Source organism: Gossypium arboreum, chromosome 13 (genome assembly GCF_025698485.1).
Source record: "Gossypium arboreum isolate Shixiya-1 chromosome 13, ASM2569848v2, whole genome shotgun sequence".
Taxonomy (NCBI): domain Eukaryota; kingdom Viridiplantae; phylum Streptophyta; class Magnoliopsida; order Malvales; family Malvaceae; genus Gossypium; species Gossypium arboreum.
In genome coordinates, this window is record NC_069082.1 from 20,303,001 (window position 1) to 20,375,089 (window position 72,089).

At 31.7% G+C, this 72,089-nt stretch overlaps 2 protein-coding genes across 3 annotated transcripts; one reads left to right on the top strand and one right to left on the bottom strand.

The window, feature by feature from the left end:
- The first annotated feature begins 38,476 nt into the window (after positions 1–38,476).
- Positions 38,477–41,589, top strand: LOC108453728 (UDP-galactose/UDP-glucose transporter 3). The gene is made up of 7 exons (XM_017752007.2): positions 38,477–38,864; positions 39,409–39,506; positions 39,624–39,754; positions 39,959–39,989; positions 40,125–40,228; positions 40,410–40,531; positions 40,953–41,589. The coding sequence occupies exons 1-7, from the start codon at positions 38,761–38,763 to the stop codon at positions 41,356–41,358; spliced, it is 996 nt and encodes a 331-aa protein (XP_017607496.1). The 5' UTR covers positions 38,477–38,760; the 3' UTR covers positions 41,359–41,589.
- Positions 41,590–42,209: 620 nt separating this feature from the next.
- Positions 42,210–47,053, bottom strand: LOC108453716 (transcription factor MYB124). 2 transcript variants are annotated; one of them, XM_017751996.2, is made up of 12 exons: positions 46,313–47,053; positions 46,157–46,203; positions 46,003–46,059; positions 45,803–45,875; positions 45,401–45,456; positions 45,099–45,278; positions 44,828–45,012; positions 44,515–44,660; positions 44,208–44,350; positions 43,920–44,125; positions 43,668–43,813; positions 42,210–43,001 (listed from the first exon to the last, which is right to left on the bottom strand). In XM_017751996.2, the coding sequence occupies exons 1-12, from the start codon at positions 46,391–46,393 to the stop codon at positions 42,891–42,893; spliced, it is 1,431 nt and encodes a 476-aa protein (XP_017607485.1). In that variant the 5' UTR covers positions 46,394–47,053; the 3' UTR covers positions 42,210–42,890. The 2 variants fall into 2 exon arrangements, with proteins under 2 accessions (XP_017607485.1, XP_017607479.1); XM_017751990.2 differs by having other exon boundaries at positions 44,515–44,663.
- Positions 47,054–72,089: the final 25,036 nt, after the last annotated feature.

Sequence of the window (72,089 nt, forward strand, 5' to 3'; positions counted from 1 at the left end):
CGATCATCTCAAGTACGCGCTCCCGCGAACCTCACATCATACGGAGGAATTACCAGTCCAGCCTAAATCCCCGTAATGTAAACTCATAAGGTGATGTCGGGATTAGCAATCCAGGCTAAATCCTTTATAGCGACAAACACCCTTAATGAGCTCGGATCTGAATTACTAGTCCAGGCTAAATTCAGACACTAATCGGATTACCCGTCCGGGCTAAATCTACAATGCACATATATTATTCGGGAGGCTTGATCACTTAAGGAACACCTATCCGTGCTAGATCCTTTCTATATTTGAGATCAAAGGATTACTCGTTCGGGCTAAATCCTTTTCTGCAACACATGCAAGATCTCAAGTCATGTAAGCCATGGTTTATCCATCGAATTTCCCTTTTGACTTCAATCGGGACATTTATTATCATATCATTATTATTAACACATTTCGTGGATTTTCATGCCATGATTATAACCAATTATCATACATTCATAAAACATGCAATTAGGCATATTAATAGTTTACTTAAAGTTATTCGAACTTACTTAGTACTCGTTTCGGTTTCGCGTTTCGGTTATTCCGAAACTTTTTGCTTTCCTCGATCGACCTTCTAAATTCGTTCCTCGAGGTCTATAACAATAAAAATGAATCATTAATACCTCACATTATTCTTTTTAAGTCTAAATTTCACCCTCAGACAAAATGACTATTTTGCCCCTAACCTTTCACATTATTTACGATTTAGTCTCTAGGCTCGTATGATGAAATTCATGAATTTTCTACATTACCCAAGCCTAGCCGAATATTCTTTCCTCTTATGGAAGCCCAAAATTTTCCATTATTTCACATTTCTACCACATATTTTACACCTTTTGCGAAAAGGTCCTTTTAGGGGTTTTTCATGAAAATCACCTAGAAAAAGATGTTTAACACACATCCAACTTTCATATTCCTCCATAAAACATCAAAGAATAAACATGTCATACATGGGTTACTTTTCAAACATAAACCCTAACTCAAAATATGAGTAGAAATAGAGAGAGTAAGTTATCGGGATTTCAAAAATACAAAGAACATTAAAAACGGGGCTAGAGAGCACTTACTATTGAGCTTGGAAAGCTTGAAAACCTTAGCTATGGAGAACCTCAATTTTCAACAGAAACATGGAGAGAATGGGCTGATTTTTGGCTTATTTTCCCATTTTATTTCATTAATTAGCCAAATGACCAAAATGCCTTTAAGCCCTTTCTTTCAAATTTTATCCATACATGCCCATTTTTGTCCAAAAAAACTTAAAAATTGTGAAAATTGCTCTTTAAGGGCTTTTAATTAATATTATAAAGTAATTTCATGCAAATTTCTTCTAGAATCCAAGTTTTGCAATTTATTCAATTTGGTCTTTATTTTCCAATTGGACACCTTACTTATAGAATTTCTTCATGAAAATTTAGCACATGCATATTTTCACATTCTAGACCTCATAATAATTATAAAAAAAATATTTCAATGTCAGATTTGTGGTCCCGAAACCACTGTTCTGACTAAACCATATTTTGGGATGTTACAATTTGTTCATTGACTCGGTAGAAGTTTTGATTATTTTGGTTTGGGGTTATAAATGGAATGTACTAGGATTTTCTAAGTTCAATTGCTTATAATAATGTTTAAAACTTTGTTATGTAAGGTTTGTGAATGTGGACATATTTGGTGCTTTTGACTTAATTATGTCTATATATATGTGTGTGTGCAATGAGCAAGTTGATTCATTTCTTGAAAGATTAGTTTGAATTGTGGTAAGGTGTTATGACTTGAATGTTAGGTACTTGAAGGTGAGTGTGATTGATGAATATGTATGGTTTAATGCTTGAATTGTGGTGCCAGTAAGGGCATATTGGTTAGACACTTAGGTTGAATGTTTTTAGTATATTTTGGCATGATTCAATGTGTTTCGAATAGGGTAAAAATAGATGGAAATGGTATGGCTTGGAACCTAAGGAATGGTAGTTGAAATGGCTTGGTTTTGGAGTTATTTTAGGTGCACGTGGCTTAAGGCACAGTCTGTCACACAGTTGTGTACCGCACACGATCACCCCACACGACCATGTGGCCTATTTGATTTTTGGTACAGGATTGTCCACACGGTCTTAGAGAGTTACACAGCCTGACGACACGGCCGTGTAACCCTAAGTTACACGGACTTCAGTAGTTATACGGTTTGGCCACACGACCATGTCTTTGAGCCACACGGTCTAGGCTTTGGCCATACAGCTGTGTGACCCTTGTTTTTAGTTTTTACCATATTTTTCTGTTTTGTTTCAAATTAGTCCATACTTGTTTCTAAACTAATTTTAGGGTTCTGTAAGCTCAATTTAAGTCTTATTTTAGTATTTATACTATGAATAATTATTAATTTTTTATGCTTAAATAAATATTTGGATTGTGTTAATGTATTATCGATCTTGTTAACTATTTTAATATCCTGTAACCTTAATCCGACAACAAAGACGGGTTAGAGGTGTTACATTGGGCAAAAAACGTGAAGCCTATAAATACACATGCATATTATCAAGTAAGGTGCATTGAACCTTCAAATCCATTTTCTTTTTTTCTTTATTCCTTCTCTAACTTAAATAGTGGATTGTGCTTTAGTGATCGAATTTTGATATCCTTTTGATCCTTTTTTCCTCTTTTTAGATATCTAAGACTCGTAAGCCACTACCTCAAACTAACCCTCAAAAGTGACATCAACAAATAGATATAATTATTTGGGTATACAATATGTAAATGTACAATGGTGCTATATCGATAATTGTGTTAGTGGTTTGTGAAAACTAAATCAAATAAAATTTTATCGATAAAATTGTATAAAATAGAAGTTCATGTCTAACATTACACATTAAACCAAATTTCATGTATAATTTTGATATTTGTCCCTTTAAAAATCATATAACTTGCAAAAGTATTTTTAAATAAACCATGTCTTTTACTTAATTTAGTATAATAGCCAAGTTTTTAGTGGTATCAAAAATCGGTTTTGAAACCCCATTTTCTTAACGAAATCAGTAAATAAAAAATAGGAATATTTACAGAGTCAATGTAAAAATATATTGAAGTACGATCAAGTAATTTCATTGATAAAATAGTTAATTAACTTCAAGGACTAAATTGTAAAGTTCTAATTACTATAGAATTTTAATTGAGAAAAGACTTGAAGACCTAGATAGCAATTAACCAAAAGGACAAAATAGTTATTAGATAATTTTTAATTAAGAGATAGTGGATGATGATGACAATTCTACTAAGTGTGATTAAAACTAGCTTATGTTAATTAAGCCATGATTAATTAATTAAACTGAGTTAGCTAATGACTAATTACGGTATAAAAGCAAAATTTAATTAGATAATAAAGTCAAGCCATTTTCTTGTAATTTTTATAGATTTGTGATCATGGGAGCATGATTTAATTAGGTCATGTATTTTGTTCAATTATTGAATTTTTAGCAAGTTGCATTGTTGATAAATTGATGAATTAGGCTTGGAATTGATAGATATTGAGCTAGATTATGAAAATGACTAAATTGTAAAATTAGTTAAGCTTGTTTGTTATCTTTGTAACATTAGGGACCAGATTGATTAAATGTAAAATATATCATGAAATTTTGCTAGAAATAAAAAGTGTAGTCCCTAATGAGAGGATGTGAAATCAAAATTTAATCTGAAGCTAGGAATTGAAAATTATGCTTATCCCGAGTTCAAGGACTCGATTGAATAAAAAGTAAAATATGTGTGAAATTGAAAAAGGGATTTATTTTCGATCATACATCTCATGAAACTGTGTGATAATGTATGGTATTGATTTGGTACAGAAATATTGTATAGACCAACAATTGGACCAAAGTAGAGCTAGTAGAGGAAAAGAAAAAATTGAGGACTAAGCTCTGAGAAATTTACTCGTTTTGTATTTTGGAAAGGTAAGTTCATATGGAACTTACTACCTTTCCTTTGTTATATGTATGCTTGTATTTATTTCATTATATTTATGTTTGAACATAATTTGAAATGTTGATGAATTTGGCATACAAGGCCAGTAAATTGGATTGAATTAAAATAAAATGGGATTGGTGATTGATATATGATAGTACAAGGTATGAATGAGAAAATATGAATGGTTATAGGGTATGAAAATGAAAATGTGACCAATTACAGGGAATGATATGCATATGTGAATGATATAAGGTATGAATATGTTAAAATGTATGATAGATGCCCATATGAACTTAGTAAAAGGTTAGGATATGATTTGCATGCCAATAGGGTCATATGCGTGTTTGTATAGGATATTTAATGATACGGAGATTATGATAGGTTATAACAAGATCCAGTATCTGTTGCAGGTCATCGAGTATTATTTATCTTTACAAAGACTTTAGTGTAGTGGAGGAATATGATTGAAAATGTTTTAACATTTGATGCTTACGAGCGTAGCACTTTAATGCCTTTTTGTGGTGTAGTTTGCCCGTGTATCTGAATCTGTCTTACTAGGGTTCCATTGGGCAAGACATTGAAATCAAAATTAAAACCAGGAAATGAAATGAACTGAACTTTGGTAAGTTATTATGATATACGTTTTAAACTGAAATGATATGAACTTGTGAAATGATAATAGTATATTAATTTGTGATGAATTGGTAAGATTTGGTGATGTTTTAGATATGTTATAATGTCAAACCCATTTGGATACTTATGTTTTTATGCATCTAGTTGTGGCATTATGTGTCAAGTTTTAGCCAAATGTATACCAAAACTATGGTAGTTAGCATGCTCATCTATGAGTAACATAAGTGTTGTAATTTCCATTTGAACTTATTAAGCATCTAAATGCTTACTACTGTTATTTCTTTTACATATAGATCTCCAACTTGTGGAACTCATCAGGCCAGATAATTATGGATATTATACTATCATCAATTCAGTAGAATCATGTTTATTTTGAGTCCTAATATTGTGGCATGTATATAAGGTCTTGAATTTTTAATGGTCATTTTTATTTGTGAAGGCCAAGGTTGTATTTGTGGTTAAGGTTTGGTTGTATGTTAAGCTTGTTATTGTAACGCCCCCATGCCCGAGACCATCACCGGAGTCGAGCTTGAGGGGTTACCGAACATAATTTATCAATTTAAGAACTTCAAATCATTTGTTTCTACATTCACAGCTTTCTAGCTACTCGCGTCACAGTTACAAGAAAAATCATATCTTGAGTTATGAAACTAGAAATCAAGATCCGTAAATTTTCCCTAAATCTAGACTCATATATCTATTTACTAATTTTTTTATAGAATTTTTTGTTGGGCCAATTAGTACAGTTTATTAGTTAAAGTCTCCCCTGTTTCAGGGTTCGACTGCTCTGACATATGTGTATTACGAATCATATATCTCTCTATACAGAATTTCAATGACTACAAGGTTTCTTTTTCTTAAAACTAGACTCAATAAGGAATCTGTATATATAAATTAAAACTTCTAATTATTTTTTTAAAATTTATTATGAATTTTTAAAGTCAGAACAGGGGATCCAGAAATCACTCTGGCCCTGTTTCACAAAAGTTTAAATATCTCATAAAATATAATTTATATGCCTATTTTGTTCAATCCACATGAAAATAGACTCATTAAGATTCAATTTCATAACTTACTCATTATTTAGTTCCATTTATACTATTTGTAGTGATTTTTCAAATTCATGTCATTGCTGCAGCAATATTCTGTTTTAAGGCAAGTTTCATCTTTCCATGAATTTTTATGAACTAGATAACCTATTAAACTTCCATAATATCAAACATAATCTAAATTAGCCATCACCATGACTTATCAATATCAAACATTTTCTCAACCAAACATGGCCATATCATAAAATTATTTACACAAAATAGGTATATTGCTATACATGCCATACTTAAGTAGTTGTACAAGCCATTTACCAAGATAAAAGTCCTTTGGATAGTGTGATCGAACTTTCGACCTGTCCCGATTCCTGAGCCGGCTTGTTCAAAACTACAGTGAATGAAAAGGAAGGAGTAAGCATAAATGCTTAGTAAGTTCATATGTAAATAACAAGTAACATAACAATACAAATATACCAAACAATCTCGAATCATTTTCACCTTTTCTTCGGTTTCTTTTATTAAATCAACTCCATAAATCTGATTTTCCTTGAGTTCAGTCCAATACAATGGCGTCCGACATTTACGACCATATAATGCTTCATAAGGTGCCATCTTCAAACTCGTCTGATAACTATTATTATAAGCAAATTCTACCAATGGTAAGTACCTTTCCCAACTATCTTGAAATTCCAATACGCAACATCTGAGCATGTCTTCAAGAATCTGAATTACTCTCTTTGATTGTCCATCAGTTTGTGGATGAAAGGCAATGCTGAAATTTAACTTTGTACCTAATGCCTCTTGCAACTTTTTCCAAAACCGTGAGGTAAACCTCGGATCTCTATCTGAAATGATTGACAAAGGTATCCCATGAAGTCTAACAATCTCTCGGATATACAATTCAGCCAACTTATTAAGAGAATAATCAGACGTCTTTGGAATAAAATGAGCCGATTTAGTCGATCATCAACTATTGCCCGGATGGCATTTTTCTTCCCCAGAGTTAACGGCAACCACGATATAAAATCCATAGTAATCCTATCCCATTTCCATTCGGGAACCATAATAGGTGAAGTAATCCCGAAGGTACCGGTGTTCACTTTCACTTGTTGACAAACTAAGCACTTTGATACAAACTCGAAATATCTCTTTTCATTCCACTCCACCAAGACATTTTCTTTAAGTCATTATACATCTTCGTCTTGCCGGATGAACCGCCAAACAACTATTATGTGCTTCATGCAAAATCTTTGAATTAACTCATCATTTTTCGGTTCACAAATCCGATTTTAAACATCAAACAACCATCGAACCGATTCGAAATCGATCCCGTGTCGACTTCACTTTATTTTCTTTTGGCTAGCAAATCTTGATCATTTTTTGAGCTTGAAATCTCTTGTAAAAACATCGGTCTTGCTCTTAACTCTGCTAGAATCGAACCGTCATCTGAAATTTTCAACTGGCGTTCATAACTCTCAAAGCAAACAACAACTTTACGCTTAAAGCATCGGCAACCACATTCGCTTTTCCGGATGATAATCAATAACAAGCTCGTAATCTTTCAATAACTCTAACCATCTTGTTGTCTCAAATTCAAGTCTTTTGTGACATCAAGTATTTAAGACTTTTGTGATCGGTATATACTCGGCACTTTTCACCATACAAATAATGTTGCCAAATCTTCAAAGCAAACACCACTGCGACCAATTCCAAATCGTGAGTAGGATAATTCCTCTCATGAGGTTTTAAGCGCCTCGAAGCATAAGCCACCACTTTTCCTTCTTGCATGAGTACACACCCCAAACCATTTAGAGAAGCATCACTATACACCACAAATTCTTTACTTGATTCGGGTTGTATCAACACCGGTGCTTGATTAATAACTTTTCAATTCTTGAAACTCTGTTGACATTCTTCCGTCCATTCAAATTTAACATCCTTTCGAGTAGTCTAGTCATAGGAGCAGCAATTATAGAAAATTCATTTACGAACCGTAGATAATACCCACTAGCGCAAGAAACTCCTAACTTCGATTACATTTTTGGTGGTTTCCAATCAACAATGGCTGAAATTTTACTAGGATCAACCCGTATACCATCACGAAACAATATGACCCAAAATCCAACTTCCGGAGCCAAAATTCACTTTACTAAACTTAGCATACATTTGCTTATCTCTCAAAGTTTGCAAAACTATCCTCAAATGCTCAAGATGCTCTGTCTCATCTTTTGAATAAATTAAAATATCATCTATAAACACCACAACAAATCTGTCCAAGTATGGCGAAATATGCGATTCATTAAATCCATAAACACAAAGAGGAGCATTTGTCAACCCGAATGGCATAACTAAAATTCATAATGACCGTACCTTCTTCTAAAAGCGTTTTAGGCACATCGACTCTTTTACTCGCGGTGATAATACCGGATCTCAAGTCAATCTTTGAAAACCATGTCGCTCCTTTTAGCTGATCAAACAAATCATTAATTCTTGGCAATGGATACTTGTTTTTGATTGTCACCTTGTTTAACTACCGATAATCAACACATAATCTCATAGACCCATCCTTCTTTTTCACAAATAACACGGGAGCACCCCAAGGTAAAAAACTTGGTCTCACAAAGCCTTTATCAGTCAACTCTTGCAACTGCGACTTTAATTCTTTCAACTCTGTTGGTGCCATTCTATATGGAGCAATCGAGATCGGAGCTGTTCCCGGTATCAAATCTATACCAAATTCTACTTCCACGACGGAGGCAAACCGGTAATTCTTCCGAAATACGTCCGCAAATTCACACACAACCAGTCTTGATTCAACTTTCTTTTCAACTTCTTTTGTATTAATTACATCGCCAAATAAGCTTCATAACCCTTTCTCAAATATCCCCGAGCCGACATCAAGAAATCGTACTAAATATTGCCTCGATTTATGCGGTTCAACCCGCAAGATTTCACCACTTTCACATTTTAATTCTATAACCTTTTCTTTGCAATTTACTATAGCATCATGCAATGTCAACCAATCCATACCCAAAATAACATCAAATTCATCAAACGGCAACAACATCAAGTCGGTAGGAAAGTAATGACCCGAATCATTAAAGGGCATTTCTTGCATACTTTATCAACTATCATGCATTTGCCTAACAAGCTCGACACTCTAATCATAAATTACGTGTTCTCAACGGTATATTCATACTAGACACCGTTTCATGCATACATATGAATGAGTAGAACCGGATCAATCAAAGCAATAACATTAGTATCATAAAGAGAAAATGTACGGTAATCACATCGGGTAAGGAAGCATCTTCACGCGCTTTAATAGCATAGGTTCTAGCCGGAGCTCTTCCTTCAGATCTAACTGCTGCATCTCTGGCTACATTCTTACTGCTTGTTTCACTTCCAGCTTTTCTCGGATACCTTCCCCTCGAGTCTACACCACTAGATTTTACATTCTAATTTTTCTTTCTCAGCTCTCTCTGGGCAGTCTCTAATAAAATGATCTGGAGAACCACATCGAAAACATTCATTTGCTCTGACGGACCAAAATGATTTCTACCACACACTGGCACTCGGGTTTAACAAATCTCTATTTCCCACACTAGCCATAAGTAGTCTGAGATTTAGGACCCACATTTCGCTTCTTAAAATTTCCATATGATTGCCCGGATGAAACTTGGGAATGAGGATTCATATTTCTTGACTTTCCGGTTTCTTGTGAGGGTGCATTACTCATTGGTCTTTTCTTCCAATTTCGTGTTTGATTCTACCTTTTCTTTTCCTTGAAGAATTCTTCACCTTGCAAGCTCGATCGACAAGTACCACCATTTCTTTTAGTTCAAGGATCCCAACAAATACCTTAATGTCTTCTTTAAGCCTGTCTTCAAATCGTCGGCACATCTTGGCTTCTGTAGGAACATATTCCCTGGCATACTTACTTAATCGAACAAACTCTCTTTCATATTCTAAGACTGTCATATTACCTTGCTTCAGCTCAAGAAACTCTTTACATTTCTGATCAATAAATCTTTCACTAATATATTTCTTCCGAAACTCTTCTTGAAAGAATTCCCAGGTTACCCTCTCTTTCGGAACCACTGAAATCAAAGCCTTCCACCAATTATAGGCTGAATCTCTCAACAAAGATGTAGCACATTTCAAACATTTTTCAGGTGTACAAGATAATTCATCAAATACCCGGGTAGAATTTTCAAGCCAGAACTCTGCTTTCTCTGCATCATCATCAATATTTGCTCTAAATTCTTCAGCCCCTTGTTTACGAATTCTATCAACGGGGGTTCTGTGAAATTTTATCATATCCACTCCTTGAGGCATTGGAGGCATAGGTTGAGGAATTGGGGGAGGTGGGGGAGGTCGTACATTTGGGTTCGTACGAACGAACTCAGTGTACCATGCACTCATCATTTGGAGAAAGGCTTCCGATCCCTTTCTCCTCCTCCACGACCAACGATGGGAGGTGGGTTTTCAGTCGGCGCTGCCCCTTCAGCCGGAGCTGGTGCATTACTCTCTACTTCATCTGCCACAGCTGGATCGGGATCCATTTACTATATAAAAATTTATTTAAAAAGGTCAGAAGTCGTCACACTATCACAATTCATACATATGGCATGTATAGAAAAATCCGTACATACAACACGTAGTCCGAGAACTGACTAAACCTGCCCTGATACCACCAAATGTAATGCCCCCATGCCCGAGACCATCACCGGAGTCGAGCTTGAGGGGTTACCGAACATAATTTATCAATTTAAGAACTTCAAATCATTTGTTTCTACATTCACAGCTTTCTAGCTACTCGCATCACAGTTACAAGAAAAATCATATCTCGAGTTATGAAACTCGAAATCAAGATCCATAAATTTTCCCTAAATCTAGACTCATATATCTATTTACTAATTTTTTTCTAGAATTTTTGGTTGGGCCAATTAGTACAGTTTATTAGTTAAAGTCTCCCCTATTTCAGGGTTCGACTGCTTTGACATATGTGTATTACGAATCAGATATCTCTCTATACAGAATTTCAATGACTACAAGGTTTGTTTTTCTTAAAATTAGACTCAATAAAGAATCTGTACATATAAATAAAAACTTCTAATTATTTGTTTAAAATTTATTATGAATTTGTAAAGTCAAAACAGGGGATCCAGAAATCACTCTAGCCCTGTTTCACAAAAGTTTAAATATCTCATAAAATATAATTTATATGCCTGTTTTGTTCGATCCACATGAAAATAGACTCATTAAGCTTCAATTTCATAACTTACTCATTATTTAGTTCCATTTATACTATTTTTAGTGATTTTTCAAATTCATGTCATTGCTGCAGCAATATTCTATTTTAAGGCAAGTTTCATCTTTCCATGAATTTTTATGAACTAGATAACCTATTAAACTTCTATAATATCAAACATGATCTAAATTAGCCATCACCATGACTTATCAATATCAAACATTTTCTCAACCAAACATGGCCATATCATAAAATTATTTACACAAAATAGGTATATTGCTATACATGCCATACTTAAGTAGTTGTACAAGCCATTTACCAAGATAAAAGTCCTTTGGATAGTGTGATCGAACTTTCGACTGTCCCGATTCTGAGCCGGCTTGTTCAAAACTACAGATGAATGAAAAGGAAGGAGTAAGCATAAATGCTTAGTAAGTTCATATGTAAATAACAAGTAACATAACAATACAAATATACCAAACAACTTTAGCATGGTATCACCAAAACATATATCACATTTCTAAACATCATTCATCATCTTACCACCTTATCGCTGTTGTATCTATTTTCAACTCGAGGGTTAAGAACATACCTGTCCAAAGTGTCCATTTCACAACACTTACCAAAACGTCACTTGCATCTTAAGTGTTCTTCCATTTCACTAGAAATTTCACCCGTTGAACACATCGGAATACAACTCGGATACACGGATAATTTGCACATAAGTGCCTCATATGTAATCAAGAAATCATGTAACCCGCCCCTAAGTGAACTCGGACTCAACTCAACGAGTTCGGATGCCTAGTTACATCTCACGAACTCGGACTCAACTCAACGAGTTCGGACATTCGCATCCATAGGTGAACTCGGACTCAACTCATATAGTTCGGATGCTCAACCATCCTAGTGACATGTCACTTGTATTCTAATCTATTCCTAAGGTTCAAACAGGCTTTTTCCCTCAATCTCATATTTGTCGTCTTCCATGGAATATCGGAACCGATACTTGGTAGCAATTCATATTTATCAAGTAGTAAACATAATTTGCATATTACTCAACATTAACCACAAAGCATAATATTTCACGATTAAAAATCAGCGTATCATATAATTAACATCAATAACTTAAAAATAACAATTATGCTACATTATTTACACATAAACTTACCTTGGTACCAAAATATAAAGATTTTGCAATTTAGTCCACAATCTTTTCTTTTCCTCGATCACGACTTGAATCTCGTTTTTCTTGATCTATAATACCAAATTAATCTTATTTAATACATACATTTATCAAAACAGCATTTAATACGAACTTTAAAAATTACACTTTTGCCCTAAACTTTTGCATAATTACACTTTTGCCCCTAGGCTCGGAATTAAACTTTATTCCTTATTCTTATGTTTTATAATATGCTGATCACTTTTCCTTCTATGGAAACATCAAATTCTCTCTCTAACATATACTTGTGACTATTAGGTATTTTTTTGGATTAAGCCCTTTTACTCGTTTTCACTAAAACCAAGTAGCACAAGTTGTCTAACATAATTTAAAACCTCATATTCTATCATAAAACATCAAAATACACAAATTTCACCTATGGGTATTTTTCCAAATATAAACCCTAGGTTGAATTATTGCTAACATAAGCTTAATCGAGCTACGGATTCCAAAACGTAAAGAACATTAAAAGCGGGCTTGGAATCACTTACTATGGAGCTTGGAAGCTTGAAAAAACCGTAACTATGGAGAACCCTTGAAATTTCGGCCTAATGAAGAAGATGGACAAAATTGGCTTTTAATTTTGTTTTTAATTCATTTTAATAACTAAATGACCAAAATACCCTTACCACTAAACTTTCCAAAATTCCTTCCATGTCCTAATTTTGTCCATGAACTTAAAATTGGTCAAATTGCTATTTAAGACCTCCTCATTAATATTCCAAAACAATTTCATACTAAAAACTTCTAGAATGCAAGTTTTGCAACTTATTCGATTTAGTCCCTACTTTCAATTTAAGCACTTTAGGCATAGAATTTCATCACGAAATTTTCACACAATCATGCAATCATATCATAATTATCAAAATAATTATAAAATAATTATTTCTATCTCGGATTTGTGGTCACGAAACCACTATTCCGATTAAGCCCTAATTCAGGATATTACAGTTATGTGGGCTAGTTGGTGCATAGATATGATTGTGATTTTCAAGCATAAGCCTTATAGGTTAAAGCTTGAAAGGTGAAGTAACTTGCTATTATAAGGTTGAAAATAATTAGAATATGCGTAATTGTTGATCATGTGTTTGGTGCCATATTGAATGCTTGATTTCAAATGTTTGCATATTATATTTGGCATAGATTGGCATGAAATAATGTTATATTGTTTTAGAAAGAGCATATAAATGTATAATTGTAAAATGATAGGTTGAATTCAAAAAGGAATTGAATTTTTTGTATTATGTTTACAGAGTAATAACACCACCTCATGGATGTCACAACACTAGTTGAAAGATTGAAATGGACTAGTATTAGGTTGTTCTTAATGTTTCGATACCACCTTATAGATGTCACGGGTCATGACATTGAATTCCAAGGATGCGATGCCAAATTGTTCTAGTTTAGATGTAACACCCTTACCCAACCCGTTTGTCAAATCTGGACATGAAGTGTCATAATTGAATCATGTTCGTGTAAAATTTTAGAACTCACTATTTAAAATCAAATTGTGTTACCTATTTTTTAGAAAAAATAACTTAAAATAGAGGTAAAATTTTTAAATAAAAGTTCATTGTCCCAAATCTGGACTCTAAGAGATATAGATACAATATATTTTCCCCCATGGCGCAGTTTCTAAAGGTACCCCCTTCCTATGTTCATGACTCTACTCAAATGAATCTTCAATTTCTCTCGATATGGCTTGGTTTTTCTTCAAGTTCCTTGTTTCGCAGATCTTATAACCATAGGTCAAAGCCTTTGTAAGTTCAAATGAACTTAATGAGTCTTTTCATTTCCCATAACATGCCCATTTTTTAGGGTTCAATTAAATAATAATGATAATGATAGTAATATAACAAACTCCCTGTATATTGGAAACAATTATTTCAAATTGTCGTAGTGGACCTTATCCTATTTTCGATCATATTCACAAAAGGATAGATCATTGAGTGTGTTACTTTCGGCATTTTGATTGGCATCCAATCAACCTTGACAATTCCTTTTAATGTTTTTCCATCTTTGTAGGCTTTATCCTCTTAAAGGCTCTTGGTGGGTATTCCTAATCTATTTAATCCATGACAGACTCTTTCCTTACCTTAACCCCGCATGTCTTGCTCGCCTTTCTTCCGTTGGTAAGACTAACAAGGTTCCATGCCATTCTAGGGAAGTAAATCTTACTTAATTTGAATAGCGTCTAGATTACTTGTAACGTCCCCCTACCCGAGACCGTTGCCGGAGTCAAGCAGGAGACATTACAAAACTTATCATAGCACTTAAACAGTTTTCGTAGTAAACTATCCATCTGCATCACGGTCGCTAAAAAACTCATATCTCGAGTTACGAAACTCGAAATCCAATTCCGTAAATTTTTCCTGAAAATAGACTCATATATCTACTTACTAATTTTTTTTTAGAATTTTTGGTCAGGCCAATTAGTACAGTTTATTAGAAGAAGTCTCCCCTGTTTCAGGGTTCGGCTACTCTGACCCTTGTGCACTATGAATCAAATTTCTTCCTTTACAGAAATCCAATGACTATGCCATTTCTTTCAATTAAAAATAGACTCAATAAGGAATCCATACAAATAAAGTTTGAGTCCTAATTCTTAATACACAATTTATGGTGAATTTCTAAAGTCAGAACAGGGAATCCAGAAATTGTTCTAACCCTGTTTCACCAAAACGTAAATATCTCATAAAATACAACTCTTTTACCTATTTTGTTTCTTCCATATAAAACTAGATTCATTAAGCTTAAATTACATATTTTATTCATCATTTAATTCACTTTATACTATTTTTGGTATATTTTCAAAGTTGGACTACTGTTACTATCCAAACCTGTTTTAGTATAAAATGTTAATAACTAAGTTTATAACATCTTCATTTCTTCTCTCTACAACATTTACCAACAATTCCTCTTATTACTCTTCACTAACATATCAAAACATACCATACTTAAGGTTTTGGTAACATTTACAAAACATACCAAAATATCATTTAACAACTTAGATACTTTCAAAATAACCAAAAGACATCCTAGGTACAATGCCATTTTCCAAAAGATAGAAACTTCACCAATTTGAGTTTGGGGATCGGCTTGTATCTTTGAGTCCTTATACTTTCAGTACCTAGCTGCGACGAAACAAACCGTCGCTGAGAATACTCTCATGGTATTTCTATAAACAATAGCTTAATCAACTTTAAGACATGGTAATTCAAACACATTATTGCTATTATTCAATATCGATCAAGACTTTAATAACCTTTACTTTATTTACCCTTATTAACATAACTCGGACACTAACGGATACACGGATCCAACCCACACTCGGGATAAGCACATAGTGCTTCATCGAACAAATCCGAACTTTAACATTATAGTACACAAAGTACTTCATCGGAACAAATCCGAACTTTAACGATGAGTCGACACATAGTGTCTCATCGACTCAATGTCGGAATATCCCAATACTTCCAATTCCTATGACATGTCAACTATATCCGACTAGCCCGACACTGTTAATAGGGTATTCAAAGTCACATTCATTTCAATATGGTAAAAATACTTACCTCATTCACATTTTCATACAATATAAATATCAAATATAGCAATAACGATTAAGCTCGGTTTATAGAAATACAAACCACTATTTATCGAATTTAATCGATATCTTCGTTCACTTTCTCTTTTCCTTCTTTGATGACGATCCGATTGCTACGTTTGCTACTAACAATCATACAATTAAAATCATCAATATACTAATTCATAAAACACATTTTCACTTTCTATCAAACTTTTACAAATATTCCAATTTCGTCCTTTTCCATTACTAATCTTTTTTCTTTAACTTAAGCTTCATATTCTCTTTTAATCAACTCATTAACAATTTCTAACTCATAAAATTCATTATAAAACATAAATTTTGAGCTCTATTCAACTTAATCCCTATTTAAACCTAACTTAGAATTCTTTTAATAAATCACTCAATTTTCACTTCTAACTTCAATTCCTATCAATTTAACCCATAAAACCTCAATTTATTCAACTAAATCAATATCTAAAAATTTCCTATTTTTCTTCATTTTAACCTCATACATGTAGAACTAAATTAGGCATCCATAAACATAAAAATCATAAGAAAATGAGCTAAAACAACTTACCAATTAAACTTTAGGGCCTTAATCCTCAAATTTCCCTTTTCTATTTCTTTCTTTCTTTCCTTCTTTCTTTCTCACGTTTGCTCTCTGTAACTCTTTCTATGTTTCTTTACTCATTATTCTTTATTCATTATACTATATTATATTATTATTAACCTATAATAAATATAAAATTAACATGTGTAATAGCTATAACATAAAATATCTTATAGCTATTACACATATATACCAACTATTACACATGTTATATCATACATTCACACACATGGCACTTAGGGTCTAATTGCTAGATTAGTCCCTTTTACTAATCTTTAATCTATAATTAAACTTTTATACCGTATGCAATTTAGTCATTATTCTAAATTCAAGCTACTTAACTTAATCAAACATTAAATAACCATTCAACTATAATTCATAAATATTTCTAATAAATATTCATGAATAAATTTCACGGAAACAGTACTCAAGACTCAATTTCCGATACCGTAACTTTCGGTTCATTATAATTCTCTCCCCCTTAATAAATTTCGTCCTCGAAATTTACCTGAAAAGAGATGGGGGTATTGAGATCTCATCGTTTCTTCTGGTTCCCATGTAGCTTCTTCAACACTGTGACTTCGCCATAGCACTTTTACTAAAGGAATACGTTTATTACGTAATTCTTTTACCTCTCGTGCTAGAATCTCAACTGGTTCTTCTTTATACGATAAGTCAGGTCGAATCTCTACATTCTCGGTAGTAATAACATGTGAAGGATCTGATCGATATCTTCTTAGCATAGAAACATGGAAGACATCGTGCATTTTTTGTAGTTCAGGAGGTAAGGCCAATCGATACGCTACTGGTCCAATTCTCTCAATAACTTCGTAAGGCCCAATAAAACGAGGACTTAATTTTCCTTTTTGACAAAATCTTAGAATTTTCTTCCAAGGTGAAACCTTTAAAAATACTTTATCCCCGACTGAGTATTCAATATCCCATCATTTCAAATCTGCATACGATTTCTGTCTATCAAAAGCAGTTTTCAATCTTTCCCGAATTTTCTTAATTGTACTTTCCTTTTCTTGAACCAATTCAGGTCCAATCATCTTATTCTCATTCAGTTCTGTCCAACATACGGGTGATCGACATCTTCGTCCATACAAAGCCTCATACGGTGCCATCAGTATACTTGATCGAAACTATTATTATACACAAATTGGCTAATGACAAATAATATTCCCGATTAGACTCAAAATCAATCATACTGAGTTCAAGCATATCTTCTAAAATTTGTATTACCCGTTCAGATTGACCATCAATCTGTGGATGAAAAGCTGTACTAAAATGAAGTCGAGTATCGAAAGATTCATGTAATTGCTTCCAAAACCTTGACGTAAACCTTGGATCTCTGTGAAATTATTGATTTTGGAATACCATGTAATCTAATGATTTCCGAACATAAACCTCAGCAAGTTTCTTTAACGACCAATCGGTTCTCACTGACTAAGAAATGAGTGACTTCGTAAGTCAATCAACTATTACCCAAATAGCATTCTTTTTACTTGTAGACATCGGTAATCCCGTCACAAAGTCCATCGTTATTCGGTCCCATTTCCATTCGGGAATATTGATGGGTTGAAGTAATCCCGATGGAACTTGATGTTCGCCTTCACTCGTTGACAAGTCAAACACTTTGCCACATATTCGATTATATCCTTTTTCATTCCCGACCACCAATACAATTCACGCAAATCATGATACATTTTCATACCTCCAGGATGAAATGCAAATGGACTATTATGAGCTTCTCGAAGAATTAACTCTTTCAACTCAGAATTATCCGGAATGCAAAGTCGATTTCGAAACCTTAGACGACCATTTCCATCAATGCTAAAATTTTACATTGTACCATTCGAATCATCTCTCTTTTCTTTAACAACTTATCATCTTCTAACTGTTTGATCTGATTCGATCAAACATTACGGCTTTATTCTTAATTAGGTCAAAAGGCTTCCATCTTCAGTGATACTAAGTTGTGCAAACATTACTCGTAATTCAATCGCAGCTTTTCTACTCAGTGCGTCAGCTACTACATTAGCCTTTCCTGGATGATAGTCTATGACACAATCATAGTCTTTTAGAAGCTCTATCCAACGCCTTTGTCTCAGATTCAATTCTTTTTGTGAAAGCAAATACTTCAAACTTTTATGATCCGTATAAACATAGCACTTTTCACCATAAAGATAGTGCCTCCAAATCTTCAAGGAAAAAATTACAGCTGCTAATTCTAAATCATGAGTTGGATAGTTGCGTTCATGCGGTTTCAGTTGTCATGAAGCATAAGCAATGACTTTTCCGTTCTGCATCAGTACACATCCTAGTCCACTCAATGAAGCATCACTGTACACTACAAAATCTCTTTCTGATTATGGTAAAGTCAACACCGGTGCCTCTGTTAACATTCGTTTTAATGCTTCAAAACTTTTCTGACATTGCTCATTCCAAACAAATGGAATATTCTTCTGTAGTAGCTTGGTCATCGGTAAGGCTATCTTTGAAAATCCGTTGACGAATCTTCAATAGTAACCAGCCAATCCGAGAAAACTTCGTACCTCGATACATTCTTAGGAACTTTCCTTTGAATAACCGCTTCAATCTTCTTTGGATCCACTCTAATTCCATCCATCGATACGACATGACCAAGAAACACAACCCGATAACCGAATTCACACTTGCTCAATTTTCCATACAATTGCTTTTCTCGTAGTATTTGCAAAACAATCGGAGATGTTGCTCATGATCTTTTTCGACTTGGAATACACCAAAATATCATCGATAAAAACTACTACGAACCGATCCAAGTATGGCTGAAAATCCGATTCATAAGATCCATAAAAGCGCGAGGGGCATTTGTCGGTCCAAATGGCATCACTAAAATTCATAATGCCCATACCTCGCATGCGGAATGCCGTCTTCAATATGTCACACTCTTTTACTTTCAACCGATAGTATCCCGACCTTAGATCAATCTTTGAAAATACGGAAGCTCCTTTCGTTGATCAAACAAATCATCTATTCGGGAAGTGGATACTTGTTCTTGACGATCAATTTGTTGAGTTGTCGATAATCAATGCACAACCGCATCGACCCATCTTTCTTCTTAACAAATAACATTGGAGCTCCCCATGGTGATGTACTAGGTCATATAAAACCTCTGTCCAATAAGTCTTGCAACTGTACTTTTAATTCCTTTAGCTCAGTAGGTGCCATATGGTACGGAGGTATCGATACCGGATCTGTACCTAGGTAGACTTCAATCACAAATTCTACCTCTCGATCAGGGGGTAATCCAGGTAATTCCTCAGGGAATACATCAGAAAATTCACATACAGTCTGAATTTTACTACACGACTTTCAACGAATCCGAATTAATCACATATGCTAAGAAAGCATTACAACCTCGATAAAGAAGCTTGCTAGCTTTAATGGTCAAACAATACGAATTGATCCACTAGTCCAATACCATTTACTTCAATTCTATCTTCACTTTCATTCGAACAATAAACTTCTTCTTATAACGGTCTAAAATCACTCCATGTTCGATAACCGGTCCATTCCCAAAATAACATCAAAGTCGCCAAATGGCATAATCAGCAGATCAACAGGAATATTCTATCTTGAATCATTAACGAACATCTTCGACATATATGATTCACTAAAGTAGTTTGTCCCGATGGACTAGACACTTCTATTATAACTTTAGACAATTTAAACTCTAATTTTTTTGTCTCAACTACTTTCATATTAACATATGAATGTGATGACCGAGGTCTATTAAAGCATAAGCGGTGTTGAATTCAATAAGAATATACTGTCACCACATCGTGAGCATCTTTCTCTTCTCGAGTCCTCACAACATACGCCGATTTGGAGCTCTAGCTTCAGATTGTTGTGTAGCACTCTCACTAGTTCTTCTAGTACCACCTCTAGCAAACGAACTACTTGGCTGATCCCGACCTCGGAAGCAAATTCAGATCTTTGCACTACTGTCGGTGTTGTTCCAGATATCTTTGGGCAATCTTTAATAAAATGATCGGTAGCTCCACAACGGAAACAACCTTCAGTCAACTTTCTACACTCCTCTTTGTGTCGGTTTCACAATGCTCACATATTGGAATTTCAGATTTCGAATGGACTTGGATCTCGCCAGAGACACTGAGATCGTCTTTTCTGACCTTGATCACTCCTTTCCGATCGAGAACTAAATCTCCAATTACCTCATGATTCCTTTGACCGCTTAAGCTGTAGACTTGAACTAACCATTCCGGGACGTTTTTCAGTCGAACGAGCAACTTCAGACTTTTTATCCCTTCCGAGAATCTGTTCAATCATCTTAGCTCTTTCCATTAAATCTGCAAACTCAGTGATTCTAAGAGGCATCAACTATAGTCTAAATTCATCACGTAATCCTCTTAAAAATCTTTTACATCGGTCAGCTTCAGTCGGTACAAACTCAGTGGCATATCTGCTCAATCTCAGAAATTCTCGTTCATAATCCACTATGAGCATCTCACCTTGTTTTAGTGTTAAGAACTCTTGTCTTTTGTCTTCTATGTACATTTCTCCCAAATACTTATTTTGAAACTCTTTTTGAAAGAAGTCCCAACTTATCTGTTCCTCAAGTACATTCGAATCACTGATTCCCACCATACTAAAGCTTCCTCTTGCATAATGAGACAACACACACTAAGCTTTCTTGTGGTGTACATTCAAGTTGCTTGAACTCTCTTTGTAGTCTTTAACCAATTTTCAGCGAGAGTCGAATCAATTCCCTTTGCACCCAAAAATTCTGTAGCTCCATATTTTCTCAATTCTTTAATTGGAGCTCTTCGGGTAGTAGGGATAGAGGATGTAGCAAGCATAGTTCCTACCGCTTTTTGAAGGGCATCGGCGATTATTCTAAAGACTTCAGTATTATCACTTCCAACATTCGGTTGATTTCCTACTGAATTCAAACTTGGAGTTGCAGACTCTGATTCGTTCACATTATACGGTTCATCATCTTCACTATACATCTCTTGATCAGTATCCTCAATGCTTTTATCAGACATTCTTAATGCTATAAAACAAAAATATTCAACAAACATATCAGCATCCAATCCCAACTCAAATTTGACTCAGTAATGGCATGTACCTCTAGATTCACATTGACATTTGATTTAGTCCTAGAACTGACTAAACCTAAATAGCTCTGATACCAATCAATATTGTAACGTCCCCCTACCCGAGACTGTTGCCGGAGTCAAGCAGGAGACATTACAAAACTTATCATAGCACTTAAACAGTTTTCGTAGTAAACTATCCATCTGCGTCACGGTCGCTAAAAAAATCATATCTCGAGTTACGAAACTTGAAATCCAATTCCGTAAATTTTCCCTGAAACTAGACTCATATATCTACTTACTAATTTTTTTCTAGAATTTTTGGTCAGGCCAATTAGTACAGTTTATTAGAAGAAGTCTCCCCTGTTTCAGGGTTCAGCTACTCTGACCCTTGTGCACTACGAATCAAATTTCTTCCTTTACAGAAATCCAATGACTATGCCATTTGTTTCAATTAAAAATAGACTCAATAAGGAATCCATACAAATAAAGTTTTAGTCCTAATTCTTAATACACAATTTATGGTGAATTTCTAAAGTCAGAACAGGGAATCCAGAAATTGTTCTAACCCTGTTTCACCAAAACGTAAATAACTCATAAAATACAACTCTTTTACCTATTTTGTTTCTTCCATATAAAAATAGATTCATTAATCTTCAATTTCATATTTTATTCATCATCTAATTCACTTTATACTATTTTTGGTATATTTTCAAAGTTGGACTACTGTTACTGTCCAAATCTGTTTTAGTATAAAATGTTGATAACTAAGTTTATAACATCTTCATTTCTTCTCTCTACAACATTTACCAACAATTCCTCTTATTACTCTTCACTAACATATCAAAACATACCATACTTAAGGTTTTGGTAACATTTACAAAACATACCAAAATATCATTTAACAACTTAGATACTTTCAAAATAACCAAAAGACATCCTAGGTACAATGCCATTTTCCAAAAAGATAGAAACTTCACCAATTTGAGTTTGGGGATCGGCTTGTATGCTAAGTCCTTATACTTTTGTACCTAGCCTGCGCACGGAAACAAACCGTACGCTGAGAATACTCTCAGTGGTATTTCTATAAATAATAGCTTAATCAACTTTAAGACATGGTAATTCAAACACATTATTGCTATTATTAAATATCAATCAGTACTTTAATAACCTTTACTTTATTTACCCTTATTAACATAACTCGGACACTAACGGATACACGGATCCAACCCACACTCCGGGATAAGCACATAATGCTTCATCGGAACAAATCCGGAACTTTAACATTATAGTACACAAAGTACTTCATCGGAACAAATCCGGAACTTTAACAGTAGTCGACACATAGTGTCTCATCGACTCAATGTCGGAATATCCCAATACTTCCAATTCCTATGACATGTCAACTATATCCGACTAGCCCGACACTGTTAATAGGGTATTCAAAGTCACATTCATTTCAATATGGTAAAAATACTTACCTCATTCACATTTTCATACAATATAAATATCAAATATAGCAATAACGATTAAGCTCGGTTTATAGAAATACAAACCACTATTTATCGAATTTAATCGATATCTTCGTTCACTTTCTCTTTTCCTTCTTTGATGACGTATCCGATTGCTACGTTTGCTACTAACAATCATACAATTAAAAATCATCAATATACTAATTCATAAAACACATTTTCACTTTCTATCAAACTTTTACAAAATTCCAATTTCGTCCTTTTTCCATTACTAATCTTTTTTCTTTAACTTAAGCTTCATATTCTCTTTTAATCAACTCATTAACAATTTCTAACTCATAAAATTCATTATAAAACATAAATTTTGAGCTCTATTCAACTTAATCCCTATTTAAACCTAACTTAGAATTCTTTTAATAAATCACTCAATTTTCACTTCTAACTTCAATTCCTATCAATTTAACCCATAAAACCTCAATTTATTCAACTAAATCAATATCTAAAATTTCCTATTTTCTTCATTTTAACCTCATACATGTAGAACTTTAAATTAGGCATCCATAAACATAAAAATCATAAGAAAATGAGCTAAAACAACTTACCAATTAAACTTTAGGGCCTTAATCCTCAAATTTCCCTTTTCTATTTCTTTCTTTCTTTCCTTCTTTCTTTCTCACGTTTGCTCTCTGTAACTCTTTCTATGTTTCTTTACTCATTATTCTTTATTCATTATACTATATTATATTATTATTAACCTATAATAAATATAAAATTAACATGTGTAATAGCTATAACATAAAATATCTTATAGCTATTACACATATATACCAACTATTACACATGTTATATCATACATTCACACACATGGCACTTAGGGTCTAATTGCTAGATTAGTCCTTTTACTAATCTTTAATCTATAATTAAACTTTTATACCGTATGCAATTTAATCATTATTCTAAATTCAAGCTACTTAACTTAATCAAACATTAAATAACCATTCAACTATAATTCATAAATATTTCTAATAAATATTCATGAATAAATTTCACGGAAATAGTACTCAAGACTCAATTTCCGATACCGTAACTTTCGGTTCATTACATTACTTCTTTGCAATTCGCCTAAATCGCATTACCTTTAAATGTAGCATAGACTTATGTTATGGACCACTATGACCTACGATACTCAATCACTATCGCTAAATGACCATTTAGGATCCCGAGTCCTTTTTCTTATTATATTCCCTCCTAACTAGCCTTGTTGGCTGACATTACCTTATTGATTTCCCCTTATGAGGAATAGTCTCGACAGAAATACCTGTCACTTGTATCCTCCATAGCGTCTCCTCCTATCGATGGGTTCTAACTAACCCCTTTTCACCTTGTAAATTAAATGATGTACTTTTTGTTCAATCTCTCGCTTATAAGGTTTCATTGAGCACCTTCTAGCAGTTCTTAATAGTGAATCCTTGTCCATTATCATCGATTAAACCACCTTTTGTTCGCCTATATACTAGGCACCACCAGTGCATCAACTTCCATGTCTACTTCTTGCAAGGTTACCAACCATATGCCGAACCGACTTTCATAACTACTATTCTAGCTATATTTCCCTACTCTTTTTTACATTTCCCATTCTTTGGCAAATTCTTGACCCGCTGGCTAACTATTGTGCCTCATACTTCCATCCATTTTTCCTTGTTTACACAATTTCTCACGATTACCATCCTAGTTGACCACCAGTGTTTATTGTTCTTGCGAACTACCTTGTATCTATAGTTTCGGTGGTTGGTTATACATTACTATAGTCAAGCTATGGTTTTACTACTCACAATTCCTGCGCTTATTGTCTCGGTGAACTATCTCATGTTTAACGTCTCGTCAAACTATGAAATAAGGTCATAGCGTCTTTTAGCTATGTCATCTTAGTCCTATTTACCATGATGCCATAACGTCTTTTAGCCATGGTCTTACTCATTTATATCATGATGCCATGGCATCTTTTAGCTATGGTCTTACTTATCCTTATCATGATGCCATAACGTTTTTCAGTTATGATCTTACTCATTTTTAGGCATATAGCCTCCAATCGATCTTAAGGCCTAACTATGATCTTTACTATTCCCATTTCATTCCAACAATTCCTCCATTCATAGCCCTATACCTTGATGCTCAAACACCGTGATGTCTCCTCCGCAAGGCTCGAAACTTCGCTCATCACATGTGCACACAGCAACACCATATGGTGGTATCTAACAGAATCACCACTTTCTCATTTTCCCTTCCTAACTTTGCCTAAACCTAACAATGTTTCCCTTACCTACGTTACATGCATTTCATGGATGCAATACCATGGAATCATAGCTAATTTATGCACACTAGACTAAAACGGTAGATACTCATAAACTCATACAACCATACAACATACTTAGCATTTTAGGTATGAAGTGCAGAAACTCACCTAATGCTTATTTGTCTTGTTTGCTTAGTTTTTCCAATCTCTAGAGCTTCTACTCTCTTAGAAGCTAAGCATAATAACCAATTCATGGGTTAAACTCAATAATCCCAGTTTTAAACTTCGTTTTCTAAAAGCATGCAAAATCTTTAAAATGGTTCCTGGAAACATTTAACTTTGCTTTTCTAAGTCTTACATACATCGAAAGGCTCAAAACCTTACTAGTCTACTGGTTTCTCTATTTTGCTAACTTAAACCTCCTAATCATTGCTCAATACAGAGCCTTCCAATACCATTGCTTCCTCGAAGCAACCGTGAAAGATGAAGAAGAGAAGAAAATTAATTAGATTTGATGAATCCTCTCCTAGAAGTCACCTCTCGGCTATTTATAGCCCTTTTCTCAATGTCTTCAATCGTTTAAGGGTCATCCATTTAAAATCATTATGTCTCTTAACCGACTGGTTCTAATCCAACCGAACCATACTTAGTTCTCAAATTTGTTCAATTTCAATTACTATATTTTCCTGATTTTTAAGTAGAAATCGCCAGTTTAGGGTTTCTTTCAGTTTAACTCCTAATTTGTTCCAAATTTTTGGGTTTGAAGAGAAACCATGTGTGATATTGGAAACTTTACATTTGATTCCCTAAGTTGTGATATTTGCCTACTTTTTTGGAGGTCACGACATCTCAACTTTGGTGTCACGACGCCAGCCCGAAACATTTTAAAATTTTGCATTTTAGCCTTTCAATGTTCTTGAGCTATCAAAAGAGCTCTTGTGAGCTCATATAAACCTCGATTTGAATTATATGTTGTGATATAATGATCATGTTAGTGATTATAAATTGTTAAATTGATTAAAATTATGTTTCATTTAAATGTAGTTGCTTTGGCAACAACTGTAGCATCTTGTAGCTCAGACCTGACGCTTGAGTCGGGCAAATAGCGTTATATTTAGGTAAAGACCCAAATAAGGCTAGAAAATTTACATAACTTTAAGATTTAATTCTTCCATCAATTTTTATACTCTTTGAATTTTTGAAATGTAATTTCTCTACCTTTAATTTTAGAAATTTAGTTTCTCAACTTATTTAATTTAAAAACTAAAATCCAATTGCTAATATTCAAAAATTGTTTTAAAAATTGAAGTGGATTGATAACATATATTCAAATTTAACAAAAATAAATTAACAATAGTATCATTGATTTTTATTTTTAAATTAGATAAATAACAAGATTAAATTTCAAAAGTTATAAAAGATAGACATAATAAAACCTACCTTTAAACATCTATAAATGAATCATAAGAAGTATGTTTGATATCGTTTTTAAGAATAGCACAATGATTTAATCATTATTTTGGTAACCAGGTCGCATAATTTATTATCTTTAATCTATAATTTACAATATATTATCTTAAATATATCTATCTATAATTTATAATCTATAATATAATATAATAAAGTATTTTGTAGATGTTAGTATCATGAGTAAAATTTTCATCAATTAGATTAAAAATATAATTTAAAATTCAATTTTAAGAAATTAATAAGTCTTATTATAATGATATTTTTCATTTATTTGTTTTTATATAAAATGTTTAGATTAAACAACTAAAAACACTACTTAAAAAATTAAACATTTAAGAATGAAATTCAAAATTGATAAAAGAAAATTGTACATAAATACTTTATCATTTTATCTATAAATCTATTGTTGAATAAAATTTTATAAATATAATTTTAATATAAATTTGTTTTCATTGTAGATGTCACATAGTTTAATGGATTGTTATGTCAAATACTATCATAATTTACATTTTGTTTAGAAACACAAATGTTAAAATATGTCATAAGCTCTGGTATTGTTCATAAATTTAGAATTTAGTCTTTATATTTTTATTTCTAGTAATTTTGTCTCTCTACATTTTAGATTTTAAATTTTGAGTTTAACTGTTAATTTTATTAAATTCAAGTTTATTACAATTTTTTTCTATATTATTATCAAGTGAATTATTTTATTTTAAAAATCACACCAATAAAGTTAATAAAAATTTAGCAGTAACTTAAATTTTAAAATTTAAAAAGTAAATTAATTAAATTTTAAAAGTAAAAATATATAGACTAAATTTTAAATTTATAAAGAATATATATAGAGATAATTGCATATTTTAACCAAATGTAAGAGAGAAAATTAATTTGTTATCCTTTTTATAATTCCATTTTTAGTTTTCATGTCGGTTGAAAAAATAGAAGAGCTAAGTTTTTTATTTCCAAAAAAAGAAGGAACGTCAAAATTAGCTAAGCAAGTAACATCAATTGACGCAATCAACACGTTAGTTCCTGGGGATGATGTCGAATTGCTAGCTTCTATCTATAATAATCTGGAGCAACTCGGCATTCAGAGTGATTATTATAGCCTACTCCTCGAAACTGTCAATACATTGCAGCCAAACTCTCTTGTCATTGCCCACTAAAAGGTAAAAACAAAAGTGGTTGAGAGAAGGCATCTAAATTCTAAAGGCTCATTAGTCATTCCCCATTAGAGATGTATATAAGTCGGATTGGGTTGGATTTAGGTTAAATTTAATAAAAAAAATTTAGGTATGCCTTAAAAGATAGGTTTAAAATTTTACCTAAACTTAGCTCGGATAAAAATATTAAAACCCAAACTGATTTGCCTATATTAATTTTTTATATTATTTTTTCAAAATATAATACATAAAAATACTAAAAATTAAAATAAATGTTTCCCAACAAATTAAAAATAAATTAAAAAATATGTATACTTAAATAACATTAAGATAAATGTAACTTAACAAGCAAATGTGAAAAATAGTAACAAAACTAACAATAAAATAAGAGTTATACAATATCCAAATAATAACAACAAAATAATAATAACATAATTGTGAAATAATAGCAAAATAGTGAAAAAAACAAGAAAATAATAAAAACAATTAAAAAAACAACAACAGGTCTTTTTTTTATTTTCATATTCGGGCTGGGCTCGAGCCAAGAAAGCCTTACTCGAGGCACGACCCATTTTCTAAACAAGCATTATTTTTTTGTCAAACTCATTTTTCGGGCTTATATTTTTACCTAAACTCTTTCACTTTTCGGATGGACCTATAGACAGGTCTATTCCCCACCTTTCACATCAACATTGATAGTTAGAGATTTTTGTATTTTTATATTTGAATTTTACCGATCATAAATATTATGCATGGATTCTTAGTTTAGACTTTACGTTGATTTAAGTTTTGTGGATATTTTTAAATATATTTTATTTATATATTATATTCATCGGTTCTAATTGAAGTTATACGAATGTATTAATTATAACTTCAAAAAGTTCATATATAAATAATATTTAACCAATCAACCCAAAGTGAAAAAAAAAGAAGAAAAGGTTAATATGAGTCGAAAGGATAACATGACTTATAGATGATCTAATTGTAGATTGAGAATAGAAAAGATTAAGATAATAGATGACAGGATTAAAATTTAAGATTGTTTAGCCTTTTAGAAGTGAAGTTGGTCCAAAGAGGAGGAAGTTGGGCACGATGACAAGGTTTGGATTGTCAAGGGCTTTATAACAAGAAAATGAGTTACGGGAGAGTCGAAATTTGTGCTTTGGAATGTTACCTGCATTTAAGTTAATAAAGATGTAACCTCTCCAACCCAGCTTAGATTAGTTACCAGAGTGACTCAAAAACTTTCGGACTTTTGAAAATGGTAAATTTAAAATGTTTGTTTATCCTAGAAGAAAATTTAGTCTAATTTTTAGTAAAACTCAAAAGTTGTAAGATCTAGTTAATTTAAAACTTTTCTTGTAGAAAGGTAATTATCGTTGAAAACTTAGTTAATTTTTGATTTATTTGCTAATCAAATTTTAGTTATAATTGAGCAGCAGAAAGTGATATTTCTTAGTTTTTAATAAAAACCATGTTTCATGCATAGAAAATCTAATTTCGTATATCATCAACATAAAGTCAATTTAAATGTCATGCTAGCTAAAAGAAAATAAAACCTAAATCCCATGCCACAATTCAAAATAAATAATACAATCTTTGAATGGGAAAAATATTGAATAATAATGGTAATTAAAAGAATATTTAAAAAAACAAAACCAAGCCGAGACCTTCCGGATGCCGCGCCCACGTCCTAACGTGGTGGGTTATCTGAAAGGATGAAATATAAAAGTGAGTGAGCTATGAAGCCCAGTGTGAGTTTCATCACAAGATAATCAATGCAACCGATTAGCACATAAATCAAATCACATAGCTTAAATCACAATTAGAAAATTCAATATATCATATCATATATAAACAAATACACATATACCATATCATATCATATCGAAAATTTCAGAATTTTAAGCATATGATTTATGAATACAAACGGATTCGGTTTAACATATAAGATCTTAACCCACCGCTACACACCATAAGAGTTTCCCGGAACTCGTCTATCCCTACACACCGAGTTGTGGATGAACCACCAAAAGTCGCAGGTTAGTACACTGCTAAATGGTTGTAAATACACAACATAATTGCAGATAAAAGTTGCCAGATAATGGGTATGCGAACCACCAATGTTACAGGTTAATACGCTGTCAAATGGTTGTGAATACACAACATATTTGCAGATAAAAGCTGCCAGATAATATGTGAATGAACCACAGGATTTGCAAATTTATAGAATGTTAAAACTTTCTCCTTTTCAAAACGTCCCATCCCATGCAACAAATTAAAGCATGCTTAAAACCGATCATATCAAAAACAAATATCATGACTATAAATAATTAGATATGGCAGTAATACTTATACTTTCAACTAATCAGTACAATAGCAAAACATATGCTTTTCAAGATTCAATTTAGTGGGGTCATCAAGCATGTTATACAAAAATCACAAGTACAAATACAATAAATATAATTATTCATAGTTCATGCAATTATATATATATATATATATGTGTGTATATGATATTTAATTCAATCAATTAAATCATGGATTCAAGCATTATTCATATTATCACGGACTTTATTGCATAAATTAAATCCTATAAATAGTTCGGGAATCAATTAAGGACTAATATGAATAAATCATAAAATTTTGGGTGAAAATCGTAAATTTTGAGTTACAGAGGACACATGGACGAGTGACCGAATAGTGTGGGAAGCCCTGGGCCATGTAGAGTGGCTACACAACTGTGTGAGATATTGTGGCCTTGTGGTGTTCGAAAATTCAACCTACAGAAGAGGCAGGGCCTTGTGGTAGGCCGTGTGAAGAGGTTCAAGCCATGTGAGAAACGAAATTCCTAAGTTTTAAGGGGAACATGGTCGTGTAATGGGGTCGTATGATCCACATGGGTGGCCACACGCCCGTGTGGATAGCCATGTGGTCTAACCTGGGCTCGGGTTTGCCTTAACTTTCTTGTAAAAGAATCCACACTTGACTTCCAAGGTTTCGAACGACAATCTTCACGTCTAAGTCTAATCCCGGATACCTACAATGAGTCTTTCAACCGAAAAATACGCAAGGGTTAACAACAATCTTCAAGGAAAAATCAAAATTTTGGGAAAATTTGGCAAGATTTGTAAAAAGATCATTTAATCGATTTTGAAATTAACGAGAACAGAAACCTACAGGTATTTTGAGATCTAAATGTCGGAATTGAAATATTCTTATTGATTATTGACAACGTTTAAGGCGGGATTTGGTGGCGTTACACTAAATCGATTAGAAGATTAGTTGAACGGGGTTCAATTTCAAACTCGAGATAAAAATAAAATTTCTAGCAATGTAAAGAAAATAATTGAAAAAGGGGAAGATGAAAAAGAATAGGAGAAGAAATAGGGAAAAAGAAAGTGAAATCCTTGTTCAATTGGAAAAAGGAAGCTAGAGTTCTATTTTGATTTGGAAAAAAGATTAAACAGTTAGGGTTTTCAAATTTTGAAAGGTTGATTGCACAAATTACCTTTCTTGTTGTCCAAAAAAGAAATGGGAAGGGAGAGTGGCATGGCTTAAACTAGGGGTGCAAAGGATAAAGAGAGCGTGTAACCATTGGGCTGCTGACCATACTTAGCATATTTCTACCACATTTAATAAATATACTAACTTGATTTTGGTCCATAATTGCTGGGAAAAAAAATAAGAAGAGTGGGGCTTAAACCTAGAATTTCTTAAGAATTTTTTTAATTACATAATCATCAAGACTAAACCATTTCTTGGTGATTTAATAGATTTTAACCCTATATATTTTGGAATGTTACAAAAGAACTTAAGAAAAATGGAGGAATGAGGGTATTTAAATAGAAAAACTGTAAATGAAAAAGATGATAGTGAAGATAATATGTTTATTTCATAGATAGGATTAATTTATCGTTGAGGTTGGAAAGTGCAATAGAAAAATTATTGACAAGTTTGACAATATTTATCATTGTGGTAAAAAATGTTATTAAGGAGATAAAATGTCTATTTTATAATATTTTAGTAAAAAGCCCAAATATGAAGTATCTTTATTTTCACACATTATATCAAATTAGGATTTTAGTATTAACAAATATTCAACTTAGATAATAATACAAACATAATAAAAATAATTTGTAATAAATTATTGCTAAACATTTTAAATTATTTGTAAATTTTAAATATTGATATTTGATAGTTAATATAAATGAAGAGTGCGGAACTGACTTTTGAACGCCACAACTTTTAATTGTTTATCATTACTTTTGGATCCATCAAGTTTAAATGGCTGATTTAGGCGAAATTCTATAGTGTGCTAAAAAATCATCTTCAAAAAATTTAAAAGAAAACCCTTCAAAATCTTGGTTAAACTATGTTATTAATCTTTATATTTTGTGTTTATATTTTTAAAATTTTAAAATTTTACTTCTCCCCAAATAATAAGTGTGTTATTTATAAAATTTAATACGTTAAATATATTATCATATATTCAATGTCATGTCAATTTATTATTTCATGTTACTCTATAAAACTTTAATTAATGGATTAGTGGATTATCGATTACGTGAAGACTGAAATTTCAATATATATATATATATATATATATATATATATATATATATAAGAACTTATAATGATTCGATTGAATAATATGGACTAAATCTCCAATTAGTACATGACTAGTAATTAAATTTTAATAAATAGATTTAATAATTATAGTTTAGTTCAGAACAAAAATTTCAAAATTTTAAAAAGTAAAGAAACTAAAATCAATCAAGTTAAAATACAATAACTAAATCCATAATTTTTATAAAATACATAGTGTAATAGGATAATTTAACCAAAATTATCTAGAATAGATATTGATGCGATTTGACCAAAAATTCATTTACATGCGCTATCACTATTCACATTTGGACCCTACCATTTGTTTGGTGTAAGCTTCTATGTATATTTTATATCTGCCCATGTGGGTGATTGAATTTTTATTTGCTTAAAAGCAAAGGTGGTTTGGACAACTTCATTTAAATTTCAATGACACTTTGAATTTCTTCTTGGCCTGAATTTCCTACAGATCCAAAAGTCCTCCAGTGTTGACAAATCTCTCCTGGATCTTTTCTTTTACACTAAAACTACATATAAAAATAAGCCTCCATCTTTTTGTACAAGTAAAGATTAATCTCAGGAAAATGTCCTTGCTTACCTCATTAGTGGATCACCCAAATAACAGCTGCGATTTATTTTCTTAATCATTTTTTCAAGGATTCTATACATTCATAACTTTCACTGTCGTTTTATTAATCATATAAATTTGATGGGGCTTGCTTGACTGGAAAATTCTATATTCAGATTAATCCAATTACAACAAAATCATCGACAGGACGGAGCTTAATAGAGAAACCTTCAAATGGTAAAATTTTAATTTAAGTTATTTATAATTTATAAAATTTTAAATTAATAATAGTAAAATTATATTTTACTCTTTTAAATAAAAATTAATTTAACCCTAAAAAATTAATTTAACTGTTTAAAAATTATTAAAATAATAAAATATTTATAAAAATATATAATTTAATTTTAGACAAAAATATTTTTGGTTCTACCACTATATATCAAGCCAAGTAAAAGACTTGATGAAATTTTCCTAAATGACATTTAGTCTCAATTATGGCACATTAAAGAAAATGCTACTGATTTGTTCTCATCACGGGGTTTAATTAAGTGGGTAAATTTGAAAGATTTTAAGTTTAGATTTTAAAATTTTTAATTTTGGGTAGATTTTGAATTTAGTGTTGGGTTAAATTTTAGATTTAAATTGTTTTAAATTCAATCATTTTGAGTTTGAGGCTTGAATTTTTTTAGGTCGAATCGTTTCAAGTTCAGGTCTTAAGTTTTAGTTATTTTAGGTATATCACATGTCCTTTCAAATTTGATTCTTTTTGAGTTTGAATTATTTCAGGTTCTTGTTAATTTTAAGTTTTAATCAAATTGAGTTTGGATCATTGATATTTTATGACCAAATGGGGTTTAAGTCAAATTTGAGTTGATCAAGATGGAGTTTTTAAGTACAAGTAATTTTGTTTGAGTTTGATTATTTTAAATACTAATCAGTTCAAATTTAATTTTTTTATTAATTTTAAATTTGAGGCAACTCTAATTCTAGTTGTTGACATTTTATGATCTAGTTTGAGTTGTTAAAAACTTATGATCAAATGGAGTTGATTTCAATTCAAATTGATGGAGTAATTGGAGTAGGGATTTAAATCCAGAGGCTAAGAATCAAAAGAATATTAAAACCGTGTTGCAAGATTGATACTGCTGGGAAGGAGATGGTGGGGGCCGTGGGGCAGGGGCAGGGGCGGTCGTCCCTTTCTGATATGACAAATTGATGGAAGAGAGGAGGACCCCAACTCAAAGACCCCTCCCCTTTATCACGGCAGAATCTCCCATTGTTTCAACGTACAAGGAACGTGTAAAGAAACATTGTCTAACCCTAAATCCCATCCCATACTTTCTGTCTCATAAAAATAAAACTCCATGGCTTTGGATTCATTTATTAGGTCCAAATGTACACATGTTTTCCTTGGCTTAAGACACAGAAGCTTTTCTTTCCCCATTAAAATGCTCACCCTAAGGCTGAATACTAATAAATGACTACCGTCACGAAATTAAGGGACTAAGTACCCACACATGTTTGGGAGGACCATCATTTTCCTTACCAAAGTTTTCACCATCCATTACTTAATTTCTGGGATGCGGTTAGATTTAAAATTTTAACAACCCAACAAACTTAAGTTCATTGGTTAATCAATTTGATAGAATTGAAGTTGAGAGATGGAATCACCCGATTTAAACCATTGTCAAACAGATGTTTGGTAAAATCTTTAATCATCGCTTTATATAAGTCAAAAGTTAAAAATATTTATATTTATTATATATTATATATTTGAATTTAGGAAATATTACGAATTATATTAGAATTTTGGTTAGATTTGAGTTTTAAAACTATATAGTTGATATAAAAGTTGATTATCAGTAATTTAAGTTTTATCATACTTTTTTATGAGTCATGTATGTATATTATCCTTAGTGCATTTGGTTTATTATGTATGATTTATATTTTAAGTTTCACAAGTAGATTGAGGTATGACAAGTGTCATATTTATTTATATATTTAATTTTTTTTAAATTCCTATACTCTAAGATACTTGTTATACTTTAAATCATTTATAAATTCTAAAAATTTAACATAAAATATATGAGGCAATGTTCCTAAAAATATGAAAAATAAATTAACAATATGTTTGGTTCAATTGAATGGCTAAGCCATTCCAAGCATTTTTAGTACTCCACAATGAATCAAAGTTTAGTTGATTGAATGTTCATTTCGCAAAATAACCTAATCTAGTATTAAATAACAAAGTCATGTAAAACATTCGAGACACCCATATTTGAATACCTATTTTGCGATTACTTGTAAGTTTTTACTTAATTTACTCTAAAGCCCAAAAATTAAAGAAAAAAATCAATCAAAATATCCTAATTGAGGATTCAATGTAATAACACATAAAAATATATATAAAAAATACAAGATTGTCTCTTTTCCCCTAAAGTGAAGAGGGAGAGGATGATCGGCGATAAATGAAAGTTGTTTCGGGGCATTTTTTTATTTTTTGATTTTTGCACATGGATGAGATTGAGAGAGAGGAATGAATGGTTGAGACTCGATAAGAATTATCTATAATTCTACCCTAATTTTTAATTAAGAGGATAAATGTTTTAAATGTGTTCAATTCATGTCTTTTATATTAATAATAATATTCATGTCAATTGAGTTAATATTTAGTCAACATCATTGATAATATTTAAATGTTAATTTTTAATATTTTAAAGAATATTTTTTAATATTCTTAATAAATAATTTTTAAGATTAATTTATTAATAATATTTTATAAAAATTGTAATCTTTTAATTTTTTTCTATATATTATTAAATATAATTAATTTAAATTTGAATAAAATTATAATAATATAAAAAATATTTTTAATTAAAGGATAATAATGTCATTTTATACATTTTTCATCTATTCGACAACATTATACTATCCAATCAAACAATGCAATACTATTATTTATCTATTCTATTCAGTGAACCAAACTGTATAATGCTTATTTACATGTCTATTATATTCCTACTGAATAGTTATTCAATTCTTATTTTATTTTATTCCTGTGAACCAAATGTGTCATCATTTTTAGTTGAAATAGTAAAAATGAGGCTTGAAAATTAGTGTCTTATGTTCAAGTTCATATGCGGTATTTTTATATTTATCGAGTTTAAATAGATTTTATATAAAAATAAATAAAGAAAAAATACTCTTATAATAATATTTATTATTTTGTAAAAAAAAGAGTTTTAGTCACTTTCTAACTGATTTGGCATCTATTAATTTGTGACATCAATTCAATAACTTAAATATAATACAAAATGATTCAAGATCTAACCCTTAAAAGTAGGCACCAAGCCCTTTAAAATTAGAAACTTTTATTTTAGACCTCCTAAATTTATAAAATTATAAATTAATATATAGTAAAATTACAGTTTAACCTTCTAAAAATAATAAAATTTTGATTATCTTTCTAAAAACTATAAAGATATAAACCAATACAATAATAAAAGTGCATTTTAAATACTATAAGAATATATAAATTAATCTCGCTTATCTAGAAAAAAAATTTAGGTTCACCTCTAGTTAGACGCTATTTGACATTATTTATTAGGGGCAAAAGTGCTTTTTCAATCCCAAAAGCAATAACAAACATTTGGCTTTTAGGGTTGAAAGTATAGTAAAAAAGTGTTTTTCCACCCAAACCCCAAAACTAAGGTGTTGGTGTTGGTGTTGGTGTTGGTGTTAGTGTTGGTGTTGGTGTTGGTGTTTTTGATTTTTGTTCTTGTATGCTGAAACTCAAATTATTAAAATATCTTTAATTATAATAACTATTTAAAATTTAGTTTAACTTATTATTATGTATTATTATATTAAATTATTTAAAATATCATTCTATTAAATAATTTAAATATAAATTTATTTTTAAAATTTTAAAATATTTCATGTATCATTACATTTACAAATAATTTATTAATTATTTAAAAATATTTAAAATACATATTTCATGTAAAATTATATTAAATTATTTAAATATTATCTAAATTAATTTATTGTTAATTTCTAAGTCTAAAATAAAATTTTAATTTTATATTACAATTTTATAATAATACCAAACACTTACAATTAACAAAATACATTTTTCATAACATTTCCCAAACTTTATAAAAGCAATTAGCAATAGAAATGTTAAACTTATCCTATTGTAAGCTTGTAAATTTTAACTTGAAAATAATAAATTACTAAAAAATAAAAACTAATTTAGAAAACGCATTAGAATATTTTAAATTTCTGTCCCTGCACCTAACATATTACTTTTCATGCAATGGATCAAAATGATTGCATAAAAACTAAACCGGGCTTCCAAAAGAATTAGACCAATCCCTGTTGCGGCCCATTTCGGTCCAACCATTTCATTTATTGGCTTCCCTTCAAAGTCAAAGAGAGCTTTTAAATAGTTCTAATTTCGAAATTTCTCCCACTACTTTACAAAAATTGAGAAATTAGTCCACCTATTTCTATTTGTAATAATTTGGTTTCTGTACTTTAGAAAACTAAAAGGTTAGTATTGTTAATCTCAAACTTAAAAATCAACCTTTCAACTATTTATATACGAAAGAAAATAGTGAAATTCAATAGTTGAGTAATTTATATGCAAAAATGACCAAAAATTACTATTTCAATAATTATATTAACTCCATAGTTTTAATAAAGTATGAAGTATGGGAGTAACTTGGCCGAGTCAAAACCGAAATTCAGGACTTGATATTTGGCTCAAGCTCAATTAAACATTAAATTTTAAGTTTGGGCTCAATTTAAGACATTATTGATCTACTTGAGCTCAAGTTCAATTAAGCTCCTTTTATCAATTTTCATATTCAAGCACGATTAAACTCACCTATACTTAAACTCTTTCTATATGATAAGGACAATTACATAATTTCATAATATAAAAATATATTACAATGAAAAGCTTGGTTAGATTTGTAAGTCGTTTGGATTGAGTATCATGATTCTCAAATCTATTTGAATAATAGCTTGAGTTGCTTGGGCTCGACTTGGTTATTATCAAATTGAATTTGAGGTTTTTTTTTTTATTTACTTTTCATATGAGTATAATATTATGATTACTAGTTTTTATTTTTTGATACAATGCCTAGAATTATCTATAGTCCCTCTTCAACCCTAAATAAGAAGATAATGTGCTTCAGCACGCACGAACTCACATTCTCTTGCGTTGCCAATAATGCCGATGCCAACTGAGCTAAGACTAAATTAACTAAAGTTGAGTTATTTTTAGTTGAAATTGAATGGCTTTTGAGTACTAATATCTCATTTGCACAGCTTGTATGAAGACTAAATTGTGAAAAATTAAAATAAATGATTAATTTTGTTAAAATTCATAAATCAAAGGGATGAAATTTAAAATTAGACCTATAGAAAACTTTTTGGAAGTTACGGTGGGGTTGAACATGAAGCTTGACGGAGGGATTGGAGAACCAGCACAAGGCCGCGTTTCAATAACCAATCAAAAGAAAGTCATGAAGTCATCAATCCAATAAAATAAAGACACGTGGGTAACCCACGTAACTTGGCGCTCCCTTCTTATTTTATGTTTTACATTTTTGCTTTTTTTCACAAAAGATCTCTTTTTCCCTCCTTCGTGATCTTCGATCTCCGTTCTTTTTCCCTTTTGGGTTTACCATATAATCTTCGCAATTGAATCAAAGTGAGAAAACAGTTATCGAGCGGCGTCGTAATGGAGGCACACGGCGCCGGACTCCGGCGAGTTTTGGTGTTGGCATTTTGCGTTGCCGGGATTTGGTCTGCCTATATTTACCAAGGCTTTCTTCAGGAAACTCTGTATGTATTATTTTTGTTTTTATTTTATTTTGTTATGTTTGATTTCTTCTGAACCTTTTTCGATTAGTTATTGCTTTGCTTGATCTGTTGTTGGAAATCCTTTTTGAATGCATTTTATTTTTTAATTTGCAACGAATTATTCGTAATCTTAGTTAATTCAGAGGTAGGTTTAGATGCGAAGAATAAAAATTTTGGATCTAGGTTAACATGTTACGGTTCGTTATTGATATGACTGTTATTTCTTTGAATTTGAATAAATTGTCGTGATTCTTCCATTTCTTCTTTTTACTTGGAACTTCTTTTTGTAGATAGCAACTGTTCATTTAAATAGTATCGTGTGTGTGTGTATTAATTTTTACTGATTTTGCGCTGGCATTTTCAAAATTTCACGTTGATAAATTGTTTTGCATTGATAAATTTCAAATTGCTAAAATGGATAGATGGGTGACCCGTCTTGGGAGAAAGATGTAGCTTTTCAACGAGTAAATTGTAGTCGTTTATCGTTTTCTAATTACATTTTCTTTTTATACTTTGTTGAGTTTAGGTCCACCAAGCGATTTGGTTCCGACGGGAAGAGGTTTGAGCATCTTGCATTTCTTAACTTGGCGCAAAATGTGGTCTGCTTAGTTTGGTCTTACATAAGTAAGCTTCTCCATTTGCACTATCATAATGTTTTTATAAATTTGGCTATATATGTACCATTGACTGGTGAGAATTATGGAAAATAATAATATGTTTGTTTTTGTGTCTTTCATCCAGTGATAAAGCTTTGGTCCAGTAGAAGCAATGGTGGTGCTCCCTTGTGGACTTATTGGAGTGCTGGAATCACAAATACAATTGGTCCGGCCATGGGTATAGAAGCATTGAAGTACATCAGCTACCCGGCTCAGGCATGTCTTTGATTCTCCATACTTTTATATGTCTTCTCTTTTTGCCTCATCTGTTTAAGTTCCCTCTGGTTATTGCCCATTAAGGTATTACCTGAATTGACAGATTGTTTAAATTCCTAGTTAGGCTGCTTTTGTAGGTGAACATGTGTAGTTGGAGTCTTTGGTATTAAGTTTAACGCTTAATGTTGCTTGTCTCTCTTGCAGGTGTTGGCCAAGTCCTCAAAAATGATTCCTGGTAAGATATAACTTATTTTTTGCAATTCCTTTTTCTCACGTGTTTTCATTGATCGGTACATTTCTGGTATAATGTAAACTCCTTTTCTCATCTTGTTTCAGTAATTAGCTAATAATGTATTATATGTTTATGCAGTCATGCTGATGGGCACTCTAGTTTATGGTATTCGATACACTTTCCCCGAGTATATCTGTACTTTCCTTGTGGCTGGAGGAGTATCTGCTTTTGCACTTATGAAGGTGGGAAAATGTTAAAAGTTATGACTGTAAAAAACATTGCTACTTTTATTTTGTGATTTATAATTGCTATCTTGCTTATTTTCTAGGCATATTGGAGGAGTAAATATCATTAAGCTTCCCCTATGAAACTCCTGTTCTGAGTCATATATTGCTCTTGTGTCTGCTTTGATCTTTATTCCAGACTAGCTCTAAAACAATTAGTAAGTTGGCACACCCCAATGCACCCCTTGGATATGGGCTCTGTTTTTTGAACCTTGCATTTGATGGCTTTACAAACGCTACGCAGGATTCAATAACTGCAAGGTATGTTTGTGGAAACATTTTCATACTTTTTATCTTTGGTGCCGTGTTCTTCTCTTAAAGCATTTATTATTATGATCATCATCATCATCTTAACATGGACATTGCTTTTTGGACAATAATCCTAGTATTTTGAAAATAATTGTAATAGAGGGATTGAGTTTTGAAGCAACTGGCTGACTTCAATATATACTCTGCTTTGTAAATCTTCAAGAATGAATTTTTGGCAATCAAGATTCATGAGAACTAAACAGATCAGCTTGCTGACACAACAAACCTCGGTTCCTCCATTTCTTGCTGTGGCTCCTAAAAATCCTGCAATTATTGATATCTTGCCAGCCTTTTTTTTATTCTAATTAGAACTGATTTTCTCTTGTTAATTCAAGTTTATATCGCTCAAATCTTTTTGGTTTCCTTTGCCTAGGTATCCAAAGACAAGTGCTTGGGAAATCATGTTGGGAATGAATCTATGGGGCACCATATACAACATGATTTACATGTTTGGCTGGCCGCATGGTAGTGGTTTCGAGGCAGTCCAGTTTTGCAAGCAGCATCCAGAAGCTGCTTGGGATATTCTCCTCTATTGCCTCTGCGGTGCTGTTGGCCAAAATTTCATCTTTCTTACCATAAGTCGATTTGGCTCCTTGGCAAACACAACCATCACCACCACACGCAAATTTGTCAGTATCGTGGTGTCTTCTCTGCTGAGTGGCAATCCACTGTCCCCAAAGCAATGGGGTTGTGTACTAATGGTCTTCTCTGGGTTGTCATACCAAATCTACCTCAAATGGAGGAAGCTGCAGAGGCTGCCGAAAAAGAAAAAGACCTAAAGGATGCCCTCTTTTGACAGTTTTGAACTTTACGAACTCTCATCTTTTCCCTATTGTATTTTTTAACCGTCCCTACGGTATACTATCATTGCAGCCCTAAGGTTCAATGGTATCCCAATTTTAAGACAAATACTTAGAAATTGGTAGATGTAATTGAAAAGATCTTCATCTGTATTTGTCAACTTATCATATCAAGGTTTATGAAAGAAGGCTTTAGTTGCATCGAAAGAAGATGCATTTCTCGTCTACTTTTTCCCCTACCCACAAATAGAAAATGTATCTTAATATTGGAAGTCTAATCTTACATTTATTGGGTGTTAAGGCATTATATGAACTAATTGAGCAAACTTTCGATAGTCTCTCTTTTCATTGATGCCATTAGCAAGCCCATCTCTTTATGATAAAGTAGGGCAGGTGAGTTAATCGTTACATATCACAGTCAAAACAGCACCTAAAAAGTTTATGGCCAATAGGTTCACTTTATTTTGTATGAGGTTCCCTCCCCTTTCATTTAATTTTACCCTCTGCTTTTTATACTTTAGCTTTGATCATGATTACGCTTGTCCACCACTATATCTGCTATCCCCTTCACCCTGGTCTTCCTTAACTACAGAGTTCCAACACTTCTCTGTAAACACTAACTCATCCAAGAGCTGACGGTTTCGTGTAGGAAGGAGACATGGGAAAGAAAGGGGTTGTTTCAACACTTCCTCTGTAAGTTTGCTTTAAGTTCTTATTTTCTTATGTTCCTTCAATGTTTGAAGTTCCCGATTTCATTGCTAGCTGCTGCTTTGAGCTGCAACAAGCTGTCAGCCCCTTCTTATTGGGGAAATTGCAAGTAAAGAGCTTAATTCACACCAAAGTCAAAACACATTCACTCAAATCATATGAGTTTCATTACATTAGAAAATCAGGATAGAAAACCACAAAAATAACTTATTCTATACCGCCTGCACACCCGACAACATTATAGAAGGTTAATCCTCCTTTACTATTTCTCTTTTTTTTTCTTCCTCTCTATCTTTTATCATATTTAGGCAAGTTGCCTATGTATAAGTACACTCTAATGACCTTATGAAGTAGGTTCTGTACTAGAATACAAATCAAGGACAAAAAACTTGATTAAAAGGATGGAAGAGACACCCGAAACCGCTCGGATGAGATGACAAACAGAAGAATGGCACACACTAACAAGCACACACTGGCTTTAATGTGAGTATTAAGGTAGTACTCTCTAGTAGGAAAAAATAAATAAAGGAAATTAATGAAACTCAGACCATCTTATTGGATGTGTCTGAGAAGCTAGAATGCACCAAAAACATTCTAAGCCAAGGAACTGGGAGTGCAGATCATTAGATGCCTTGTTGTAAAATTCCAGGCCAAGATGGCTGCAACCCTAGGACAAAAAGGGAAAAAAAAGATGGAAACTCAATATGAGCTATATGTTGCTCAGGGAAACAAATGAAGAGGTATACATCTATACGGAATTTAGACCAATGTTGATTTCATTATAAGAGATGATCAGAGGTTATTTATAGACTATGGAGGAGGACTCGTTTGCAAGGTGGTGGTTGTGAATGATTATTTCCCGGATTAGGAGAAGGGGACTCCATTCCAAGTGTCTTAAGTAGGAAGTTCCTTTCCTGAAAAATGAAACAAAAACATGCCAGTCAAAAGTTTCATATATTATGCCTATATGTATATATGCTTGGATTTCTATGCTAAATTAGAGAAAGGGAAACAAGAATACAAGCAAAGATAGTGCAGTAACCCTATTTTGAGCTTCACATGCTCACATCTTTAGAGCCAAAGAATACAATAAATAAGGAATGAATAGGATGAATTTTATGAGTAGATGGAATTGTAAGAGCCTAAAACAAGAGACTGAATCAGTATTACCACTTGACCATGAATAAAACCCTATATATAAAAAAGTTTTGGTTAAAAAGTTCTTTTCCTTAGGAAAACTACCATCCAGACTATTTACGTAGGTGGATGGAGGAAAGTAAGTTTGCTTTTAGTAACTTATCTTTTACTGTTAAGGAACACTACGATTAAAGGCAGTGACCAGGTTTCTACCTGGCCTGAATTAACATCTAAGCAACTATTCACAGAAACTTTGTTAAATGCAGAAAAAGTGGATAGCTACCAATAATGAGAAATATTTACGAGTGAAGAAGAAGCAGGGAAGGCCAATAACAAAATTAAATGTGAGGAGATATGTCAGACATGGATGTTGTACACTAATAGTTCAAGAAAAAATGAAGAGTAACATAGATTGATGGAACCAACAGTTCAAGATAACTTACACTTTCTGAAAAATTTGGACTGGGAATCCCTGCTGCCAGAGATCTGAAAAGTGGGGTAACTTGGATTGGGGAACTGAACTCTATGCTTGATGAGGTAGAAGCAACTATATTATTTGTATTGTCGTCACATGATGTGATTATATCAACTGTGGTAACATTAAGACATTCCATCAGAAACATTCTTATTTATCCACTTTATGGTCATAAACAAGGTATTCCTAGGCCTTCATACCAGATATAGAATTTCATTACCTAGATTAGTGTTTGCACCCGAAACAGCCCTTTTCTCCTCACTCCCGCAATTCTGCTCTCCGATATGACTTGAAGGTATATCCTGGTGCAGTTCATCTATCTTACCTTGGGCTGCTTCTCCTGTTTCCCCAGCTGGATGAGGAACCAGTGTCGACCCTGTACTGTATTCCGAGCTGGCTGGCGATGCCTCGTACAGATCAGGTTGCCTGAAACATATAAATCATGAGTTAGTGTTAACCAAGAAAACTTACTAAAATCTGTATTTAAGACAACTGATTTTTCTATTACCTCCAAGACGGGTGACTTCCCTCATTACTACTCCTTAAATCCTCTAGCAAGTCTTTGAAATCTTCAAGTTGCAAATCAATATCAGACATTGTATATCTGAGGATGTCATTTTCTTTACTCTGATTCAAGAAGTCTTGGAGCATCTGAATATAACATAGGATGAAGGTTAGGGACATAGTACAATGCACAGCTCGGACTGTTAGCAAGTTTCCCCCAAAATATTTAAGATTTAGCACTTTACCAATTGTGAGATATCATGTTGATAGCACAAAAAAAACATATAGAAAATAACAAAATCACTTCTCACCTTCCAAGCATTTTCCAGACTTTGTTCTAAGTTGTCCGAGTTAACTTTCAATGAAAGTGAGCTGAGTAGCTCTGCTTGCTGCATCAAAGCATTTATCTTTGGATCATCCTTTCTGAGAAATGTTCCTCGAGTGCTATTATCCTGAGCTGCTAATGAATAATGGGGGAAGAGAACATAAGTGTATATTATGAAGAAGTTTAAAGGAGAGGAGCAAATAGGACAGTTTTTGGCTAATGCAAAAACTTCACTTTGCAGGTTTGACAACAGAAACATAGGTGCCAATGCCAAGAATTATCGGCTCGAGGTGATTTACCGTCGTTCGAAACCTCCTTAACATTGTTGACTTGAGATTGAACCACGACATTGTTAGCATTGCGGAGATTTTGACCCAAAACTGCAAAGGGATGTCTTAGCTGTTGATTCATCATTGTTCCAGATACTCTATGTGATCTATCTCCAAAGTTGCAGTTTTCAGTAAGATCAGAAACGTGGGATCTCCTGAATATGGATAGAATAAAAGGTTCTCAATTTTTCGAATAATTCTCGATCGTTACTATGTATTTACATTTCTAAATTTAATGTACCTCATTCTTTTGACAGAATCAGTACAGTCTGCTGTTCCATCTAAATTGAACCCATTTTGAAGTAAAATTCTTTTGTTATTTGGGTTTATACATGTTGCTGTATTCTCTTTTGCTAAGGCTTCATATTTGGCTCTCTTCTTGCATAGTGTTGAGAATCGATTTTTAACAGCATTATCCGTTCTGCATTAATAACATAATCAATGAAAATAAGTCTGGGGTTCGAATCTTAGCTTCTGCAATCCCTTCCCTTATCCCGAAACTGCACCTTCTTTGAAGTAAAAAATGAGGAAACATATGTATACCTGCCTGAAACCACCTTTGCTATTTCAGTCCATCTATTGCCAAAGACTTTTTGTGCCTGCAGTTCACCATAAGTCATCTGCTTAGAACCCATATTCAACAACCTAAGAAAAAACACACTTATCCAAATCGAAATTAGTGGTTGTTGTTTTCCTACTTTTTTGAATGACATAAACTGTGTTCCAATTAGTTTAAATGGTCTGGCCTACCTCTAAATGTTTTTTTCTGTTTGGAAAATTCAAACACCTACTGTACCAGTAACATGCAATGGCCTGCTACAGCTGATCAATCGAAGTAGCAAATTTCCTCCAAATAAATCACCATTTAATAGTTTTTGAAAAAAAAAAAAGAAGTCTGACCCCATTAACTTAAATGAAAGTAGACCATACAAAATAAATTATCACCTCACATAAAAGCATATCTTCCTCTGGTGACCATCCTCCTTTCTTGAAGTCTGAATTCAAGTATGTGTACCATCTGTGTTTTTTTTTTCATTAAAACAAACATGTTATATCAGTTCTAAAGGATCAAATCACAAATGATTGGATCAAAATGCAAAGATCATCATGATCAAAATTGATCATATCATGGTATTCAAACCAACCTCCTCCTGCACTGCCTTGTTGTTTTATCCTTGAATTTAGAGGCAATGATAGCCCAGCTGCATTCAAAGATTCAACCAAGATAAACAGAAAACATCAACAAAAACAAACCCCCTTGAATTTCCTTCATCAGTAAAAATATAGCAAAGAGCTCACTTTTCAGTTCCATGTAAACTGATTTGTCCACGAAGGATATCATCTTCCTGCAACAACAACCCCCATCAAAGAACCCATTATCAATAAGAACTCCAACACAAATCATATCAATAAATCAACATATAGATAAATAAATGAAAAAAAAAAAAAAGAAACCTCTTGGGTCCATGTCACTATATGACGCTCCTTCTTCTTGGAATCTTCATTGCCACCATTCTTCTTCCTTGTTTCCTGCATTTTTTTTAAAACTTTTGTTTTTGCTTTCACTTATCTCTTATTGACGCTCCCTTGCCCTTTTATTAAAAAACCCAAGTGGCATATGCTAAAAAGGCAGCCCCTTTCTCACCCCTTTATTAAAAGAAAAAAAGGAAAAAAAAAACACTCTTAAATCCCTGGAAAAGGAACCAACACTTCCACCATTTCCCTCTCTTTTTTCTTTTCTTTGATTTTTTTTTTTCACAATACAGCTTACTGTAGGGTTCAAATGGAATCCATATTACTCTCAAGAACTCTATGCTTTGCTTGTCCCCCTCTCCTACACCATTCCTCGGATTCTAACTTTTTCCATATATATTTGGAAAATACCACCCCACCATTTAAATGCTACTTAAAGCTTGGATTTTTTTTATTCAAAATTACATTTATATACGTAAAATTGAAAAAATAAATGGAGTAGATCTAAAATGGAGAAAGGATTGAAACTTTGATGAGAAAATAAGGGAAAAAAATGAAGACTGACTGATGAAAATGATCTGTCTGAAAATGAATTTATATTTTGGGTTTCTTTCAAAGAACGAAACTTTTTGTTTTTTTTTTCTAGTACTTTCTCTTTCTTTCAAGGCGTTTGGATTTTGATTTTCTTAATTAAAAAAATAGGGTTAAAAATATTAATTTAAATCAACGGATTCTTGCTTTAGTGCGCGGGTATGAAGGCAGAGTTTGAAAAATATTTAAAAAAATTTTAAAAATTTAAAAAGTAAATCCATAAATAAATAACGCTGAATTTCATGATATTGCTGTGCTTTTAATGAATGCTTCGCAGACTAAGTCCACTGTGCTCTCTCTAAACAATCCCCATTTTTATTACCTTTTTTTTTTTAATCTTCATTATCACTCGCATTTTTAATTAATTTTAAGTTTTAAAATATTTTAATTACGTTAATATCATCTCCTTAATTGATAAACTTTAAATATTAACTTGAATTTGACATAAATATTTATAAAAATATTTAAAATATGTTAATCAAAATTGAAAGCATATGTATATAGTGCATGGATAGGTTTTCTTTTCAACATTTTAAATTCAATTTTTATATAATAAATACATAATTATTTAAAATTTGATTCACATGTTTTAAAAATAATTTTCACTTAACATTTAAATTGTATTTAATACTCGAGCTGAAAGCTAGGTTGATAGAAGTAATTGATAGAATATACTAATGCTTTGACAACTCAAAACATTTTGAAATTTTAAATAAATTTAAAATCTTCATCATAATTGGAGAATATATAGTACAAATATCTTATGATATATAAGTAAATATAAATTAATTTTGTAAATGAATACTTTTAGAGTAACCTTAATTATTTATTAAATATAATAATTGATGTTTTTATTTATCATTTTAACATATTAAATTATATTACAATATACACAAACATTTAAAGAAATTTTTAAAAAATAATCTTATTATAAGTTTTGATTATATCTGCTTTTTGACACAATACTTAGAACTATTCATAATTCCTCTTCAACCCATAAATAGGTGGATAGTACGTTTCAACTAGAGGTGATCATGGGCGGGCGGTTGGGCCGGCCCAAATAAAATTTTAGGCTCAGTATACTAGGCCGGCCCGGCCTACCTGAAATATGGGCCTAAAATTTTGCCCAAGCCCGGCCCGAAATAAAATTACTAAGCAGAGCACTGGCGGCCTACCCATATTAATTTTTTTTCTTATTTCATTAAATAAAAAATTTAAAAATATAATAAATCAAATATATTTAAAAACATAAAAATAAATATTAAAACAAATAAAATAATACTAAAACAATTCTTAAAACAATACACAAATTAACAATATAATAAAAAATAGTTATATTAAAATTTAAAATAATTAAAAATAAAATAAAAAATATATTAATATATAATTCAGGCGGGCGGGCAGGCCCGGCCAAAAACTCTTACCGAGGCCCGGCCCGTTTTTAAACAGGCCTCTTTTTACCCAAGCCCATTTTTCGGGCCTATATTTTTACCCAAACCCTCCCATTTTTCGGACGGGCCTTCGGGCCGGGCCGGGCCGGGCCGCCCAGCCCATGATCAGCTCTAGTTTCAGCCATTCTACACATATAACTTAACTTTTAATTATTCCTAATTTAAATTCATTTGATTTTTTAATTTTGGAGGGTTAATTTTACAATTCAAAATTCTAAACAGTCCACACTGGTCTTAATGGAGGGTGAAAGTCACGCTTGAGGTCATTGGTTGGAATGCCAAATGTGTCAGTCAACGTGTTTAGTTTTCATTGGGAAGTGAACTTTACTTAGAGTTTCTGGGTATTAAAATAATTTAATAATTTACTCATTTTTACTTTCTTTATAAGATGTAAATATAATCATTACACAAATTTGTAAAATTTGAATTACTACTAATAAAATTAATTATTACAAAATATAAATCATACACCATCAAGATATCTTAAAATAATTTCACATAATTTATATATATAATAAAATTTAAACGAAAATAAATTTAGACAGAACTCGAATTTAAGATTAAAAGACATTGAAACACAATCATGTTATGGGTGAAGGAGAAAATTTTATTTAAAAATATATAAAATAAACACAGTGGATTAATCAGTTTAAAGAATTTTAAAGCTTCTAAGCTGTTGTAGTTTAAATTATTTAATTTTTAAAACCATATATCTAATTAGAATTTTTATAAATGATATATATAATAAAAATATATGAATAATTTATTTAATGTTTTGACAAAATTGTTTACAACAATATAAAACAAAATGCAACGTTTATATATATAAAATTATAACACCTAAAGCAAAATGGGGTTAGTTGCTTTCATTCAATAAAATTTGTCACTTCTCTTCAAGTGAAGCAGATAAAAAATTTAGGTTTTAGAGGAAGATACAGAAATTGTAAATCAAAATATACGAAACTACACTCTTCAGATAGGAAACTTCTCTTTTGCTCATTGTTTTGGAAGGTTATAAAAAACACAATAAAGATCTTTTGTCTTTTTATAAATAAGAAACATCATAATATTCTAAATACAATATTGTATGAATTTACCATGAATCACCCTTTTATATCACGTTTTATAATTTTTCACCTTACAATTCTAAGGTTCTTTTACAAATAATATAAAATTGGTAATTCAACTTCGTATTTATAGGTTGTGCTTAGTATAATAATGATATCTAGCCCATTAATAAAGATTATATTTTGGAGATCCGATCGAATCAAATCACCATATTTAATACCTTGAATTGTGTATATTAGGTTGGATTAGAACACTACATTCTTAACTACCAAAAGTTCATGTTTACATTTTTCATTGCTATTATATTGTATTTCAGCTTATTCTATTAATGTTGTTTAATAGGGATTTATATAAATATTTTTATGTTAGCAAGTCTCAAAATATTTTATGTAATTAAGTGACTTGTATAGATTATTGTACTGAGAGAATTAAGCACTTAATCTATCCTTGTGAGGAGCTTTATTGTAAGAATGCACATTGATAGTAAAACTCTACGCGTTGTGATTTTACTTGTTGGGTTTATAATGATGAATTTAGTGGTGAGAATACCATTCCTCAATGTGCAAAGGTGAGAAAAATTATCACGGATGTGTGATAAATTAGGATCAATTGCTATAAGTGTTAAAGATAGTGGATATTTTCATTTAGTTAAGCTCTACAAACGTAGGAAAATTGAACTGCATAAACAACTCTTTTTTATTATGTTTGTTTACTATTTTACTTTCAACACTGAAGGAGTGCCTACTTATTTATCACTCCTTCAAATACTTGGCTTGTTTCTTAGCAACTGTTTGAACTAATAGAATATACCATTAAAACATTAAGAAAAATACTTCTTAAAATTTTAAGGTAATTTACATTAATAGGCTTAATTAACTAAACATTTTCTAATAATATAATGGTAAATGTTGAAATTATCCGTCAAAAAATATAAATATTGTTAATTTTAATATTTCATGATGATATTTAAGATTTAAGATTTTATGAGTTTGTGTTGTTTTCTTATATAAATAAATTTTATTGCGTTTTCAAAAAAAATTACAATGATATATATTATTAATAAACATAAATTTTAATTTGTTTATTTTTAAATAATATTATTTTTTAGTTTAAATAAAAATAAATTAATACATTTATCTCAAAATTAATATATGATTAAAATAAATATATTTAAATATTTAGTCTATATTTAAATTAAAATTTAATTCAATAGAAATTAAAATAAATTTAAAATTTAACATTTTTACGATGTCGTGGTTACAAAAAGTATTTTCTTTCCAACTACACAATTTACTTTCACTACAATAAAATAGGCCTACTATGACACTTTTTTTTACTTATGATGACGCAAAAAAGGTTGGCATAGGCACTCTCGACAATTTTCACGACGCTTCTGAAACCGTCATTGTTAGCACCGTTGGCATAGGTATCTCGACACTTTGGAAAAAGTGTTGGCATAATTCAACCTAGGTCGACCTTTATTTAAGGATTGCCAAAGACCTAGTCAAGGCTAACCTTTAAAAAAGGTTGGGATAGAAGAAAATAGGCAACTTAAAAAAGTTGGAATGAAGCATTCATATGCCGACTTTTAAAAAGTTGGCTCATGCCCCCGTCAAAGACGACTTAAAATTGGTTGAGTTCGGTCGCACTTGGTCCGACTTTTAAAGAGTTGGCTCATGTTCCAACCAAAGCCAACCTAAAAAAAGTTGAGTTAGTGTATGTTTATTCCGACACAAGAAACGTTGATTTAGGGTCAATCAAGACATCAGGTTAGACCGTGCCTACGCTAGCTTTATAAAGGTTGTACTAAATGTAATCAAAATCGACTCAAAAAAGGTTGAGATAGACCATTTTATGCCAACCTTAAAAATGTTGGGATAGACCTGTCTAAGGCAACCTTAAAAAGGTTGGGATAAACCTTGTCTGTGCTAACACCTTACCTAGTTGGCTCAGATCCCAAGTTTTTTACAACTTTTTTTCCTGACTTTTGAAGAGCTTATTTTGGCGAAATATGAGAAACTTTGTATGTGTTGGGTATGGACAAGTTTGAGACGATATTAATTGAACAGTTAACATAAACTGATTATATTAATACAAAATTACCACTGAATAATGTTGTCAACCTGTTTCCCATGACATCAAAAAGTTTAGGGACAATTGTATTCATAAACTATTATAACATATATATACACACATAATATGCAACAAGCCCCATTCATCATCATCAGAACTGAAGGCCTCATCATCAAATCCTCTACTATAAAATTCAATTGCAAAAATAACAATATACCTTTTCTATTTATATGATTTAGATGAGAAACAACATAACCACTTGGGAAGAATATTTCAATAATAGCCAAAGAACCATAAATTTCAGCTAAATCAATAAATTTCATCAGTACATCCATTAATTATTGGTTGATCAAACAATGAAGACACCAAATAAGAAACAAACATTCAGTTACAACATAAACAAATAGCCAAATAAAAACAATCATTCTATATTAAATCATCAACAAACTTATTGACAATCTAGTTCTAATAATAATTATTTAACTTACTTGACATTCCTTTTGCCATGCACTCGTTGAGGAGAGCCTTGTACTTCTTCTCACGAGCATCCATCATATCCATAAACATTGCCTCTCAAATTTCAGTCAATTTCATAAACCTTTCTTCTACCCCAGCTATCAAACGAGCTTCTCGCTCTGCGGCTTCTGCACGAAATCGAGATTCTACTTCCTCGAGTAAAGCCTTCTCCCGAACTACTTGTTCAACTTAGATTGTTTGTATTTTCTTGACATGTTTAGCGTTCATCTCTTCAATCGATGTACTGATGGCTAGTATAGATTGGCTTCCTCGAGTGATTGAACCTTAGCCAAACAACTTGGATTTGATCATCCCACGTCCATATCCCAACACTTTTCCATACTTTTCAAGGCCGAACACTTGTGTATACGCCTTGTTTTCCAATGCAACATTATCTTAAGGCACAAAAGAACTTCCAGGTGTTGGCATAGAGTCTTTAGCCTCTTGAATGCTTTATCATATAATTATCTTTCATTAGAAAATTCCATTTTGAAAAATAGTAAAGTTATTGTCAAAATAAAATAAAATAAATAAATAATACAAATTATTTCTTACATAAACTTGTTCTGCAGCCTCACTACTCAATTTGTCACTTTCATCTTTCCACAAATGTTGGAATCTAAACTGCTCCAAACGCGAGGGTTCATGCCTTCCTTTTTAGCCTATTATACAACAAAACAATAGTTGTTAACAATATTCACCAATAAGCACAGAACAATTAAAATAGGTTACTTATTGATTAATATGTAATATTTACAAATTTTTCATTAAGGGTCTCATATCCTCTATTACTAGCAGTGTGTGCATAACGCACTTTTGTTTGAGATTTTTTCGCCTTTTTTAATTGTGCTTATTTTTAAAATTGATGAGAAAAAAATATTCAAGTAATAGGAAAACTAAGTTTATTGTAGCTCATTCAACAAATCACGCATATATACAACCCCTACTTTGAGTATACAGTAAGTGAATGTAGAAAAAATAGAGCATTTAGTTTAATAAAAGTGCATACCACGGTTTGTGGTGTTCCTCATAGCTCCACCTGCAACTTCCATTGATTATCATACACACTAGGAGGATTGTTTTCATATATTTCTTCAAGTGGTCGACCTTCGTGGACTATCTCTTTGTAGTATCTAGTCTTCAAAGTCGATTTAAACTCCTTATGAAGTTTCCCAACATGTGAGAGGATATTGGAGTCCTGTACCTTACCTTGAAGATCGAACTTTTCCTACACATATAATAAATTAATATACCAAGTATTCATTGTATACAATTTCAAAAAATGCAAAATTATTGCAATACATTAAATTAAAAAATGATTATGTGCTGCATACATGAACGATTCTCAATATGTTTTCTAACACATATTTGGAAAGATGTTTCCAATGTTTGGTATTCAAAGGATAGATCGAATTGGTCCTTGCAATTGAGTTGAGGAATTCAACCAATTTTTACGTTTCTTTCCCAATAGGTTGGCCATATTGGTTGGCATCTACTACTATATGAGTTCCAAGTTGAAGATTCCATATATCTTTCATGTTTGTAGGCTATCGCTTTCTCTTAGTAGCATTTGTCAAAAGTAGCTGTGTATATAATGTACAGAATAATGATAAGTTCTTGCAATCCTTATACAAATAATGTTAATGAAACATTAATTACCAGCCGAAGTTGCAGGTACTTCTTTCGTCGTTTGACTAGGAGTTCTTCTCACGTACCTTGGCTATGGTAAGAGCACTTCCCAAGGTGTTCGAACCCATAGAAGAACCTCTCGAGGAAAGTTGTACACCTTTTAATGTTCGAGCTTTGCCAGCCATTTTCCTAGAGAAAATAGAGTAGGTACATGCATATATATATGTTAGGCGACCCATCAACATCTATCATTTTGACAATGAGTGGTAATGGATAAAGGTTAATGAGGAAGCACCAGAGGGAATCGACAGAGCACCGAAAAGATCTTGGGGGAATCGTGTTCTTCTTCTTATTATTACGTTCCGTTTTCCTTTTTTAATGTTTTGTCCTTTGGTTTTTGAGGAAGAGGAAAAAAACAAAAGTTTGGAACAGGGAAAGATGAATTTTTTACCTACTTTTAAGATTTGTTATTGGGAAAACCTAAGTCGACAATAAACTTGGAGGAGGGTTGGCTTTTTATTTGCTTATTATTGCTTATTATTTTGGGTTTTCTCTTTGGGCCAAGTTTTTACTTGGGCCAAAAAGTATATATAGTTCTGGTTTTCAAATTGTGTGTAAAGCTCACCTTATCAGATATGAGATTTGGTTTACTTGCTGTGAAAATAAGTAAGAATCAAAAGAAATTCACTTTAAAATTGTACCAAATATATGGAATAAAAGAGTAATGAATTACCTTCAACTTTGTATCTAGCTTGGTCGTGGTTAAGGTCAAGAGAAAACAAAAGAGAATATGGCAACCTTTTGGAACTATGAAATTGTGATTGCAAATTATTTTGTTTTAATAAGAACAATATAGAGGCTTTAAACTATATAAAGTCAGTGCAAAATTTACAAAAGAGACCATAATATGGTGCAAAATTAGATCAAAGAGATTACAGTAAGTTGATATATACAAGAAGTGGGTGAATGAATAGAGAGTAGAATATAAACAAAAAACTGGTGTTTGATAAAATGATGGAACATGGAAGGGAAAATAAGTTAAAATTTAATCAACACCCAAATGATAGTTTCAAAAACTAAATAAAACTCTTACCATTGCTAAAAAATAAAAAACCAAAATTTAATAAAAAAATGCAGTAGAACTTTTCAAAAAGAGTTTTGTAAAAAAAAAAAACTAGTATTAACAATTATAATCTTACCGATTGATGCCTTTCCCACAACAAATCATAGACCAAAATGCCATCACAAAACCAAACTAAAAATCCAACTATGTCTTCCATTTTATTTTTTTGCCTTCTGTCTCAAAGGAAACCACTTCTTTGCATTTTCAAAGACCTTCCTATTTTTTTTTATAAAATTTGCATCTATACTTTGTACTTTAATTGCTCAACTTTTACTTTCTCTTTGGGTTTTTCTTTAATTATCAGTATTTATTTTTTGGTACGAAATGGAGAAAATGAAGAGTATACGACAAGGTTTGTTGAAGTTAGCAGTTCTTTTTTTCTTTATTATGTTTACTTTATGCCATTGGTTGCTTGCTAGCTATTTTCAATTCAAAAATTGCATTCACGTCCATATCCCCACCCATGGTTCCATTTTATTTAACAATTTTTTTTCATTTTTATAGTTCTTTTCATAATATTTTCATAAGTTGGGTGTACTAAATTTAATTTTAAAAAGTTCAGTAAAATGCTTTTGAACAAAACAATTTATTTTTTCTTAGCTTATATTAGTTTCAAAATAATACCATCATTGTAAATATGTTCCTTACAATGATACCATCACTTTGCATACATATTAAGTTACAATATGATGATCACACTGCGGATATATATATTCATCATTTTCTATAGGGGTTTCAATGCCTAGATTGTACAAATCTTGGCTTTATTCTGATAACATGGAGCCATCTTTCACTCTTACTATCCTCGACGTAAAATACCTATTTCATTTGAGAAGCAAGTATGTATGGATCGTCTGAATCATGACTCCCTGTATGGATAAGCTTAGAAAATTTCACCATAATAAAGCCATTTGCATCCTTCTTCATACTCCTTGGAGATTTAATATTCACCCAATCACATCTAAGCATGATGACCCAAAACCTTTCATAATTGTAACATCTTGAATTAGGTAATAATCAGAATAGTAGTTTTGAGACCACAAATCTGACGTTAAAATAATTATTTTATGATCATTATGAGGTCTAGGATATGAAAATAAGCATGTGTTAAAGTTTCATGAAGAAATTCTATGTGTAAGGTGTCGAATTGGAAATTAAGGACCAAATTGAATAAATTGCAAAATTTGGATTCTAGAAGCAATTTGTATGAAATTTCTTTGGAATATTAATTAGAGGTCCTTAAAGAGTAATTTACCCAATTTCTAATTTTTTGGACAAAAATGGGCATGCATGGAAAATTTGGAAAGGTTAGTAAGAAAGGGCATTTTGGTCATTTGGTTAATTAATGAAATAAAAAGGAAAAATCAAGCAAAAATTCACTCATTTTCTTCTCCATGCTGCCGAATTTGAAGGAGTCTCCATAGCTAGGGTTTTCCAACATTTCAAGCTCAATAGTAAGTGTTCCCTAGCCCCGTTTTTAGTGTTTCTTCGTATTTTTGAAACCCTCGTAACATGCTCTATCCATTTTTACCCATATTTCAAGCTAGGGTTCATGTTAGAAATTTGAACCATGCATGGGATGGTTGTTCTTTGATGAATTATGGAGGGTTATGAAAGTTAGATGTTAGGTAAACATCTTTTGCTATGTGCTTTTTCATGAAAACACCAAAAAGGGACCTAAATAAAAAATGTATAAAATGTGGGCTAGTATGAGCTTATAATACATTCGGCTAGGCTTGGGTAGCCAAGGAATTACATGAATTTCATTATAAGAGACTTAGGACTAAATTGTAAATATTGTGAAAGTTTAGGGGCAAAATGGTCATTTTACCCAAGGTGAGTTTTAGGCCTAAAACAAATAATGTGATGTATTAATAATCTAATTTTATTGATATAGACCCTGAGGAAACAATTTTGGAGGTCGACCGTGGAAAATGAAAGGTTTCGGAATAACCAAAATACGAAATCGAAGTCATTACCAGGTAAGTTCGTATAACCTGAATTAAACTCTTAATATACTTAAACATGTGTGTTGTTGAATGTATGAAAATTTAGATATTCATTGCATGATAATTTATGAATGTGCTTGTGTAAAGGAAAAATGATAGATGTCTCGGTTGAAATACAAAAGGAAATATGATGGATAAATTATGACTTATATGAAACGAGATATTGCATGTGTTGTAGAAAAGGATTTAGCCCGGACAGGTAATCTGACAATCTCAAAATAGAAAGGATCTAGCCCGGATGGGTGTTTCTTGAGTGATTGAGCCTCCCGAAAAATATAGGTGCATTAAGGATTTAGCCCGGACGGGTAATTCGATTGAGGACTGAATTCAGCCTGGACTGGCAATTCAGATCCGAGCTTATGAAAGCAATTATTGTAGAAAGGGATTTAGCCTAGACTGGTAATCCCAACATTGCTCTATGAGTTAATACTACAGGGATTTAGCCTGGACTGGTAACCCCGCCGTAAGATATAAGGTTCACGGGAGTGTGTACTAGAGATGATCACTTGTATAACTTGATGGTAATTGGACTATCCATCGAGATTTTCGAGAAATTCAACGGGATTAATAGGAGAAATAGAAATAGAAATATTGAATTGATGAGCTCATCTAAGACTAATGACATGATGTATTGTTATGATACTAAGTTGATGATTGAGTGCATGTGATAGGGAAACTATTTCATGCTTGTTAGAATTAGTGCCTAACATGGTTGTATGCTAATTAACTGGTAAGATTACCTTCCAGTTATCCGAACTTACTAAGCATATAAATGCTTAGCCCCTTCTCTTTTCCCTGCCTTACAGAGCTCGTGGGCTCGTGAAGATTGGAAGACTGTTGGAGAATCAACACACTATCGACTTGTCCTTCCTTGGTATATAGATACTTTCATTTTGTTTAATAGCATGTATAGGATTTTTGGTTATTTTGTTATATGTGTCATTTGGCTAGCCAATGTAATGGCCTAAATGGTATACTTATTCTTTTGTATATGGCCATGAGATATGGCTCATATTGATGTAGGTAATAAACCTACCAATGATGCATGTATATGTTTAAATGTCTCATGAGATATGATGATGAGGTTTATCATGACTGGATGATTGAAATGGATAATTTGAGAATGGACATAACATATAATGGTATATGATTATAATATGACCTAAGTGTAAAAAGTAAAATGTGCTATGTTAATCCTTAATACGAAAAGGATAATTTAGCATGTACTAAACCGATGAAGTAAGGTTAACATGCAATGAGTCATGTCAAGGTTGTTTAAGAGTATAATTAGGCCATGTTAAATACCATTGAATTCTCTAAGTGTGTATGGATGATAGAGGGTGACTAAAGGCTTGGAAAACAGCCTTAAAAAGGTCCACATGGGTAGACACATGGGTATGTGTCTAGGCTGTGTGTGACACACTATCAACCCATAGGCATGTTGCCCAGTCGTGTGTCCCCTACACTTAAAATTTTAGGTCAGTTTGCATGGTAGTAAATACACGGACAGAGACACGGCCATGTGTCTCAATCGTGTGGAGGACACGGCCTAGCACATGGGCATGTGCATTGGCCGTGTGCCTCAAAATGAATGATGATGTCATAAATAGAATGTCCAAGTTTTTGGACACGAGCGACGACACGGGCGTGTCTAGGTCGTGTGAAGGACACGGGCCAGGAACACAGGCGTGTGCTTGGCTGTGTGAAAACCCCTGTAGGTTCGAATTGAAAAGTAAATCCAAATAATTCAACAAAGGTGAGGGACACGGGCGTGTCCCTGAGCACACGGGCGTGTCCCTGAGCACACGGGCGTGTGAGGCATAACCCTAGTAATTTTTCTAAAATTTTCCATAATTATCAGTTTAGTCCCAGATCGCTTTTAATGTATGTTTTGGACCTTATAGGTCTATAATCGGGACACTATGATGTTGTTTAGTTGGTTTTAAATTAGAATGAAATTTTATAACATGTATTTTTCGAAAGTGTCCAAGTATATGTTTAGTAACGTCTCGTATTTTATCCCGGTCTTGGGTACTGGTAAGGGGTGTTACAATAATTCTTTAGCTCAATAGTTTCAATGCAATTACCATAATAGTTTCTCTTATTAGTAAAAACCGTCTCGCCACTATTCTGAGTTTTACGATGTTGCTCACTTTTTTTTTGTATGGACTCAAAAACCATTAATTATAAGCCCATCATAAAAGGAAATCACCTTATGCGGTCCCTGAGCAAGAGCAATTACATCGGCATCAACTTGTTCGGCTTCTATATTTGGAAACTGACCATATAGTAGAAAATCAATTAACTCTTGTTCTATGAACAAATTTCTACAATGTGCCCTCATTTTATAAATAATGAGATAAATTATTTTAACCATGACAATTTGCCTAGTTCGCAAGCCATTTCAACAACTTTTCAACCAACCATTTGTCTTATGTGCATTCACTCATTTGAATGCCATCATAAGTAGCTCGCTGATACTAAAAAAATTCACTATAAGATATTCGGTATTTTGCGGGAAATTTTGTCAAAATACATACAAATTAAGAAATATTACTTTACTCGTCTATTGGTTAAACAAAAGAATCAAATGACAAGATTTTCCTTAGGAAACTCATTGACAGTATGGTGATAACTTATCACTATGCAATAGAACATAGTGGTTTCCTTGTACAAGAGGTTGCATGCCCAAGATTTTTGTTTTCATAGTGCCAATTGGACATCCTCCAGAAGAGAAAATGTACCATTTTTTTTAATATTCCCATCAGTCCTAGGAGGACAAGAAAATATAGTTTCCATATCAGAAAAATAACGAGAGAAAAATGTAAGACATTTTGAAACTATGTACCCTTCAGCAATGGAACCTTCAAGATAAGCTCTATTCCGCATCGAAGCTTTCAACCCATTAGATACTTGTATCACATACATATATTTTACATACTTATTATATACTATGTTAACATAATAAAGATAAAATATTGTGAAATATTTCATATACCTTTTGATCGGGTACATCCACTTGTATTGAACAGGTCCACCAAGCTTAGCCTCTATCGGCATATGAATAATCAAATAAATCATGATTGTAAAGAAACTTTGAGGAAATATTTTCTCCATTTCACAAAGTGTTAACACCACTTGTATTTGAAGTTGATCAACTTCTTGTGGATCAAGACATTTTGCACATAATCTCTTAAAGAAATTTGACACATTTGTAATAACACTTAGCACCTTCTTTTCTACAACTCCTCTTAAGCATCTAAGAAGCAAATGTTGCATGAGAATGTGACCATCATGACTTTTAAGGTTGTTCAACTTGTGCTATTTCAAATTCATGCATCAAGATATATTTGATGCATAACTATCAAGTACCTTCAAGTTTTTCACAATGGAGAGGAAAATATTATTTCCCTTTGATGCAAGAGTGTAACACGCTTGCTCTAGGTGCTATTTCTCATTTCTCATTTCTGGATGAAGATAACTTCGGATGACAATATCTTATAGGTCATTGCGCATATTGATATTGTCTTTACCCCTACGTGAGATATTAAAAAGTGTGGCCATGACATTGTCACATACGTTCTTCTCGATGTACATGACAACTAAGTTATGTTGAAGAAGATTGTAACGCCAATAATGCAAGTAAAAAAATATGATCATTTTCTTCCATAAAGTTTTGTCTTGATTTATGAGATTCACTTCATCTCTCACTATTGCCAATTCTTTAAAGTCGTTAAACAAATCATATCCCTTGTCTACGTCGGGTTCTACAGACCCTTCATCATGTTCTTTTTTATCCCTCTTTCAGGCTTTTTTATAAATGAAATTGATACCTTCAACTTCCCTTAAGATATCTTCCACAGATTGTGGTATAGAAGCTACCCCACACTCTATAGTGCTATCGAATTCATGACTCTATTTTTGAAAAGGGTGTTTAGCCAATAACCATCAACGATGACCCATATAACAGAACTTTTGACCATACCATAGCCATCGGGATTGAGTTTTTTTAGCACATACCAGGCAAGCAATACGACCTTTTATACTCTATCCTGAAATATTAGTGTAAGCTGGGAAATCATTGATCATTTACAGAAAACAAGTCCGTAAAGTGAAAGATTCGGAAACTGATGCTTCAAAAGCATCAACTCTTATCCACAATTGCTTCATCTCATTAATTAAGGTTTGCATGTAGGTATCAATGTCGTTGCTGGGTCATTTCTCACCAGGGATAACCATTAATAATATCATTGATAATTATTTCACGCATGCCCAAGGTTCCAAATTATAAGGAATAAGAAGTACGAGCCATATACTGTGACTTGTATTCATTGTTCAGAATGGATTGAATCCATCGCTAGCCAAACCTAGCCTAACATTGCATGGATCAGCTGCAAAATTAGGAAACCTCTTATCAAACACATCCCAAGCAAAACCATTGGCTGGATGTCTCAATATACCATATTTGGTTTGTCCTTCTTTATGCCATCTCATGGATTGTGATGTCTTGGAGGATTGAAACAATCTTTTAAGTTTGAGAATCAAGGAAAGTATCGTAATACTTTGGCGGGTTTAGGATCACAACAAATACCATCAACCTGTTCATCTGTATCCAACTCTTTAGAAGACTGCTACCTTGAGTTTTTACACACATCACAACTGACCTTTTTACTAGCGTCGTCATAGTATAACATACAATAGTTCGAGCATGCATCAATCTTCACATACGCAAGATTTTGTGCAGAAATCTTTTTCTTCGCCTCATAGTATTTAGTTAGGATTATGTTTCTATCTAGAAATATCTCATTTAAAAAGTCCAATAAGCATGTCAAAGATTTTGCTAACCATCCAAAAAGTGCTTTGAAGTGGTAAAGTTGAAGTAGGAATGAGATGCATGAGAACTTGATGCAACCAGGATAGAACGGAATATCGCAATCATCTAGAAAAGTAGTTGTTCTCTCCGTAGTCCTTTGGGCCTCATTAGCATTATACTCCCAAGCATTATTCTAAAACTCGCTTGAAACTCCATTAAAACTCTCATTAGGAGTTGGAATGTTGATATCTAGAGCATCTATTATGAGTCTCTTATGTCAGATTCATTGTCTTATGACAACGTACTAATTGACAGAGAAGTTCTCACCATTTGCTTGGTTTGCACTAAAGGTGTCTATGGGTCGTTTTGGGCCCAATCAAAATTTTCGGCCTGATTTTTAGGGCCGAGCCTAGTTCGACCCGAAAATGGGCTGATATTTTTGTCCAAGCCCAACACATATTATATGTGCTAAACCCGGGCTCGACCCATTTTTTTAAAACATTTTATTACATAAAATAAATTTTAAAAATATAGTATATCAAATACACTAAAAAATTTCAAACAAATAATTCCTCAAAATTATCAAATTGCATTAACAAATATTAAAAATTGGATGAAAACTTATTATCATTTGTTGGATATGCACATCATTAGCATTCATAATAATTAATCATTGCTCTTTTAAAAATAATTAATCATTACTAATGTAATGATTATCTTTCCAAGGGAATAATAAATGTTACACAGAATGAAAAATAACAAAATACAAGAATAAAAAACAATAAAGTAAAGGATGACATCAAGGTTGTTTCATTGAAGTACATTAAAGCTAAATGACAGTACATGAAATTTGATAATTAGTAAAACAACTGGGTAACTAAAACCAACCACAACAAGGTTATATTCTCATGCAATTGATGTTGGAAACCTGAAAAAAACTAAAAGTTCTACAATATCCAAACAAAAGTTCTACAATATCTATATATCAAGCAAAATAGCACCAAAAATAGTAGTAAAAATTAGCACCCAACGAAAGCAATAGAATAATAGTCAAACAACACCCAAAATAGCACCAAAAACAACATGCAAAATGTAATCAACTATTCAAAATATCTATATATCAAGCAAACAACATATTTAATTTTATAACAAGCTATAAATTCAAAGGTAAATTGTATACCTAAAAAGGAATCGAAGAATCACTGTCTTCATCATTCTCATCCTTATCGTCATTCTCATCATTATTGCAATCAATTTCTAATATAAAACAAGAATAAATAGTTAGATAATCAAATTGATAAAATGTTATAAAATTATAACAATAAAATAAGAATAATAATTAACTATTGAAAATCCCTTAGCTCGCATCCAGTTATCAAAATAAACAATGGCTTGAACCGTTTTTGGTTTAAGGGAACTCTTCAAAGATATGATAACTTTTTTCTCCATGCTAAAAGTCGATTCGGAAGCTATAGTCGTCGATATTGGAATTGCTAAAAGATTACGAGCCAAAAATGAAAGCTCACGATATCGAATTAAACTTTTGCTCCAATAATCCAGTACATCTATTTAGCTATTCCACTCAAGCTTTGATTCTTCCAAATAAATGTCCAACTTTGACCTTTTACTCTTAGTATTGGATTTACTTAAGTATAGTTTAAAATCATCACTCTCATCATAATCTCCTTCCAAATCAACCCTATTAACATTGAGCTGATGCAAACTAAAATCAACATGATCATTATTCGAAACATTGGAACTTCCGACCAAAGAGGAAGATGTGGATTTGGAGTTCTTAACATACTCATCAAACAATAGTTTAAAATTGCTAAGAATGGTTTGCACAAAGTCTGAAGAAGGAGCACCGTAGATTGTAGTAAAGTAATATTGCATATAATTTAACTTGTAATGAGGATCTAAAATTGCAGCACATGACAATATCAAAGAATACTCAGCCCAATATTTATTAAATTTCTCTTGCATTTGCATAACCATTTGAGTTAAAAATGAATGAGGACCTTTAATTGTATCAATTAAGACCTTGTGAACCTTTCAAACCCTTCTAAAATAAAGATCAACCATTGGATAATTAGAACCAGAAAAAACACAAGTCACATCATAAAAAACTTTAAAAATTTTACAAAGAATAGCAACATTTCTCCACTCCTCATCAAAAAATGCATATATTTGATAATCTTTATCTCGTTGGCCTCAATAATCTAACACATCTTTATAATAAAGAGTAGATTCAAGTATCAAATAAGTAGAATTCCATCACACACACATTTTGACCTAACTTTTTAGTTATGTTCAAATGAAAGCTTTTGTCGGCCACATCATAAATTTTTTTCCTATGAATTCCTGACTTTTTTATGTACTTGATTCCACTTCGAATTTTACCAACAACATCATTAGCAAGTTCCAAACCAACTTTAACTATAAGATTCAATATATGTGCATAACATCTAACTTGAAAAAAAAACTATTACAAATAAGAGCTTGATTCGCACAAAAATGGTTTTCTAGATAAGAAACCATAAGACCGTTACAAGAAGCATTATACAGAGTGAACTAAAAATTTTCTTCTCTATACCCCACTAAGATAAACATAAAATAAGTTTATCCACTGTGTTCAAACCATCATACAGAGGAGATAAAGCTCTAAACCTTATTATTCTCTTTTGTAGCTTCCAATCTTTGTCAACCTAATAAGCTGTAATGCAAATGTATTCATCATAAATATGCTCAGAGTTCGAACTATCAAAAGTTAGAAAAATTAAACCAAGTGCTTTAGCCAACTCTTCTTTAACATGATCTCTCTCTTTTGCATAATACATTAAGACATCCCTAGTAGTTGTTTATCTACTTATATTCTTAAAATTAGGACTAGCAACATTCATCATGTGTCTAAATCCCAGTTCTTCAACTGTCTTAAATGAATGCTTGTCATACACAAGAAAAGTACAAACAGCTCGACGACACTCATCAGCATCAAACTTGTAGGTTTTTATAGATGAACCACCTCCTAAGGTTGGTTGAGTGGCTATGGTGTATTGAGTGATGTCCTTATTAATTTTTTTCAAACAACTATTTAGATGACGTCTTAAATGAGAGGTTCTGCTAGAAGATTTAGTGGAAAAAATACACTTATAGTGATTACATTGTGCCTTCAACTCATCCCACGCCTTTGAAATAGTAGACTTTTGATGTTTGGAAACACTTTCAAATTCATTAAATTCATCACCCACATGTATTAAAGTGTTCGAATTAGCCATTGTCATAAAAACTGAAGTCCTGAAGTTGTAAAAACTCAATTAATATATATATAAAAAGAATAGAATCAATTTTTAAATACATATATGGTTGGCTATGGTAGCATGATTTGAAAGCTTGGTAAAGTACAAGTACTGATAATGGATTTTGATCATTCATTTTTGGAGCCATACATATTTAACATCTCAAAGTTGAATACAAAATAATATAAACACCATCAAGGCATCAACCAAATAATAACTCATCTTACTATAAAAATAATATCATAATGGCATAAAGAGCTTACATATAAGCCATTTTTATATGCTATAAGTGAAAAAATTCACCGAAATATGAGTATCATAATTAAATTATTTAAAATTATTGGAATATAAGTTACCGTTTTAATATTTTATCCTATTAGTAAAATAATATTTATTTCATTAATTATTTTCATTTTAAGGTCAATTGTAGTATTTAAACAATTTATTTATTTAAACATTAAACATATTATTTCGTACATTCACTTATGATCAATTTTAGGCTTTCACAAAAATATAATTTTACTATAATTAAGCTCTTAACTTAACGAATCAGATGAACATCAACTTAGATAGAACTTAATTCTTAACATCGTATCTTATCAAAACTTAATTTCTAACTTCTACAAAAATAATTATTCTTCTCAAATTTGAACTTAACAAAATTTAATTTCTAACATCTATATCTTATCAAAACAACTAAAGTTCCATTTTAGTTGTTACATCATATATATATATATATATATATATATATATTCTTATATTTCAATGATGAACTATAAGAGTACCTTTATTCCTTACTTTCTTGGATGGAATAGTATAAATATTCACCGCAATTAAAAAAAATTATTTTAGTAAGTTGTCAACATTATTTGTCATTCACTTCCTAGCCAACAAAATAGCCCTGAAGTAAAAAACTAGTCTACTAGCAATTCATCAACAACTTGGAGAATCAAATAGAGAATTTAAATGTTGCTTTAGTCAAGCCAGACCAGAAGTGAAGGACCTCATTGATGAATAAGCCAGCTCCATGTATATTGCTGGCCTTGAACATAAGCATCTCAAGTACATATTGATGTTTAACAGGTCAAAGAAACTTTACCAGTTATATAAAATATAAGCATCATAAAATTTTGAATAAAGACAAAAAGAATTCTTTATTATGTCTTGCAATATATATAAGAATCTTCTTGTTCTTATAGTAAAGAAAAATGATTGGTAGTGCAATATATACAATAATTCTCTAGGAAAAAAATTCTATAAAACTAAGAAAAATGAGATCATTTATGTAGCGACGTAAAAATTTCTCTTTCGGTCGCTAATTGAGGCGATTATTTGAAAATTTAAAAATCAAATTTCGATTTTATTAAAAAAAGGAGTCGCCGACGATCTTTTTTCTAGGTGTGACCGGACACCTAATAAATCATCCTTTTTAGAAAAGAAAACTTATTCTTGCACAAAATGAAGGCGAATTTAGGTCTCGTCAAAAGCCGAACAACGTTGGGTTCGGAGTCGATTCTGTGAGGAAGGTATTAGCGACCTCATAGCGCCCAAAATTGGTATCTTATTAAACACGTGTTGTCTTGATTTTCAAAATACGAATTCAATTTGACATTTAAGTGTGATCCGATTGAAGGAAATGAGAAGTTGTAAGTTTTTGGTTTTTTAGAAGAATATCTCATTTTTAACACGAGCCGACTAACTTCACCCAACATAGTGATGAAATCAATGACTTAATGTTAAAATCGGTACATTGCCTTATTCTTAAAATTAAAATGTAAAAAGTTTCTAAAATGATAGTAAAAAAATCTAAGAATATTATTGTAAAAATGCGAATAGTGATGTGAATAATATAAAATATTAAAATATCAAAATATTAGAATAATAATAATTAATATTGACAAATAAAAAATAAAATAGAAATAAAAGGTGTACATAATATATATATATTAGAAATAACAGTGATGTTTAAAAATAATACTATTAATAATACTACATAAATATGTACATATATAAAAAATAAATACGTGATAATATTAAAAATATGTACATAATATAGTGTAAAAAATACATACATAATATAATTAAAATATATACATAAGATAACATGTAATATATATATATATAAATAATAAAGTATTAAAGATATATACATAAAATAGTATAATATATATATCGTAATATATAATTTAGAATATACCTAGTATATTAAAAGAATATATATATAATATAATATTAAGAAATATAATAATAACAAAAAAAGAGAGAGGAGAGAGTGGGTGATTTTACACACATGGTAAAACCAAATCCGATCACCACCATGGCATGGCCTCCATCGGTGCCACCATGTACACAGCAATGGGACCTCAAAAAAACTTTTTCGGTAAAAATGGATAAGCTTCCTCCTTTTATTTTTACTTTGGATAAAAGAAACAAAATAAGATTGAAAGAAAAATGATAAGCAAACAAAGAACTTAAAACGAGAATAGACGAAGAAACCTCTTTTGCTTTGATCTTTGATTAATCTCCAAAAAAACTACTCTCTCCAAAAACTAGCCTTTACAATAACTCTTCTCCTTGATTACTCTAAAAAATCCTTTACAATAACTTTCTCCCCCAAAACTTCTTCCTCCTCTAAATACAAAATATGAGAAGGCTTATATAGCCATTTACAAAATATTTTTTATTGTTTATGTCATCATTTGTAGGTACAAGTGGTGGTGGAGCAAGTGTGGCTAGTGGAGTAGGTAGTGGAGCAAGTGTGGCTAGTGGAGTTGGTGGTGGCAAAGGCTAGGATTTAGTTGAGAAAAGTTTAGGTTGTGGGCTAGGTTTTTTTTTTATTTTGATTTGGGCTTTGGGTTTGGGCCATTGGGGTTTTGATGTAAATTGGGCTTTGGGTAGTTAAGATTTTGGGTTTTGGGTTTAATTTTGGTGGGTTAGGTAAGGCTAAATTGAGTTTTGATGTAAATGGGTTAAAATTGGCCTACAACAATTTATATTCCACAGTAAAGATTATTGGTAATGAACGTGTGTTAGATGGTAAAATTATTGTATACGTTATCATAATAAGCAAATTTTTAACTACTAACCAGTTGTTATTATAATGTGTGACGAGACTGAAGGCTAAATGTTGGAGACAAATGAACAGTGGCGTTGGAGGTCTCTGGGTGGGGTGGGGGTGTCGTATCTATGAATGGATGAGTGGGGGAACTGAGGTTACAGAAGGCAGAGAAGCGAAAAGCAATAGTGGCGACTGACAAAGAAGTGGAAACCAGCAGAAGGCAGAAAAGCAACAATGGCAACAGTGGTGAAGAAACAAGCGAAAAGCAACAAAATGAAGAGAAGCAATAGTGGTGGAAATGACAAAGAAGTAAGGAAAAATTTAGGGATTAAGGGGAAATAAGGATTGGAAAGGGAAAGGGGAATATCGGGACTAGGTCTGTTGGGAAGTGGGGAACAAGGGTAAAAATTTAGGGTTAATAAAATCGGGTTGGGCCGAGCCCAGGTTGAAAATCTTTTTTGAAGCCCAACCCGTTTTTAAAATGGGCCTCATTCCTAAAATCAAGCCCATTTTTGGGGCCTATATTTTTGTTCGAACTCTCCTATATTTTAGGCGGGCCTTCGAGTGGCCTGACCTATGGACAGTTGTAGTTTGTGCCAATATCTTTTCAATGGATTCTCCATGAAAAATTCAATGCTTGTATTCTTTTATTATACCATGAAGACGAAGATGCTCACCCACAATATGTGGTTCGTGCAATATCCTATTATTGCAACGATGGCACAGAAAATATATTTTTCCATTAAAGAGTGATTTTCTAATTGCAAATGATAGGAATATTTTTATTCCAGCTAGGTGATTGGCGCTAAATTTCAGAGCATCCATCCAACTTTTATCTACCACCTGTTAAAGTAAATAATATGAAATAACATGAGTATTTAAACTCACAAATACCCATTTAGACATTTCATTGACAACATACAAAGCAACAACCCAACTATTTAAACTTACAAATACCATTTAGACATTTCATCGAGCACATGTAAGGCAAATGACCAATTTTAAACTAAGATCTCAATCAATGGAGATCCACACAAACCAATAATAAGATTATGTACATGACAAGAAAAAGAATGCACATATACCACATTTGACGAGTAGCACAAAATCAAGTTCAATATAACTAAATGAAAATTCCCACAAACCATTGACATAAACAAATAACTCAAATACAAAGAGGTTAAACAAATCATTTTTACCTCCATAACACATACTTTTCAGTGTAAAGCCTTCTCCTTTGATAACTCAAAGGACCCTTTTTGTTGAATGAAATTTTGATTACTTGAAGCCATCTCTTTTGATTTTCAAGCCTCGACCACCTATTTTATTTTTTTTTATAACATGAATTCTGATTTTTGGAGTGCTAAGCCCATTGATATTCAGAACACTATTGGGATTTGGGCTAATAACTCATAACATGTTTATTTGTGTAATAGTACTTCCAAATAAGGGTGCATTAGCAAACATATTTAATTTATTGCATAAACATATAATTCGTGCCAATTATTTCAACTTTGGGAGTATTTCAGAAAGTTTTCTTTTGAAATTATGATATTTGTTTTTAATTCTTAATTTGAAGTAGGATAAATATTAAATATATAATGTTATGATTATTATATTTGGACCAAATTGAGCTTAGATTTGGAAACTCCGATAGTTCACTTTTAAATTAGATTTGCCTTTTTTCTTTTTTTGTTTAAGCTCATATTTTGAATTTTTTTGTTCAAATCTTTCCAAATTTTGGACATAACGGTATTAAATAATGTATGTATGAAAAAAAAAAGGTTGAGATAAATCATGAGCAGATAAAGGCAACATAAAAAAGGTTGGGTTAGATAAAATATTTGCCAACGAATAATAAAAGTTGAGATAGGTTAACATTTTCCCAACTCTTCCTAAAAGGTTGAGATATGATTAGATTTTACCAACACCAAAAAAATTGCTTAAATGTACAAATTTAAACGACACAAAAAAGGGTCGGCATAATCCAAAAAGAGTAGTCTTAGGCTTTTCATATGACAACACTTTTATATAGTTGGAAAATGTATAACAAAAGTCGACATAGTGTTGGACAAAATCGACTCTTATTTAAGCGTTGCCTTAGGCATGTATATCCCAACCCTTATACAAAGAGTTGACCAAAACGTATGTCGGCAAGTCTATCCTGACACTTAAAAACGACACCCAAAAATGTCATCTTAGGGATGTTTTGTTGTACTATTTCTTACCATTATTCAAAGATATCACATTACCCTAATTAAAAGTAATTCCCAATAAAGTTAATATTTTGTAGCATATCAAATGTGAGAATCATTCTCCAATTATCTTTTTAAAAATTATCACATTTCATATTATTAAATGCGTTTGCAAATTAAAAAAAAACCTAATTTGTAGAATAAGTAATAAAGTTTGTACTTAAGTAAAGTTATTGAATTTGCAAAAGAAAATCATACATAAATGTTTAAATCATTTATACTTTATTTTAAGGATAATTATACATTATATTGATGGTGAAGTGTGATAAGCAAGATTAAGAGATCATCACATATATTTAAAAATAAACAAATGAAATATATCTATTTATAAAATTACAAAATCTTGAATATTAAAGATAATATTATTAACAAAAATAATCACAAACTTTAAACATAATCTATAAAATTAACCTCACAAATAAAAAAATAAATAAAAAAGTTAGAAAAACACCACTACTAATGTATCAAATGAGAATCCTATTTTTAGTTTCATAACTTAAGTGGAATTTAGCTCATGATGTGTGGCAAATATCTACACAACTATATAAGGCGTTACACAACGGACACCTGCCCATTTTTTCCTTTCTTTTTTCTTTACATGAAAACATTACGGGTAAATTTCAATTCCAATCCCTTTATTTTTTAGATTATAAAAAGGTTAAACTTCAATTTGATCCTTATATTTTGCTTAAATTTGAGATTTAATCTATATGCTTTAACTTTAACATAATTTGATACCTCAACTTTTATAATGTCATTAGTTAGTCTAAATATTCTATTCTAATTAAAATAATGATGTAAATTTTTTAAAAAATTAGCACTATTAAAATTCTTTTTAAATTATGGTTTGTTACAATGTTATGTTTTTTGTTACATAGATACCAAGTTTTTTTTCAAAATGTCACACCAACAAAAAGAATTTTAAAAGTGTTAACAAATTAAATTAAATTTTAAATTCAAAAATAGAGAAATTAAATTCTTGAAAATAAAAGTATGAAGATTAAATTTCAAATATATAAAAAGTATAAAAACGTAACCTTTAAATATTTATGCTATAATATTTTCAAGACCTAATGTGAAGCATAATAATTGGTGATTTTAAAACTAAAAATTTTCCATTTTGGCTAAAACAATGTTTTGATAGGAAATTACAAGTAGAAAAAAGTTTCCAAAAGTCGAATGTTATCTACAAACAAAATGATAAACCTTTTTCAACCTATCAACATCCAAAATGAAAGAAACCCGGATTCATCATGGAAATAAAAACCAAAATCAAAGAATATAGATTTGATGCTTGGATAAAATTAGTGAAGTAGAAGATTCCATGTATTAAAATTATAGTGATAATTATTCATTATGTTATTAGTAGTATATAAATTACAAACGTTTTAAAGAAATAGTGATAGCAAGTATAACATTTATGTTTATTATCATAGTTTTAACAATATGATCCAAAAGACATAAAGATGAATATTAAAAGTCCCACCCCTATTGGAAATTAATAATAATAATAAAACGTGTTACTGCAGTGGATCATTCTCTATCTACCTAACCCTACTTCAGTTGAAACCCTAGAATCTATAACTACTACTATTCGTTAATGTTTCCTCTAGCTACAACGGCTTTATCTACCCTCTAAACTTTTGAAATCATTCATCTAATGGTGGGAGCCGACCTAAGAAATTTTTTTTTAACTCTTACAGTTGCAATTGTTATCATCTCTTGATAATACTCTAAAATGACATATTTTTATGTATTAATTATATGTTTATTTTGAATATGATCTTACTAATTTAAGTTATTTATAAAAAGATAAAGTGTGAAAGATTTTGGGAGTAAAAATACAAAAGAAAAGATTTTATAGCACAAGGCTCTAT

Excerpts from the sequence above, each read along its gene's own strand:
- LOC108453728 (XM_017752007.2), top strand. The coding sequence starts at position 38,761 with ATGGAGGCACACGGCGCCGGACTCCGGCGAGTTTTGGTGTTGGCATTT. Across the intron at positions 39,507-39,623 it reads CTTAGTTTGGTCTTACATAA|TGATAAAGCTTTGGTCCAGT; the intron begins GTAAGCTTCTCC and ends TCTTTCATCCAG. Across the intron at positions 40,532-40,952 it reads CAGGATTCAATAACTGCAAG|GTATCCAAAGACAAGTGCTT; the intron begins GTATGTTTGTGG and ends TCCTTTGCCTAG.
- LOC108453716 (XM_017751990.2), bottom strand. The coding sequence starts at position 46,393 with ATGCAGGAAACAAGGAAGAAGAATGGTGGCAATGAAGATTCCAAGAAG. Across the intron at positions 46,060-46,156 it reads AGTTTACATGGAACTGAAAA|CTGGGCTATCATTGCCTCTA; the intron begins GTGAGCTCTTTG and ends CTTTGAATGCAG. Across the intron at positions 44,351-44,514 it reads GTCTGGAAAATGCTTGGAAG|ATGCTCCAAGACTTCTTGAA; the intron begins GTGAGAAGTGAT and ends TGTTATATTCAG.